The sequence below is a fragment of the Diceros bicornis genome, chromosome 9 (assembly GCF_020826845.1).
Source record: "Diceros bicornis minor isolate mBicDic1 chromosome 9, mDicBic1.mat.cur, whole genome shotgun sequence".
Lineage (NCBI taxonomy): Eukaryota > Metazoa > Chordata > Mammalia > Perissodactyla > Rhinocerotidae > Diceros > Diceros bicornis.
The window spans coordinates 80,828,750-80,900,838 of record NC_080748.1 but is presented as its reverse complement, the minus strand read 5'-3'; positions in this window follow the sequence as shown (position 1 = coordinate 80,900,838).

Genomic DNA, 72,089 nt, shown 5'->3' with positions numbered 1-72,089 from the left:
GAGCACTTCTTTACCAAGAGATATGGAGCTCTCACAGTCTGGGCTGGGCTTATCGCCTTGTGAGGGAATATCTTTCTCAGTTCTGGACTCAGTGTGGACTCCTTTGTTCTGCTTAAGTGCATATGTCAATGGCCCTCAGGCATGTCCCCAGCTTGCTGTGTGTCAGACCCTAGGGGGAGGGGTTCTGGGTGCTTCTACTGCAATAGGAAGTGGGAGATGGGGTCTGCTGCAGAGTGGATCCGCTGGCCCTGGGGGACCACCACATTGCAAGGGGCTAGATCCTGTGCACTCTCTCTCCTCTGCTGTAAGTAAACACTGGACGACTTGAGCCTGGTGTGCCTGCTGTCTGTTCTCAGAGACCTCAAATCCTGCACCCGTCTCTTCCCTGGGTGGCACTTACCTGCCTTGTAAACCTTGGCCACACTGGTTAGTTACATTCTATCCTGTGGTACAGCCAGACCACCCCATGAGCAGTGGAACAATTAGAGTCGAGTAGTGGAAGGGATAGCATTCAGTGGCAATGGTCTAGAGACATTCACTGAGGAAGTAGGCTTTGAGCTGGACATGGACAGTGGGTTGGATTTTGATAAATAAATAAAGACTTGACGGTCCCTCCAGTCACGTGTTTGGCTTGTAGAAATGTATAGAGAGTGAAAATCAAAGGATGTGCTCAGGGGCTGGAGCAAAGGCTTGTCTGACTGGAGTGGAGAATTTATGTGGCAAAACAGTGGGTGGAAAGGTTGGAAAAGTAAATCAGAGCTGAGATGATGATGGCATAGTCCCCTTAAAATTGATCCCCTGGATCAGTAAATTACAATAAAGAAAACGTATCAGGGAATCACTTTCAGAAGACAGATGCCCAATTACCATATAAGAATTTCAGCTGGAGCGCAAGTTTACTTGAGGAGGCTTCCCAAGATAGATGTTGATGTACTCTAGTGATACCGAAAATACTAACTGCAGGTACAGCAGTGGCCCTGGCCCATCAGAGTAGGGGCAAATCAGAAGAATTTCAGTCTTGCCACAGTCCTGAGTAAGGCAGTGCAGGTCCACTTCAGACTTTTGAGCTGTGGAAAGATGCAATTAATGTGCTTCTGAGAAAAACTGATAAGCCACAGTGAAAAGACGAAAAGGAATAAGGCATGAAATCCAGTTTGGATGTATTCAGAGACTGACTTAGAGTTGTAGCAGGTGGAATGTAATTTAAAGGAGACACATGAATACATTTGGAAGATGCATTAGTGTAAGGGAGATGGGGGAGATAAAGCTCTTTCTGAAGACTAGAAGCTATTTACAGGGAAAACTCATAATGCCCTTAACAGAAATAGCAATCCTGTTTTAGTATGTTCAGATAAAGAAAAGAAGAGTTATAGAAGGCTTAAATTATAGAGTCAGGGGCCTAGCCCTGTGGCCCAGTGGTTGAAGTTCCACCTACTCTGCTTCAGCGGCCCGGGTTTGCAGGTTCGGATCCCAGGCATGGACTTACTCCACTCATCAGCCAAGCTGTGGAGGCATCCCACATATAAAGTGGAGGAAGATTGGCATGGATGTTAGCTCAGGGTGAATCTTCCTCACTAAAAAAAACAAAATAAACATATGGAGTCAGACAGACCTGGAATTGAATCTTGGCTCAGGGCTCAGCCTCTTTCTAATAGTCATTCTTGGACATGTCACTGGATCAATTCAATTTTTTCATTTGTAGAATATAAATACAATAGTATGTCTTCCATAGTGTTATGAGGTTGTATTAGTCAGGGTTCTCCTTATAACATATGCAACATAACACTATGGAAGACACAATATTTTTTATATATATATATATATATATATATATATATATATAAATAAATATGTACGTAGTTCCAATCTGGGTTCAAGGGCCTAAGACCCAGAAGAGCTGATGGTGTAAGTTCCAGTCCAGAAGCTCTCAGGCTTAAGACCCAAGAAGAGCTGATGTTTCAGTTCAAGTCTGAAGGCAGGAAAAGACCAATGTCCCAGCTCAAGGCTGCTGGGGAGGAGGAAATTCGCTTTTACCATGGGGAAGTTCAGCCTTTTTGTTCTATTCAGTCTTTAGCTGATTGGATGAGGCCCACTCACATTGCCAAGGCCAACCTGCCCTACTCAGTCTATTGATTCAAATGTTAGTGTCATCCAGAAACACCCACACAAACACACCCAGAATAATGTTTGACAAATACCTGGGCACCCCATAAAACAGTCAAAGTGACACACAAATTAGCCAGCACAGATGTCAAGTAGTATAATGCCTGTAAAAGGCTCAGCAAATTGTGCTTCATATGTAGTGTGTTACATAAGTAAATGCTCAGTGAAGATCTTTTATTGACAAAGATGATCATGACAGCTGTGAGACAAAGATCCTGAAATATCTAATGCTTGGTTTAAGGTTTGAGAGTGAAACATTTTGAGACATTCCATCACACTAAGATGTCAGATTCATAAAATTAGAATAACACTATTTTAAAAAATGAGTATAAAATCACTTTGTTGAATAAGAAAAGAAAGCAAAAAGTGAAAAAGTGAATGGACATTTACTAGAGTTTCAAGAATCAAGGGAGGGTCCACAGTACTGTGAAAGAATGCAAAATGAGGCAAGGGCTTGTATTTGGAAATTAGTCATCACTATTGACATTTGAAAGTCCAATTTCAGCTGACTTAGACAGAGATTCTGAAATTCTTCCAAGATCAAGAGGCAGTCAAATATCAAGGTATATTCTCACTAATCACTATTCTTAGTGGAGAAACTCACCATGGATATTGTATTAATTTCCACAGACTGGGTGGCTTACACAGCATAAATTTATGGTCTCACAATTCTGGAGGCCAGTAGGCTGAGATTAAGGTATCAGCAGGGTTGGTTCCTTCTGAGAGATGTGAGGGAGAAGCTGTTCCAGCCTCTCCCTTAGCTTCTTCTGGTGGTTTGCTGGCTATCTTGGGGGTTTCTTATAGATGTCATGCTTCCTGTGTCCTCATGTCATCTTCCTTTAGTACATGTCGCTTTCTCTTCACATGGTATTCTTTTTATAAGGACACCAGTCATGTTGGATTAGGGGCCCACCATGCTCCAGTATAACCTCATCTTAACTAGTTACATCTGCAACCACCCTATTTCCAAAAAGGTCACATTCTGAGATACTGGAGGCTAGGGCTTTAACATATGAATTGTGTGTGTTGTGGGGGAGGACACAATTCAGCCTATCACAGATATGATGCTTACCTTCAAATATTTGAAATATTCTTTAGGAGTAAGCTGATTTTTTGTGTGTTGGTGCAAAAGGTAGAAATGGGAGAGAGGGAGGAGGGAAAGAGAGGGGTGGGGGGGGGGGGAGGGAGAGAGAGAGAGAGAGAAAGAGAGAATTTCAGCCAAGCAAATATTCCTGGTGCAGAAGGAAACACTTTTGCAATCATCAGAGGAATCCAATGATGGGCTAGGCTTCCCCACAAAGTCTAGACTATCCAGAGCAGTGGTTCTCAAGGGGACCACTCTTGCCCTCCCATGAGACATTTGACAATATCTGGAGACATTTTTGGTTGCCACAATTCAGGAGGGGAATTTCTATTGGCATCTAGTAGATAGAGGTCAGGGATGCTGTTAATCCTCCTACAATGTAGTGAACAACAGCCCCACACAACAAAGAATGATCCAGGCCAAATTGTCAGTAGCATCACAGTTTAGAAACCCTGCTTTATAGGGCATTTAGAAAGGGACCTTGTGGAAGACATTCTCATACCAGTAGGGAGTTGCAGGTAAATGATCCTCAAGTGTCTTCTATTACCAAGATTCAGTGATATTGGAGATATTTATTTGGAGATAGTCATTTCATCTGGGATTGTTTCTTTTCCTTACACCATGACATTGTGATTGTAATCATCAATGCTACCAGAAATTATTATCTATAACTCATTCCTTTCACCATCACCTTAATCATCTTGGTGACTGATTCGTGTCTCTGGTGTTGAACTTATCATCTATTCATTCATCCAAGGGGTGAATAGACTATATATCAGGCCCTGTTCTAGGTCCTAGAGATACAGATGGGAATAAAGCAGACAAAAGCTTCTGCCCTCATGAAACTTACATTCCAGTGGGGAGAGAGAACAATAAACGAATGAATGAATGAATGAATAAGTACCCTATATAGCACGTCAGGGGATGATAAGAGCTAAGGAGAAAAGTAAATCTGGGAAGAGGGATAGAAGAGTCAGGGATGGGGATTAAATGTGATATTGTAAATAGGATGGTGAAGGATGGCATCATTGATAAGGGGACAAGTAAGGGAGTGAGTCATATCTAGGGGAACAGTAATTTGCCTATTGCCACAAATTCTAAAAGAAAGACAATTCCATGCCATTTCCTGTTTATGTAACATACAGTAATGCACTGCATAACCATATTTTAGTCAACGATGGAACACATTTATGACGGTGGTTCCATAAGATTAGTACCATATAGCCTAGGTGTGTAACAGGCTATACCATGTAGGTTTGTGTAATTATGGTAGTGGGGGGAGAAATTTTCCTCTACTCTTCTAGGTTCTTCTGGCTGGTCTAAGAATTAAATTGACATGAGACAGATTAATAGGAGAAAAACAAACAAAAGTTTAATAACATGTATACATGAGAGACACTCAGGAAAACTGAGTAACGCACCAAAATGGCCAAAAGTCCTTGCCTTAAATACCCTCCTCAGCTAAAGACAAAAGAAGATGTTGGGAGTGGGGATAGTCAGGGACTACAAAAGGAAGAAAAGCAATTCACAGGTAGGTGAAAGAGAGCAAACATTTGGGAAACAAGTGTTTGGCTACACAGAAACAGAAGAACACAGAGGGGAGCCCAACAAACAGGCTCTTCTAGGTTTCTCCCTGTCTGCCACCTAGTTCACGTTATGCTAAGGTGATAGCTCCCTTCCTGAGACAGGCTTTTTTATATCTGAATTATTTTAGGCAGTTAAGGGGAAGGTAAAGAGAAAAAACTTTCTGAATCTTTTGTTTCTTAAAAATAATCAGCCTAAAATAATTTTCATGTTAAGGAGACACATCTTGGGGTGGCAAATTTTGTTCCCCTTCAGCACACTCTATGATGTTTGCACAGTGATGAAATCTCCTAACGACACATTTCTCAGGATGTATCCCTGTCATTAAGTGACACGTGACTATATATACATAAAGCCATAACACATGGAAGGTAGACTCCATAAATGCTATGAAGATTCTGGAGAGGTCTTATAATGCTGTCTAGTCTTCTACATTCCAAAATGTTCTTAAATTGGTTTTGGGTTTCAGAATTCCAATATGAGCAGACTTTCTGAGTTTCAAGGAGAACACATTTCTGATGCACAGATTCTTTCCTTCATCTCTTTCTTCATACCAAGTTATACTGACTAAATTGTTACAGACTCTGTAACGCTGGTTTGTAAGCCTCTTGCAGAGAGGCTTAAGCTTTTTTTAACTCACAGGTTCACGTTCAAAAAATCTCTAATGAATGAAGGAAGAAATCGTAGTTCTAATGACAAATTTTTCTTTTAATTTTTTATTATGAAAAATCGCATGCATACATAAGAGTAGAGAGGGCACTATAATAAGTCCAGTATCTATTTTCAACAAATGTTAAAGTTTTTGGCAGATTTTCAAGTAATTTGTAGGAATGTGACCCATGGAACTATAAGTGACTATCACCCATTTCTGTACCTTTTTAGAATTGAGAATTAATAAATGTAAGAAAAGCTTCCTCTTAGTCATGGGAGGCTGAAATGATTGCTGTAGGCCCTGTATTTAGAGATATTCTTCTCCCCGACAAAGCCCAAATAGCGCTGGAATGAGTCTGGGTGTCATCTAAAGAGAATAAGTTAACTTCTAGTTCTTATATAGACAATCAGCACATAAGCATCATCTAAAGAGAAGTGTGAGCTTGACTCTCTCTTTTTTCTACCTTGGTCCGACTTCCTTTCGTAACATCTTCCCCACTCAAGCCTTCCATGAGCAGATGTTGTGACTTGGTTGTGTTTATGTATAATTATTCAGAGTGAGGGATGAGGGAGAAAGAACCGACAGCATGATGTCCTTAAGTGTCCCGTGCTCCCTAAGGAAGCCCTAGTCCCTACTAAAGACTTCTTTATCGTCACCCCTCTAGAACTACAGAGGATTTTTCTGTCTAAGGGTTTATGGCAGCGTGACCTCTCCCTTGCAGGTCACAAAATCAGACATTTCAAAAAGGAACTGTGCTTCAGAAGTAATACGTGCTTCTCAGGTAAAACAAACATAACCACTGTAAAACTTGTTTCTGGGCAAAAAGAGATTCTTAAGCAAAATATGAGCTATTCATGTTGTTATTCAATAATTGCAAAATAAAAGAAATGTAAAGAGGATAAGCATAATTCTAAAAGAAGCTTTTTTTAAACCAATATGCAAGAATGTCTGCTGTAAGTTTTCGTGGTTATATGTGAAACTCAATTCAGGAATTCAATTTCCAGACTTTCCACCATGAGCATCAATAACTTACATAATAATGGACTCAACTATTAGTAATAAAACGTTTGGAGTACATCTTCTCCCACTTTATGGAGGCACTGACCTTTGCTGGAGTGAGAAGACTTTAAACAGTTTGCCCCTTTCCCTCCCTCAGACTCAATATTATGGACAACTACGCACCATTTAACGTATCCTCCATCTAAAGTCCATTCACTACTCCACCGACACAGTATTCAATTTCTTAGTAATGCATAGAAGCCACTTTATTCTGCATGGTTGGAAGTTGCTATTTTATGTTTGGAAATGCATTATGTGTCAGGAAGAGTGGGAATAACAAATACCTGTGTTACTGGCCAACTGGTACGCAGCTGCTCTAAATTCTGAGCAAATATCGTGAGCACTGGGATTGATTTCTCAAAAACATAGCTAAATCCAAAATTAACACCTCAGTGGCTGTAAAATGAAGCCCCCCGTGCCATTCATCCTCTCAGTGTTTTCCTTCTAACTAGAGTTTCCATTCCAAGAAAATTGGCGGGTAGCAAATAACAGCAATGGGCATTCAAATAGTAGACCGCTATTTGTCCTGATTTAGAGGCAAGATCGCATCTGTATCAGTTTGAGAAAAAGGCTTCAGATAATATAGAATTAAATGGGAGAGATTCTAGGAGACATGCTGAACAGGAAGATAGTATTCTGGTAACAAAAGTGTGTATCCGGTTATTCAATGGAAAATGCATAGAAATTTGGAGATAGAGAGAAGCTCAAAGGTTTTCTGGTCCAAACATCCTATATTACAGGTGAAGTCATCGAGGTCTAGAGGTGTTAAATGACTTGCCAAAGTAGACCTAGGTGGCTCAATGTGACTGCAAACCAAGCCTCCTGATACTGATGTTCTTTACTCATCATTTTTCTTCCCACTTTTTTTCTGTGCTAGATAGTGACAAAATTAGTAACTTATCTAGAAAAGGCACCAATATGAGAAAATTTTTATTCCCAATTAAGAAATTTCTACTTAATTGAGTTTGGAAGAGCAATTTTGCTCTTGCTTTGTGTGTGTGTGTGTACAGTTTTGTCAATTGGCACTTTTGTCAAAAGTCAATTGTCTATTGGCATAATGATTTACTTCTGGACTCTGAATTCTATTCCATTGATATATTTGTGTCTATCCTTATGCCAGTACCACACTGTCTTGATTCCTTTAGCTTTGTAGTAAGTTTTAAAATTGAGAAGCGTGAGTCCTCTGACCTTGTTCTTTTTCAAGATAGTTTTGACTATTGTGGGGGCCTTTGCATTTTCATATTAACTGTAGGAGCAGATTGTCAATTTCTGTAAAAAAGTGAGCTGGGATTTTGATAAGGATTCTGGGAATCTGTAGGTCAGTTTGGACAGTATTGCCATTTTAGCCATAGTAAGTCTTCTGATCCATGAATACAAGACGTCTTTCCATTTATTTAGTTCTTTAATTTCTTTCAACAGTGTTTTGTAATTTTCAGAGTATAAATTTTGCACTTCTTTTCTTAACTTTTTTCCTAGATATTTTATTCTTCTGAATAAGTTTTGGATGTTATTGTAAATGGAATTGTTTTCTTAATTTCATTTTTGGATTGCTCATTGCTAGTGTATAGAAATACAATTGATTGTTGTATATGGACCATATGCTCTGTAGCCTTGCTGAAGTTATTAGTTCTAATAGTTTTTTTTTTTAACAAATTACTTAAGATTTTCTGTATAAAGGATCATGTCATCTGCAAATAGAGATAGTTTTACTTCTTCCTTTCCAGTCTGGATGCTTTTATTTGATTTTCTTGCCTAACTTCCCAGGCTAGAACCTCCAGCACAATGTTGAATAGCAGTGGTAACGGCAGATATCCTTGTCTTATTCCTGACTGTAGGTGGAAAGTATTCAATCTTTTACCATTAAGTATGATGGTAACTGTGGGCTGTTCATAGACACTCTTTATCTGGTTGAGAAAGTTGTCTTCTATTCCTAATTTGTTGAGTGTTTTTATTATTAAAGAGCATTGTATTTTCCTCAAATGCTTTTTCTGCTTCTAGTGAGATGCCCTGTGGTTTCTGTTTGTTATTCTATTGATAAGGAGTATGAGGTAAATTGATTTTCACATGTTATATCAACCTTGTATTCCTGAGATAACTTCCACTTGGCTATGATTCTCTTTCATTCCTGATTTTAGTAATTTGTTTTCTCCCTCACTCTCTTTCTCTCTCTCATTCTAGCTAAAGGTTTATTAAATATGTTGATGTTTTTATAAAAAGACAACTTTTCTTTGATTTTATTGTTTTCTGTTCTCTATTTCACTAATTTCTGCTCCAGTCTTTATCATTTCCTTCCTTCTGCTTGGTTTAGGGTTAGTGCACTCTTCTTTTTCTCGGGGTCAAGTTTACATTACTGATTTGAGATCTGTGTTCCTTTTTAATATAGATGCTTACAACTATAAAGTTCCCTCTAAATATTATTTCAGCTGTATTTTAGAAGTTTTGGTATGTTGGGTCTTCATTTTCATTCATCTCAAAGTATTTTGTAATTTGTGATTTCTTCTTTGACCTATTTGTTATTTAGGAGTATGTTGTTTGATTTCCACATTTTGAGAGTTTTCCAATGTACTTTCATTATTGACTTCTAATTTCATACCATTGTGGTCAGAAAATGTACTTTGTGTGATTTCAATCCTTTAAAATTTATTGAGGTTTTTATATGGACTAGCATATGGTCTATCCCGGAGAATGTTCCATGTACACTTGAGAAGATACGTGTGCATGATTTGAAATAAATTTTTATACAATGAAATGATGAAATGTATAGATCTTAAGTATATAATGCAATGAATTTTGATAAATGTGGAAGCTTAGGTAACCACCACCTGAATCAAGATATGTCATTAACACTGAAAGTTCCCTTGTGCTTTCTTCTGGGACAAATCCATTACCAGTAGGTGACCATCAGTCTGATTTCTATCACCATACTTTAGTTTTTCTTGTGTCTGTGCATTAAATACATGGACTCATAATGTGTGAACTCATATACGTGGCATTTTTGTTACTCAACCTAGTGTTTTTGAGATTTATCCGTGTTGGTGTGTGAATCACTGTTTTATTTCTTTTTATTGTTGAAAAGGTTTCCACTGTCTGAACAGACCACAGTTTGATTACCCATTCTCTTGTTGACTGGCTTTAGTTTTTAGTTTTTGCTATTATGAATGGAGCTGACATAACATACTTGTATATATCTTTTATATACACATATTTTTATTTCTTTAGGATAAATGTAAAGAAGACGACTTGCTGAATCAGAGTGTAGGTGTATCTTGAAGGAACTGCCAAACTTTCATCTGAAGTCTTTGCACTATTGTACACTCCCACAAGGAAATGTATGAGGGTCCCATTTGCTCCATATTCTCATGACTTTAATGTGTTCACGTGTTTTTCAATTTAATTTTAGCCACTCCAGTAGGTGAGAAATGGTACCTCATTGTGGCTTTAATGTGAATTTTCTGGATGACTAATAATGTTGAGCACTTTATATACTTTTTGGACATATATCTTCTTTTTTGAAGTGTCTGTTAAAGTTTTTTATTTATTTTTTATTGAGTCATTTGGCTTCTTGCTTTTTATTTGTAGTTCTTTTTATATTTTGGAAACAAATCTTGTGTCAGATATGTATATACATGTATATAATAAAGGTATTTTCTGTGTCTCTGTGGTTTGCTTTTACATTTTCCTAATGTCTTCTATTGAGAAGCAGAGATATTTCCTTTATTTTGATGAAGTCCAATCTATCAAAAACTTTCTGTTAGGTTTAAAACTTTTGTGTCTTCGTTAAGAAAATATTGCCTACCCCAAAGACATGCACATATTTTACTATGTTTTCTTCTTAAAGCTTTATACATTTAGTTTTTACATTTAAGTCAATGACCTATTTCAAATTATTTTTTGCATTGATGTTAGGTAGAGGTCGGATCCATTTATTAACATACATTTATCCTCTTGGTCTAGGGAAATATTTTTCCCTGTTGTATATTCTTGGTGCCTTCACTGAAAATCAATTGAACATGTTTTCGCATGTGTTCTGTCCTGTGTCTATTCTTTTCCACTGATCTATTTCTCTATCTATGCAAAAATACCATACTCTTTGATTACTTTAACTTTATGGTAATTTTTAAAATCAATCTTATTTGTGAGTCTTCCAACTTTATTCTTTTTCAAGATTTGTTTGGGCTGATATAGATCCCTTGCCTTTCCTCATATTTTATAATAAACTTGTCCTTTTCCTTAAAAAAAGCCCCAGTCAGTTGGCATTTTGATTGGAATTGCATTGACTCTATGGATCTATTTGGGGAGAGTTGACATTTATTAATATTGAGTCTTAAATCCATGAACATAGAGTATTTCTCCATTTACTTAAAATTTCTGTTTCTTCATTTGTTATTGTGATAGGTTTTATCTTTCAAGGGATCTGTCCTTTTCATCTAAGGTGTCACCTTTAATGGTATAAAGTTAGTCATAATACTCCCATATTATCCTGTAGTATCTGTAAGATCTGTCATCATTTTCCCACTTATATTCCTGATATTGTTATTCATGTTTTCTCTCGTCTTTTTTCTTCATCCATCTTTATAAGAATGTCCCAATTTTTAAAACCTATTTATTGAACCAACATTCAGATTTATTCATTTTCTCTTTTGTTTTCACTTCGCCCTCTGGATTCTTTGCCTCGTCAGGAGGGAGGCCAGATTAAGGGTCTCTAAATTTCAGGGTAGAAGCTCTACTTGTCTGGGTCTAAGAGTGGTATTCTTTGTTTGTTTTGATGCCACTGGAAAGATTCTCATCATCGTCTATTTCAGCAACATCCATGTGGCCAACTTTATTATTGCTAAAAAACTTAGCACCTCGTCAGGGGATGGTTATATTTCTTTGTCCCATTGACTAAGGCTTGGCCCTATGACATGCTTTTGCCAATGGAAGGCAAGCACAGATTTGGCAGAAGCTTTAAATTTCAAGAATTACCACATCTCTTTCCTCTTTCTTTTTTTCTTTTTTTTTAAGATTTTATTTATTTATTTATTTTCCCCCCAAAGCCCCAGTAGATAGTTGTATGTCATAGCTGCACATCCTTCTAGTTGCTGTATGTGGGACGCGGCCTCAGCATGGCCGGAGAAGCGGTGCATCTGTGCGTGCCCGGGATCCAAACCCGGGCCTCCAGTGGCGGAGTGCATGCACTTAACCGCTAAGCCACGGGGCCGGCCCTCTTTCCTCTTTCTAAGATAAGCAATGGTCTGATAGAAGCTACTCCATCAACTTTGGTCCTGAAGTGAAGATGAGGGGGAGCAGAAGCCCCAGGTGAACCACAATGGTGAGCTGGAGAGAGGAAAAACAGACCAACAACCCATCTAACAAACAAGGAACAACAATAAAAACCTTTGTTAGTTTGGGGTTGTTACACAGCATGTTGTAACCTATCCTGACTGGTCAGAATCAGTTAATGCCCACAAATTCTGGGTTTTACACAGAAATGAGATGATGGGTCTTCCCACCAACTCTGTGCTACACTTCACTTTTAGAGCAGAGTGATTTGGTCCCTGAGACCCCACTCTCTCCTAAAAATGGTCCCTAGAGTTGTTGGTTCTCAGCTCTTAACTCATTGAGGCTTAAATCCAATCCAAGAGGCTAGCTGGAGGATGTATAATAGGCATTGAGACTTTTTTGTCCTTATCCACCCGCTAAAGTGAGCAGTTAGTTTTGGAAAGAATGTTATTTCTCTGGGATAATTTAGCTTTGGTCTGAAACCAAGCCTAGAAAGTTAATCTGAAAAAGATCTCTTTGTGGAAAAGTTATGAACAAGTGAAAAAAGCAGAGTGTCATATGATGTGCTTTCATGAATTCCATTGTGTTTCTCTGAAAACCTTTGTAACAAGAGGGGAAATATAAAATAAACAATTTTTCCAGATGAGCAGCTTCACTTATAAATGTAGAGCACATATTTACTCTAAGGACAGGTTAGCCACTATCTCTTCAATGAAGCGACTGGTTTCAAATATACACTATATTAAAATAAGAATTCAGAATATGGATTTCCCATTCACTTTTTTTTTAAGAAGGCATTATCCTGCTTTTTTTTTTTTTAAATAAAGAGGAGTATGCAGAAAAACAGAGTTTGTGGGGAAAAAAGTTTCAATTTTTGCTCTTCTAAATTCAATAAATGAAAATGTATTTCTTTAAATAATGTCACTGCTTACCACCATGGCTATCTATTGGGGTCTTTTACCATTGGTTAGTGTAAACTATAAATCTGGACACTGTCCAGTCATTCAATATTTAGTATTTCTTTCACACTTATCACAATTGTATTTTATCATAGTAGTATTAGTGTTATCATAGTTTTTCATTGTATTATTTTAGCAGTTTTTCCAAAATTTCCTTTATCTTTGCTTTTAAAATTATCCGAAGATTCACAAAAACAATTACTAATAAAATACATGATAAATAATAACATATTTTTGTTTATAAAAGAAACCACTGTTATATCTTTTATCTTTTTGAGTTAATTTTATTCTTTAATTTCTCTTCATAGAATCTGAAAGAACAGAGTGCTACATAGGGACAATGTAATTCCTTCTGTTTTGCTTACAGTTTAAAAATCACAATATTTGGAAGCACTTTTTCTCATCTTGACACTACTGACATTATGATTCTCACAATTTGGTGAAAATACATGTACTCATTTCTAAGTTATCAATGTCCCAGAGTATTGTATGCTTTAGATTGTTTTTAAATCAACAAGGTGTGTTTAAAAAATCATGTAAATCAAATACATCTGATTATATTTTCTTCAATTTCTCCAAGATAATTTACCTTTGGATTCAGACCAACTCTTGAAATTTAATCTGAAAAAGGTTGTTTTGTATAAAGGTTATGAACAAGAGAAAAGAGCAGAATGTGCTATGCTTTCATGTACACCATTGTTTGCCCTGCAAACACTACAATAAGAGGGAAGTTCACAGAACACAAAGCAAATAATGAAAGGAAATGTGGAGTGTTCCCATATCCTCACTGTAATGCTAGTGAATGAAACAGGAAACGTGATGGCACGTGATTACTTAACTACATACGCTTTTGTGTGTTGAAATGTGACATCACTTACCAACAGGGATTCCCTATGCTAGTGATTGCAAATCTGTTTCTAGCCATTTTTAGTCTTCTTTAAGGAAAAAAAAGCCTATTTCTGTAAAGTGCTTTTCAAAGTAAATTGCCTTTGGAGTAGATGAAAATATGGTTTCTTTCTATTGTTAAGTCAGTAGCATTGTTTTTAGATACTTCAGGTGCTATGGAAGCTCCTATTATCAGTTCTTTTTTTTTTTTTTCTGGACAAAAGGTAATTATTGAGCAATTACTAATATTATTATAAAGTAATAAAAGAGTTAATTCTCATTTAAATACAAAGCCTAAACATCGCCAATCTGTTTATTTCTACCAGTTCAGATTATCATAATAAATCCAATCACTTTGTGCTAATTGCCTGTTCTGTAGCAGGAAAACTGGGAAAAGATGTCCAGTTGCTTGGGTTGTGGTCCCCTCACTAGCAAAGCATGGGCAACATATAGATTTCTCAGTTTTTCCCTGAAAGGATTCCAAGGAATGCAACACCCCAGTGAACACCAGATGTTTGGCTTCCTTAAATATAGCTTTTAGGAAATGCATTCAGGTAGATTCCAGAAGTGCACAGGGGCATTTTCAGAGCCTTTAATATTCACCACATGATCATGCCCATGTCTTACAGTCAAAAACTATCAATTTGGGAATTGCTCAAGGCTAGAGCAGGTGGTTGGAAGAAGGAGAAATGATAGCTCGTGTCTAGTGGAACCAGCAGGCAGTGCAAGGGCCAGAAGTTTCCAAAGGTTGTAGCTAGGGAAGTTGTATCATCTCTTTAGGAATGGAGGACTGTTACTCTATGATTCAGAGCTGGTACTCAGGAAACCTTCCACCATTTTCTTCTCCTTCTTCTTTGATCTTGATATTTAATAAAGATTGTTTTGAAAATGCCAGCCTGTCTTGCAGTCCTAAGGGATTTCTTGGTCCTATTTTTTAAATTTTTTTCTTGGTCCAATTTTAGACAAAAATTTTAAAGGGGCAGAGGCATTTCACAATGAGAAATAGATGTCCTGTGTTAGCAAAAGTAATCGCAATGTGAGAAACTCAAGACAAAGAAAGAACCCACAGAAACAGACTCCGGGGGTTGGCTGAGATACCTCTTGCCACCTTGAGAGTCCCATTCCAGCTCTTCTGTGCTAAGCTCTTGATTTTTTTTGTTTTAAAATGAATGTCATTCTTGTCTAAAAGAACGGAAAATAGTTAAGTGGAACCTACTGGGCTCAAGCAATACAGTAAATGACTGGAAGAGACAGTGTGGTATTTACTGAGTTCAGTTTTCAAGAAAAGAAAAACCAATTTCAATTGAGGTTATCACCTGGTGTCATTGTATCATTGGGATGACTTTAAATTCCCAAGAAAGAAGCAAAGTGGATTCTTTTCCCCAGCCATAGACAAGACTGTCGATTTGCATGAATTGTCTTCAGAATCACGTCTTTGCCTTGTCTTGTCTCCTGGCTTCTAAGGGAACCCTGCTATGCTAGTTCTGTTTGGATCTGCCGTTCTAGACAATCTCCCCTGTTTTGGTTCACCTACTTCTTTTCCTCCAGGAAAAATGTGTTAGTCCTATTTGCCATTTCCTTTGTGCTAAAAGATTGTTACCTCATCCAAATAAGTTTTGAATTTGAAGAGAGATATTTTATGTGTTCACCCAGACTGGGCAATATGGCAGGGGCAGTATGGAAAATCCTTTTTTGTCAGAGTGACATTGATCCAGTGAAGAGTCTGGTTCAGTGCCAATACTGGTTGTCATTTTCCTGGTTATCTACTAAGTTTTTCTTGGGTGAGGCTTGTCTGAAGTGCAAGCGGTGTGCAGAAATCCTTCTTCTCCTTTGGAATTCCTTCAAAATTTCCAGAAATTTTGAAAACTTTATGCATTCTGATTATCCATGTTCAGATTTATCTTCTAAGAGGAATTGGGTATAACCCATTTCAGTTGAAGGTCTGTTTCAGAATATGAATCAAATTCTAACTCTCCACAATTATGCCATAACCCTAACACTCTAGAGTGTTCCATGTGCCAATTCCCAAAATTTGACCAAAGATCCTTGCAGCCAGTGTTGGTTTATATCATTTGGGATAAGCTAAGCAGTGGCTGGGGTTTGAGTAAAGGCATCATTTCATATCATTCCACCATATTTGTTTGAGAATGTCCATTAGTTAAATTTTTTCCCTCTTCAGTGGACAAATTCAGAATGTACGGTTAATTTTACAGCTCTGGTAGGTGCTCATTTTTCTTATAGAGAGTGAATTTCTTCAGGGATCATTTAATTACCTTCAATCTTTAATCAAGCTTGTATGGTTCTAAAATTTTGAGAAGTATATAGGCTAAGGTATTAGGGAGCTTCTTGGTAACTGACATTATGTTTGTTCTTTTAAACAGAGTATATGAATATTTGACATTTTAAAAACCTACTGTTGACTCATCATTTAATGAACATTGACACAGGATGACACTAAACTAAAAGCTTTAAAACGGCAGAAAACGTGTGTCCTCAGCCCATAGTGTAGGGACTAACTACACTTGTAGATGCTCAGTAAATCCTGGTGGGATAAAAGCAGGAGAGTGAGAGTGATATGCCTACAAGGTCTGATGTGTCTTTATTTAAGAAGCTGATTCTGTTGACTTGGCTGGATGGACAGACTCATATTTGCTTCTTCTTCATTGTTCCATGTATGCCTTTGATATTGCACTTCTGTCAGGAAGGTTCACCCACCCAGTAACTAGTAAGGAACGGATCTTCAGTTAAGGGCACAAAATAACTGTTAGAACTAGCAGACAAGCTCTACACTTTATTTGGGGTAGAACACCCCTTTGAAAAAACAAGATCAGGAAACTGATCATTTGTCTTAAGTGTAAGTGTCCCTGCTGGAACTGAGTTTAAAACACTTATGCCTTGATTCTCAGGATAAATACTTCAACTAGAGGCAGTGCCCTGAGCCAAGTTATCTTGCTAGTTATTGCTGAAGTAATCCCTGAGGAAACCAAGATCCAGACTGTATCGAGTGGTGTAAAGGATGATGTCAACACCTTGAATTAAACCTTGAATATATATGTATATGGTCCACCATAGAGAATGTTTTGTTTAAGCGTACATGTAATATTATGTTTTCTTAGCTATACAGGGGAAAATAAATAGTCAAAAGTCACTCCATTCTTAGACTAATGGCATTTCAGGATATGGACATGCCTCTAGCTTGTATTAATTCTGTTTTCTTTCCATACGTGTATGTAAGGTAACTGGCAGTGGATTTTTTTATTTGTGTTAGTTTCTTTGCAGAAAAAGTGACACGTAGGAGTAAAGAATATTATTTCTGAACTAGTGGAGAAAAGTGGAGAAACACTTTTTATGTAAAATCGTGGAGAAATAAATTTCAGTGTAATTCAAAAGCAATCTTTTAGATTTTTTAAATAAGATAGCATTTATGTGAAAAACCGTGGTGCACCCTTTAGTGTTTTTGTATACAAGATCTAGGAAGGCATATATATGATGAGGATTGTTTCTCTTGGCTTAAAGGTGGTATCTAAATAGCTTCGGTGCCAAGAAAAATTCTTAGAAATGTGAGCATTAGTCACTACATTTAAAATCCATATACGGTAAAATTCATTTAAGACAGACATGTGTTTTATGAGTTACCCAAATCAAGTGTTAAAAAGACAACCTGGCTGAAATTTTATACTTTCTTTTGTTCTTTCTCTCTTTTTTTCCTTCTGTCGTTCACCTGAAAGTTGTTAAAGCAATAACTTATCTCTTTCAACATAATATTCTCTCTTAGAAATATGCCTACTTGACTACCTATTCTGTTTAATTAACTAGATTTTCTAATACTTTCAGTTTACAAGTTTTTAATTTATGTAAGAGTCTCTGTTCAATTTAAGGCCCACATTTAGAGTTAAGGCCCAAATAACAAGTGCTAATGAATAAATGTCTTTTCGTTTACCAAGACTGAAAGAGAATGTGACGGAAAGCGGGAATCAGTTTTTCTTCTTGACTCTCTATGGATATTGCATTATTTATTGAAGAAATACAACTTCTTCCAGCCACACATATGGGTATCTACAAGTATTTGGAAAACTGAAGTGATTGCCATATGACACTTGGTTCTCTTTTTAGTTGTGGTCCTCTTGCACTACATAATTTGTGACTTAATTTGTAATTTCATTGCTCAGTTTGAGCACCCATGAACCAGGAATTTTATGATCTGAAGTCCTTAGAGGGATGCATAGGGCTTAAATCTTCCATATAATTAGTCAGAAAGAATACTTATCAGTGCTCAGTAAGCAATCCCAGAAGGGGTATTATCAACCCATAGAAGAGAACTGCAAAAATTCCTCCGTGCACAGGGCCTGGCTAGGCTGACTGTGCTGCAGCATGATCCTAGCTTCCAGCAGACCTAGCAGTGGGGTCTGGATGGGTTGACTAGGAGGAGATATCAAGGTATCTCAGAGAGAGAAAGCCATAGAGATCAATGTGAGCCAAGCCATTGAGAGATCATTGGGAGTCAAAAGCTGGAGAGATCACATTCAAACACCAAATTTAAAAATAAAGGATAGAGTCAAGAATCAGAAGAGAATGAAGTTATAAAAGAAGCAGATTGGGAACAAATAAGCAAGACCTTAGGAAAATGATGTGGATTGCTTACTGGGGAGGAGGAAGTTGGAGCAAGAGCTAGCCCTCAGTTGTTGTAAATGTGTGGAATGCGGCATGTTGGGTTGGTATAGAGCACCATTTCTCTACCTTGGTTGCATACTGCCATGACCTGGGGAGCTTAAAAAATGCCTTAGACCCATTTCCAGAGATTCTGACTTAATGAGTCTGGGATAGAACCTGGATATTGGGATTTGTGAAATTCCCCAGGTGACTCCAATATGCCAACAAGGTGGAGAACCACAGCCTTGCATATAGGGATGAAGGTAAGCCATAGCAACAGCAACAAGGGAACTAAGAAGGAAATGGAAATCAATGTTTCAGCATGACTTGCCCCAAGAAGTCTTCCAAGAGCTACACGCTGAGCTGGGGATCTTGGTTAGATTTCCATGCACTTTCTGTATAACTCTCTCATAATGAAACTCACACAAAAACCAACAGTCGTGAAAAAGTTAAGGTTTAACCAATGAGCTGCTGTAGCCAGGTGGCATGTTTAATGGTGTTACAAGGGAAGTATCATGCCTCGTGATTTGTCCTGCTGGGAAAATCTATTTTCAGTCCAGTGCCTCCATGAGGAGCTGCTCTTCCTGCCAAAAGAGTTATAATGTTTGTCTCACTATTGTCAAGTTAATGGAACACAATTCAGATACAATACACGATGCCCACTTGAATTTGAAATTCTGATAAATAATGAATAATTTTTTAAATATAAGTATAGCTCTTGCAGCATTTGAGACATATTTATACTAAAATATTATTATTTATCAGAACTTTAAATTTAACTGAGCAGCCGGTTTTGTTTGTTTTTGTTTTTCTAAGTCTGGCATTCCAATGTCGGAAGAATCCACGACCAGATGAGTGAGCAGCATTCAGAGATAAAGCTGAGAGATGGATACATGTTCATAAAAAACAAACAAACAAACAATAACCCATTCCTGGGACAATAACTAAGGGTTATAGGTGTTTTGTAGATCATGTTCAATAATCCAAGCTCAAAACAACTGTCAACACCACAATTCAGTTCTCAGGCAATTAGGGATTTTTGCCATTTGCTTTAAGACAACTTACATAAAGAAGTAACCATTTGGGGCCGACCTTGTGTAAGACAAAGACCAGGGTGGAGACCACAGACAAGGATCTGCAGAACCTGCAGGACTCACTCAGCAGGGAAAAGCAAAATCTGTGGTGATAGAAATCAGAACAGCAGTAGCCCCCATGGTAGGGGACTGATTGGTAAATGGGCATGAGAGAAACTTTGGAGTGAAGGAATTGTTCTACATCCTGACTGGGGATGCATGCATTTGTCAAAACTTTTTAGAATGTTCATTTAAGATCGGTGTATTTCACAATACATCAGTTATGCTTTAATTATCAAACAAATTTAACAATTTGGAGGATGCTAAGAGAGAAAATTGATAGATTAAATTTAAAAGTGGAGAACATTTCTAGTGAAGTGCCCCCAGGTTTGTGCTAGTCACCATTGATGCAGATCACTTTGACAAAGACATAAAGGATATTTCAGTCAAATTTCAAGATGAAATTAAACTGAAAGAAATGGCATGCACATTAGTAACTCAAGATCCAAAAAGATTTTGAAAATGAAGAAATGAATTCTGCCAGAGGAAATTTGCTTGAATTAAATTAAAGGTTGCAAACTTGAGGGCAAGAAAAGTGCTCTTTCAAAAGTATAAGTGTTCACAATAATCTTTAGGAATTTTAGTTTTAAAAAGGCATTTGCTTAGAATCAACAGTGTGACATGATTATCAGTGAAGCTATTGTGGTCTTACGGGGTGTTTGAAGAGGCTCAATAAATAACACCCCTCTCCCTGCCTGAGCTCCTAACCGACTGAGATGGATGGAGGACCAGGTAGATGGAGACACAGATAGCCCCTTCATTCTGGGTCAAGGTTAGGTTATAGGATTGCCTTGGCACATGTGTGTGGTGATGGATTGTAATTAGTCTTTGGGTGGTGAACATGATGCAACCTATACAGAAATCGAAATATAATGATGTACACCTGAAATTTATATAATGTTATAAACCAATGTTATTGCAATAAAAAAATAATAATAAAGATTGCCTTGGGTGTGTGGTGTGGTAACAATGGGTTTCTGACCCTGAACTCCAGGATCACACAGATTTACCTGCACAATTCCAGGAAGTTCTGCAGAACTGCTGGCCTCTCATCTGAGGGCAACACCTTTACCATGAAATTTAACATGACAGAGAGCAGAGTGCTCCCCGCTGCAGGCAGCTGGCCTCATAAGGAGGAGAAGGGCAGAGTGAAGATGCCCATTCTTCTCCCAAACTTCCATTCTGATAAGACACTCCAGCGCCCAGGTGTGACATAGGATTGGAGGCAGGGAGAGAAACCAGAAGGGGTATACAAGTGAGTGCTCCCCCACTTTGAAGGACATCAGGATTAGAGTGTTTCCACTGAACACTGAGCTGCATTAATGATTGATTATCTGTAAAAAACAGTAAATATACATATTACATCTTGATACTACCGATGCCGCCCTCAATCTACTAAATAAAACAGCTCCTGATGTTGTTTGTTTAAAATTTCTGAAAGCATTTAATTAAAATATTTGTAAATATGTAGGCCTACCCTTTAAATTGAAAAATATTGATAGTGGAAAATAATAGAGAAATTTAAGATGTTGATGATAAAAGTTTGAGGCAAATCTCTGTCACATGTAATTATGCTTAATTTGAAAAGTGATTTAAAATGTAGGATACAGCTTACAGTGGAAAAATATAATCCATTTGATAAGGAAAGAAACATCAAATTGTGAAGAACAACCCATTGTTAGTGAGATGACAACTACATAGAATCAGGCTTCAGATGAAAATGAAGATCCATGGAAGAGTATTGTTTCGGGTCATCTTTTTAATGATGGAACTTTGGTGTGCATATTTCACGTTAGTTACACTAGCTGTATCATTTCTTCCTGGAAGAGAGCTTTCTACCCCAGTTAGAAGGATGCCTTCAACAAACTATCTGGACACATATAGAGAATGGAAGATAGTAAGACTTTAGCTGGCATGCTGTAATAAGAAATACTATTTACTATTAATTTTTATTAATTATTAATATTTATTATTAATTTCAAAGATATCAGTTAGACTGTAAGGACAAGAAGTAATGACTAGAATCAGCAAACACCAACAAAAGGAAATCACTACTATGGTTGCATGTATCCTGATATTTTATACACACACACACTCACAGGAACAACAGAAAATTATTACCTATGAAGACTATGATACACAGATGCTTCTTACTACATTTTATCTTATCACGTACTTGAGGAAGGCTGAACACAGCTCCTGTCTTCAGAAAGATAAAAATCTCTGAGACAGAAAGAAAGCTGGCAGTGAACCCATTCATTGCAATCATTTTCTAGAGCAGGAAGGTGATAGGAACTTTTGACCGGAGACATCTTTCATATAACTTACCTTTTACCTCTCCTCCCCCACCTCCTGACACTCACGTGGAGCTCCGTGTCAACAACGCTGGCTTGTCCTCACAGGGCTACACACAGTTGTTGGGAGCACTGGGAATTCAGTAGACAGGGGTAACTTCACGTGGGGCTCTATTTTGATGGTATTTAGTTGGGGTGTTTACTTCCTGTATTGACTTTTTTGGTATTTACTCTCTATTTCTCCTTTACATTCCCTCATCACAGTTTTTGATTTAGCTACTGGGAAAAAGATACCCTGAGGCTCAAGGAGTAGGGCATGATAAACGCTCACGACCTCTTTAGAAAACACCAACTAAGCTACCAAAATTGCACAGAGAAACCTGCACTGCATTCCCTATAAAAGAGCCATCCCCGTTGGCATTTACACAATTAAGAATATTTTTTTCTAAGTTATGTATGTTCTGACACTACAGAGCATGTGAAAACAGTAGTATAAACCTATTAGATAAATTGTACATTTACGAAAATTGATAGGTATGGGGGAAAATTAGTGGTTTTATACATTGGTGAGAATGTCTGAAACAAATCTTTAATCATGTCTTCAGTCTGTTTTGTTTTGTTTTTTGGTGAGACATGAGTTTGAGTTGTTTACATATAATGTTATACTACTTCAAAAAAGATAGATAGAACAAAGCAGCAACTAGCTCAGGCTTGATAAAATGGTTTAATTTGACTTAATTTGAAAGTATACGGTGAGTAATTTTTTTTTAACTTGTCAAGAAAAACAACAATACGATCTATCAATTTTTTTAGTCAGCAGAGAGTATTATGGATATCAGGACTTAACGTGACTATTTTTAGAAGTTAATAAAGAATGGAGGGGATTGTAATATTCTAAAATTCTCTTCAAGTGTTTGGGAAACAAACCTCACGTTATAACAGTAACAATATGAAATCAATATCAGCCATTAGACTTAAGAGAAAATGAAAGAATATTCCTTATGGAGTTTTCTTTAATGTATTTTTAAATCAATTTGCTATTTGACAAATATTTGGGAAAACTAAATTTTTAAAATACTATTCTTTTTAATAAACACGGAAGGGTTAAGTATTTTATCATAAATTGTGTGATGTCTTATGCAACTATTGAAATACTTTAAAATAATTTAAATAATAAGGAAATGTTTACATTACTACTTCCAATATTTCCCAACGTGGGCACTATTGACGTTTTGGGCAGATAGTTACTTTTTTTGGGAACTGTCCTGTGTGTTGGAGGATGCACAGCTGAATTCTTGGTGTCTACCCATTATATGCTAGTAGCAGCCCGTAGTCTCTAGACACTGCCAAATGCCCCTGGTGGGGCAGAATCACTTTAGGTTGAGGACCACTGCTTGAAATGAAAAAGAAAAACATTTCTTTCTATGTATGAAAAATTTTCAAAGAAAGGAGACAAAAAGGAAATAGGAAAAATTCACAGTTCTCTTAGTGGTGAAATTAGAAGTGTTTATATATTTTTAAAAATATTTTCTGTTGTTTATTAAATTTTCTATTTTGATTATTAATTAATTTTATAATAAAATTATCTTAAAAAGCAAGCATATTTTCCAAATTTAACAACTTGTAATTTAAAAATCAATTTCAATTAGAAGATTCATTTTTTCTCTTATGAAATTGACCAACTACTTTTGTTTTGTGCGGCATAACCTAAACTATTGTCGCAGCTCATAATAAACATATTTTTAAAACTTATTCCTCCTTGTTTATTAATTTTCAGAATGCCAATATCATCTTAAAGCAATACAAAGATCAATTCTCATTCACGTGTTCATATCAGAGGAACATGACAGTGCATTTAGATGATATTATTCCTGTTTCCTTTCAATCCTGTGACTTGTTCTGTTCTTAGAGAGGACCAGGAGTAAGTGGTCTGACTCATTTTACTCTACCATGTTTGTAAAAGCATTTTCAGACAGTTACTACATCTCTTCTTTTCTTATGCTTTCCAGAAGGAACTTATCCAGTTTCCTAACTCTCTTAACATAATGCATCTAGATTTTTATCATTTCAGATTTTCCTATGAGCTCTGTTGTATTAGTTCATGTTTCAATCACACACTGAGTAAGAATGAAAACTTTCATGTATAATGGAAAGTGTGGAGTAATTTCATCTTCAATATAATAGATAATATTCCATTAAATAGCATTGCTTTAATTTGAGGTAAACATGTTTCTTTACATAAGCAATTTTTATCCTATTTAATTAAGTTTTTATTAATATTCCTTTACCTGTAATTAAAGGCCTAATTATTATCCCTGTGGGAACAATTTATACTCTTCTATCAATGATCTTCATTCTTTCCTGTTTTTTAAACCCCCAGAGATAATACTACAGTTCACTTTTTCCTATATTAACTTTAGAATTCTCCTTCTTCCATCAATCATAAATATATAGTTTAAAACAATCTTTTCCACCTACTATCATTAGAAATATTAACTGTATCCATATTTTTGCCTAAATATCTGACCTGTTTTATCACTAGTAAACCATTTTAATTACCTCTATTCATGTTTTCTCCATCATTTATTTAGCTGCAATACCATTAACACACATATTTTCTAAAATTCCTGAACAAAAAGTCATGCAGAAATGTCTATGGTAATTCACAGAAGTGAAAAATCATGAGATTTATGTCATTTCTTTGCCATTATTCAAAGAATTACATTTGACATATAAAAATTTTCCCCTCAAAATTAGAGAAAAAAGCGGTTATTTCAAGTGTGTATGTGTTAGAGTATAAAGCATGCAGTTTTATAGGATCTTGTCAAACTTTGGCTCGGGATTGGCCAAATTGTGAAGTTACTCTTACCTATATGTCATTAGCTGTCTGCATTTTTTCCACTCTATATATGTGAGCTCCCATTTTATTCTTCAGCATCTTAAGTATCTTCTTCAAATTAAAAAAACAACAACGTAAATCTTCAAGAATTTTATTACTGTTTCTGATAAATGTTTAAATATTTGAATTGTTTGCAGAGAGGTCATAAATTTATTCATTTATTATTCAACAGACATTTACCGAGCACAGACCATGTCCTATAAGCAAAAAGCAAACCATGATGGCTAAACCGTAATCTTAGATTTGAATCTATTTGATTTTTCTCAATTTTGAACAAGACTTTTTCTTGCATATTCTGTCTGGCGACCTTACCTTTTCCTCATTAACTGAATTTATATTAAATATTCTGTTATTAGGAGTTTTAACGCAGCCTTAAATAAAGCTTCATTTCACCTATAATTTCCTCTACTTCCCAGAAACACAGCAGCTAGTCATCATCTAATGTACACTATTTATAACATTTTTTTCTCATTACCATTTTCACCCCAGCAATGAAATCGCTTAACCATCATATGAATAATTGTATGTCCGTTAATCCAAGAATAACTAGGAATTTGAGGAGAAAACGAATTTAAATTTCCCTATATTCCTACCAACTTGAATTCAAAAAAGGAGAAGGAGTGGGAGCGTCAGGACTTTGGAGTTCACGTGACTGACAACGACTGAAAAAAAACTGGGAAAAATTTTTTGTTTGAAAACTCCTTTCAGTTGAAAGAAACCCTGCACACATTTAATATATGCAAATTATTTATGTTATATAATGACATGTGCTACTATACCAATTATACATGCACTTTAAAATCACAAGCAGAAAATAGAAAAGGATGAATTTTTAAGACTATAAATAGAAATTTTACATTTTTCTCCATACTCCTATGCTGGTTTTACAGCCCCTAATTCCAGAGTGGCTGGATTGTGCTTTTGGAAACCACTGCAGACTCTGTTTTCTGACTACATAAAGTGCTAGTGGGCCTCCTCCACTGCAGAATCCCGTAGGAAAGACTGCATAAATCCATGGTGAAATTGCATCATTCATGAAAAAATTTAGCTAAATAGGTTCATAGAAGAGTTAAATACTGTAAATTAATATTGAGACTTTCCTTAGAAGACACTACATGGTTTCTGGTTAAAGATCAATGAAAAACTCTTCCTCGTAAAAAGGTTTGCTATCGTCTTATGTTATAAACAAACCCATTTTTTCTAAAACTCCAAGCAAACAGCAGGCAGCTGGAAAAGGACACATACATGTGTGGGCACATGTGTACACACACACACACACACACACACACACACCCTACTTCTGAGAATTTTAATTAGAATCCAAGTCATCATAGCATAAGAGATATACTAATCCTTCGAGCAAGGTGTTAATTGTTAATCTCATTTTTCCTGTCTAGTAGCCTGTATAACACTCTGTTTATAATAGGCTTCCTGTGGTAAAAGAATGGGCTACTAAACCTCAGTGCATGTTTTTCAGTAATCATTTTAGTGGTCATGGGTCCTTATAATAGTGGCTAATCTCCATAACATCATCATTAGTGGATGAGGGTAACTAAAATTACAGAGACCCTTTGCTCTAATTATAGACTCTGAATTGCAAATCCATTCTTTAATCAACTGTAAATGCATTGTAAAGGGAATTGTAAGTTCTTTCCAGGGAGCAATATGCATTCAAGCTAGCAGACTAGAACCGAGCAATGTAACGTGTTTGGGGAATAATAACTGTGTATGCTCCTCATAGAGCCTGCGTTACAATATGTCTCCTCGCTGGAGAGACTGTCGCACTAAGTCATATGTTCCTAGTTTTCCAGCATCATTACAAAGACATGGCATTAATATTTTACTTCTCCATAATCCTCAATAGTAAGCAAGTAAAGTATGTTCTCAAATGTCTACTTTTTTCACCTAAATTTTACTGATTTGCTTATTTTCTGATGTTCTTAAGAGGCTAAAGAGAGAAAATATGTCTCTCAAAATCCAGAAGCCCACAGACTCCATTCACTTCCATGTATTTTGTTATAGAGATGAATTTCCATTTGTTTTAACCTCTAATATACAAAACCTAAAACAAATCTATTTCTTGAATCCCAGAAAAGTTTTATCATTTAACATGGAAAGTGAGAGTTAAATTTTTAGTCTGAGTCACAGGCAAAAGTTTGATTTTAGTTAAATGCTACACAATTTATGAATATTCCAAAAAATCTTCACTAGCTTAAGAGAATTATATCTATAAACAGGCATTGTCCAGTGACTGCTATCTTTATTGTCTCATTGATGGGATAGAAAAATACAACTCTATACGTTTTCTTGTCAGAATGTGAGCAATGCTTCTAAATCAGATTTCATCGTCAGAGGCTACAAATACAAGAAGGAAAAGCAGTAGAAGTGATAGGAGGCCCATTTGTAAACTTGAAAGTATTTACCTTCATCTTCAGTATTCAATATCTTCCCATAAGAAAACAAATAAACTCCTCCTAAACACATTCTCTTTTTATTCTGTGAGGTGATCTGAAGCATTACCTGAAGCAACCTAATGAGAAATCAAACACTTTTTTAACGTCAAGATTGACCTAGTTGTTCAAATAACCTAGAATTTTTCTGGAGATCTTTACTTTCCTTAACTAAGTTCCTTATCTCCTTTCCTCTCTCCCCAAGCCATCTTTCAGCTGTGAAAGTAAGAAAACGATCACTGTTTAATCTCAGACCTTTTAATCTCATTCTTCTTTTGTGTTATAATTGGTCCCTAATATTGTTGGGAGGAAAATACAACTTATGTGTAAGTATATAATATTTACTGCTGGCAAGTTTTAATAAATCACTCACTGTGTGTTAATGAAAAATCCAACCAAGTCTCTTGTATTTTGATTTTTAAATTATTATTTCTCTTTTATGTTGTAACAATTTTGGTTTTGAAGCTTTTGCATTGAGACATTTTAGGTTTTTGATTCAAATAAATAATTAGAAATAAAAAGTCTCCATTTTCCAGGTAAGTGCAATACAACAAAAAATAAAGGCACTCAATATTAATAAAATCTTGTGTTTAGCTTTTTGTGTTAAAGTAGAATAATATCCTGCTAGCTTCCCGGAAAACTGTGGGATTCATTTATTACCATGACATTCTTCTCTTTGCTTTAATATTACTATGCTTTCTACAACAATTTTCCTATATTTGAATTATTACTGAAAGCTACAAAGGTTAACATTAAATATATTAACTTTTTAATGTTATTCAGCTTTTTCAGCCATTAGTCTTCCTTAGATGTCTGCCATTATTTACATAATTATTTCGTCAATCTAGCCACAGCTTTTACCTTCAGAGTGTAATACAATGAGTATTCATATTTCATTCTGCTGAAGAAAGGCAAGGAGCTCGATGAATGGCGTAAATGGTGTCCATTCATAAGGCTGACCTGAAGCAGATCTGTAGCTTGGTGGGGAATTGACTTCAAATCTACAGGAGAGAATGTGAGGCGAGAAGCAGAGAGCTCCAAACGGCAGGTGGTGAATGTATGTTTGCTGTCAGTGGGTCTTGGGAAAACCTGTGTCGTGGTAGCTATAAGATTTTAATTTTTTAAGTGAATCTAGTTCTCATAAAACAAGCAATGATTCTGCCATTCACTAGTGCACCTTATTTTCAACTTGAATAGCTTCTGTAGAAATCTTGCTTTTAGCCTTAGTTTTAATCTTCGGTAGCCTGAATCTCCCTATGTGGTTCTTGTTCACTCTTGCTTAGTAAATATATCTAGTTCTATTGAGGTTTAGTGAGGCGGCTAATATCCAGTTGGTGCCTTCTTGACATCATTAAATCACTTTCTGTGTTTTTGGTTATTATCTGCTGAGATTTATATGCTCATTGTGCACAGCCAAAGGGCCACTGTGACAATGCCCTGAGTTATCTCACCTTCCCTAAGTAACAGTCTTGAAAAGGCAGATTTAGAGAGGATTTTTAAAGCTTAGTTTCACTCTTTCATTTCTCATAGAAGTACCACAATAACAAAGGATTCTATTTAAGTTTCAGACCTCACTGCCAATAGAAACTACTAAAACGATGGAGTTTCTTACTCCTGTCCGATTTCTAGTCTAAAAGTTCCAACTGCAGATTCCGAAATGATATCTGACCAAAGTATGAACAAACACATTGGATTTTAGGTTTTTCTTTACACAGTTTTAAATATTTCGTTTTCATTTTTACCCACCTTCAGCAGAAGAATGAAATTAGGGAAAATGGTATAATCAGTCAGGAAAAGATGTGCCTTCTTTAAGCCAGAATTCCAATCATTGTGATTTCTGTCACCACTCGCATATGCTCATCCTTCTTCTCTGAAGGATTTTGTTCTGAACATTTGAAACTTTAGAGAGATGTTTCTGTAACTCATTTTTATGTTGGTAACATTTATTTCTACCAAACTAAGGAAGCTAGACTTTCCTTTTTTTTAATCCATGAAGAAATGCTACTCAAAAATATATTTTTTCACAATTAAGAAATACGTCCATTATATGAAATAGAGAAAGAGTGTAAGTTGACGACTGATTGTATTCCTTGTCATTACTGCTCTATTATTTACATTAAATCTAGAAATAATATCTACTTTAAAGTTAGAATCAAAAGGATTTATTGCAGTGATCTTGTCTAACACATGGCTAACCTCCATATCCCTTCATCTCCTATCCATTTGGCCTCAACAATCTTTGTTTTACAACTTTTCCCTTAAGACTGTCCCTGCCCCTACTTCCATGACTAGTTACCGTCCTCAAACGTATTCCTTCATTTACTTTCTTTGAACTCATTCCAACTACTTCTCATGTCTCATGAACTAATTAGAAAAATCAAAAATCCCTTGGTAAGAGCAGAATAAAGAATAACATGTCCAAAAGAGAAGTTATCCATAATACAAATATTACCCAACTTTAAAAGCAACACTTCAAGTGCTTCTAAAGTATGTATGTAGATGTTATCTTAGGGAGTCCTGGTAATAATTCTGTGGAACATTTAGGAGTGTAGGTTATTTTCCATTTGTCTTCTCCCCAATCCATTCTCTGTTGTTTTTCCCCTGCCTGCTGTGTCTCCATCAGGCTTTCTTGCAGCTGGCTTCCCAGGCTTGGTCTTCAGGAGGCAATAGGAGGAGGTCAGAGCTGGATTGGGAGACATTGGGCTTAGGTGTCACATCTCTGAGTGTGGCTGTTCCCCCGCCAACCCAGGTTCCCACCACGCTGTCCCTTCTCCACATCTCCAGTGCTCAGTGGGCTCCACGAGCACTATTTTTCTTGCTCATCTCTTCAGTCCTAGGGTTGGTAACAACTTCCTTCTGTTAATAGTTTCACCATCCCTTAAATCCACTCACACCTTTCTAAGTAGTTCTCTTGTTAACATCTTTATTTGACCCACCTAGGGTGAATTCTATTTCCTGCTTGTACCCTGACTGACAAATCCGGGCATATTTTATTAGCCATGAATTTTACTGATGGGAAAATGAAAGCACAGCAAAGTAAGTGATTTATCTTAAGTCATAGGGAGTCCAGGATGGAACAAGGCCTAGAAGCCAAGTCTCCTTCTGGTTAGTTTATGCTAATTTCACTCCTTATAATGCCTAACGATGGTCCCAGTCAAATGGGTAGTAACATTGTTCCATCTTGTTTGCTGAAGTAGCCCAAGATCCTAGAACAGTAAAAGACTCTATACAGTTGGCTCACCAAGTACACACTCAACCCCCTTTAGCTTGCCTTCATGTACCACTGATCAAGGAGAGTTGAAAACACATATTTGGCTGTGTATCTGCACATAGATGCATCTAGATGAGTTTTGGGTTTGGAAGTGAGGATTATAAGGCAGTGGACACACATAGGGAGGGAGGGTGACGTTTTTTCAAGCTTGTGGTCAAGTATCTGTTTCCTCAGCAGCACGATTCCCAACCAGCACAGGCGCTAAGCAGCAGCTCGTGGCAACAATGGTCTTTCAGCAGGAACACACAACCTAGTACAAGTGAGGATCAGTCCAGGCTCAATTTCTGTGACTACATCAAATCCAGTTTCCTGAACTTCTTTGAGATTTTTTGAGGCATGCAACACTCTTTAATAAATTCCATTACAGCATGAACTAGTGAGAAAACTAGATATTCTATTGTCTGCAACTAACAATATTAGTCTATGTCTTCTGGATTAAATGGTAGTTATGCTTTTCCCCAGCCAATTAACGCTTCTTCATCTATACGGAAAACTTTCCCCCCCCTATTTTCCATGCCCTCTTTTCCTTCTTTATTGCAATAAGAGATCTTACATAGCCATTCCTGAGAGAGAAACTTTGTTTATTATCAGGCCTAAAGTTCCTTTCCTTTCTGTCAACCATAATTCCCCATCATTGACTCCTTTATTCTGTCCTCTCACAGTAAAACCTGTCCAAAGGAGGAGAACTTCTTCTCATGAGTTTTTTTCCTTGTGGCTGTAACTAGAGCTGGCTCTCAGGCAGTAATGCTAAATAGAGAAGTTGGAAGTTGTTTGAAAATTTCCTCCCTCCCCTTTCCTATGGTAGAGAATAGCACCCTGTATAACTAGATTTTATAGGCTTTTATCCCCTCCCCTCTACACACTGCTGCTTATTTGCTTATAATTTGAGGTAACAGAGCCCAAGGGAGAATAAAATAAAGGAAGAAAAATACAAAAATACCTTGGAATTTATATATATTGAAATATATCTTGTGTTTTCGAAGGAACCTAGAAAATAGACTTATACAAACTCCACCAAGTAGCTGAAGAACCTGGAAGTATTGTGAGGTTTGAAGACTGTCGTTCTGTTTATTGGCAATCCCAAATGTTAAAATTCTTGTCTTAAAGATGTCCTTGGGAGTCATTAGGGACTGGGGCTTACGATTTCATTATGTCCTGCCCTTTCTCTGCTGTTTTCATCCATCAGCACTCATAATTAAATTTTTTAAGTTTGATTCTTTTTTTTTATAATAATAGGTTTTTTTTGTTTTGTTTTGTTTTTTTGTGAGGAAGATCAGCCCTCAGCTAACATCCACGCTAATCCTCCTCTTTTTGTTGAGGAAGACCGGCTCTGAGCTAACATCTAGTGCCAATCCTCCTCCTTCCCCCCCGCCAAAGCCCCAGTAGATAGTTGTATGTCATAGCTGCACATCCTTCTAGTTGCTGCATGTGGGATGCGGCCTCAGCATGGCCGGAGAAGCAGTGCGTCAGTGCGCGCCTGGGATCTGAACCCGGGCCACCAGTAGCAGAGCGCGCACACTTAACCGCTTGGCCACGGGGCCGGCACTAAGTTTGATTCTTTAATAATTTTTTAAGTAAAAATTAACACTGAGACATTCTTGAAAGGGGAAGTAGCACACCCATGTGCATTCATACACACACACAATGGTAATGTGTACCTGGAGTTGTGTTTATGAGGTATCTGAAGGAAGGAGAGTTTCATGTCTTTTGTCTTTATGCTGTTAATAGAGAAAAGAAAGTGTTTTGTAGGATGATTGTATGTTGCAGCTATATTCCAGGTCTCTTAGATCCAGCTGGTGGTGTCCCTCCTTTTAACCAATAGCTGCCTCTGAGGTATTGCCTGCCTCCCAGTAATGCCTTTTTGGAACAAAAACCCTTCAGCCCATCCCCGTTCTCAATAAAGGATGTTCTTGAATTCTCTGATATTGAAGGACCTACTTAGAACTAATTATGCTTTTCATATTTTTTAATTCATACATTCATTTATTTCACAAACATTTATTTTGTGACATCTACAAGATGCCAGGTACTTGATGAGTGCCGGAGACATGAAAGTGAACAAGAAAGATGTGGTTGGGAAAGAGATACTGACGCCCACTGAGTGGGCAACCCCATCAACTGTAGATAATTTGCTGTGTAAATAATGACAAGGGGACTGAAGGAACATCAAATCCTTTACTCTTGCTGTTCTCAGTCAAAGAAGAGAGTTATACATCTCAAATGAGAATTGTGGCACAAAGGGCTTTGATTTAAAGCTCTAAAGCACTCATTTAAAGGACCATTATTAATTAGTATACATTTGAGAAACACCTCAAACCACACATCCTTTGAAAATGAGGACCAGAATTTTTTTTTTAACATTATATTTGAAAGACAAATTGCATAAGAGATTTCTTACAGTCTAGGAAGAAACAATTGTCTTCTTTGTAAACTAACGTATGTGGCTTTAGTCTTCATTTATGAGCGTAGATAATGTGACTGTCTTCAAAATAGTAATGTGTTTTATACATCGGTTTTGTGCATTTTAGTCAATTAGAGCTTTGGAAAAATGTACAGAGCAGTCCATGTGTGCTATATTATCAGCATTCACATTACTGCAAGCACTTTTGATTGCAAAATAATTAAAATTCACTTTGCCAGTGTATTTAAATTAATTAATGAATATTAATATAGGCAATATATTTCTGGCAGTGGCTTGTAAGATTGTATTTGCTGACTTATTAGAGGTGAATCCTACACCATCCAGTGCTCGCTGTTGACACTATGCTAAAAGAATCGCTGACAATTTATAGCTACCTTTAGAGATTTGGCATATTTCCTTATGATTGCAATTTTGAATTTAAGTTGTATGTGATCTTTGGTTCTTGTGCCTTAAACCTATTTTCAAACACCCATTACTCCTCTATGTATATGAATATAAAGTGTTCTAATGATTTTAGACGTGCATCTGTCGGGGAGATCAGATACATGGGGGCATCTACAAAGTCAGACTTTTGCTGTCTCGCTCAGGATCCTGTGGTGAGTCCTGTCTTAGCAACACCTGCTTCCTCATCTCTCAGAAGTACCTTCCTTAGTGGAATGCCCCTGTCTTCACATCGTCACCATTCACAATTGCAGGCAGCTGTTCATCTTAACCTTAACCCTGATGATAGAGCAACTGCATTTATTTACCTTGTATTCTAAGCATGCCTTTCAAATGCAAACAATAGATTGTCTGACTCACTACAGGGAGATTTTAGAAAGAGCAAGAGTGATTTGGTCAAGAATCTGAGTTGGACAGACCGGTATGTAAATCCTTCCACTCACTGGAGGCTTCTCCCATCCTTAGTTACAAAGGTATTAGAGGTGATGTGGGTGGACATCACATAGAGAGGCAGAGCCATGTGGAAGAAGTGAGCATTGGCTTTGCCTAAGATCAAGGTTTTTGCTAAAAATGAGGCTGATCAATAGTTATCTTTCCTGATGTCGATCAGTTATTTTTCAGACTCATTGGAAGGTATTGTGGTTTGCACTTTTTCACTTTCAACAAATTCAAGATCCACTGAAACTCATCATTTAGAACACTTATTTTAATAGGTTAGAAAAAAATTTCCATATTCAATATTTTTGAGTACACAGAAATGAAAATTTTATAAGTAAGTGATACTTTGTTTCCAGCAAAACAATCATGTAGTTGGTTACATCTCCAAACACATATCCAACATCTTTTTCAAAAGTCTATCCACATGGCAAATTTCTTTCAAAAAGCAAACAGTATTGAAAAGTCATCAGTACTTCTAAGGAGCAGATGAAGCTTGTAGCTTCTATCTAAAGTAAGAGAAGGGTCAGCTTTGCTGTCTGCTTTGCTATTTTCTTATCGTTCCCATGTGTTTGTTTTAGTAGTATTACTGTTGATCTGGAGGCTACAGGGTTTTTTGATTTTGGTTTTGCTTTTTTGAGGCATTACTGTTAAGGCACTAATTTGTAAGCATTAATTTATTAATGCTAGATTTTATGATCTCTAAAACTGTGACTAGCAAACTGGCTAGAGCAAGGATACCTGGGCCGATCCACACATTAGATAAAGCTTATTTTATTCTTCTTTTTTTGCTGAGGAAGATTAGCCCTGAGCTAACATCCATGCCAGTCTTCCTCTACTTTATATGTGGGTTGCACCACAGCATGGCTGATGAGTGGTACAGGTCCATGCCCGGGATCCAAATCCATGAACCCTGGCCGCTGAAGCGTAGCGCACTGAACTTAACCACTACACCACCAGGCCAGCCCCTTATTTTCTTTTTTATAGATTAAAAAGCATGAATAGATGTTCTGAATTATTGTTCTCTCACTCTGATGGATCTAATGCCTGTGCTCAGGGATGCATATGCCCCACACTGGAGACCGTGAGAGTAGAAGACCTGGGAGGATACAATTTGGCAGGAGGCATGGTGGGAATAAGGGTATCCAGGGTTCAAATCCAGTGCTTGGAAGTTTGCTTCAATCCACATACACTGTGGCCCCAGGTTCCTTCATAGACTTGAGCATTTCAGCCATTGCTCGGCCAGTCTGTTGGTACTGGAAGCCTGAGTCATAACTTCACAGTATGGCTCCAACATATTTGAAATCAATTCTCAATTTTTCAAATATTCATATCAAATGCAAAGGAGATGATGTGTCACATACTGTGGTTGTTGGAAGTCAAAATTGTCCTCATGGCACTGAAACCAAGTGGGCCCTGTGATTTTTAAAGCTCTTTGCAAAGTTCCTTCAATGCATAGAAATGCCAGTTTTGAACTTTTGCAATTTTTCAGTCAAACCATGCAAGAAAATATAAATTCCTTTTTGGATTGTTCATTTGGACAATTCATTTTGCATTATCCTTGAATGCTTCTGCACTCTCTCCCTGAATACAAATAATTCATATAAATGTTGACATAGCTGATTAATTTCAATTGAAAAACAATGCTCCTTCATACATATTAACTTGAATTAGAACCTCATCTTTTTTTTTTTTTTAATCAATGAACAGAATTCACATATTATTCTATGTGGGGAAAGCAACTGTCTGATTAAAAAGAAAAGACTAAATAATCATTTGATTGTAGCTCAGGTTTAATGCTAAGTCTCAGCTGTGCTAATACAACTGACATTGACAAGCAGCTGGGATGATAATTGGGCTAAAAGTATTTCTCCTAACCCCCTTACTAATGACAGGTTGGCAGGAGATGGTAACATTATCACAGTTAACTTTTCTACAAATGATAATATACCAGGGCAATCAACTGGCATTAACCATCAAAGCTTCCCGGCTTTAGAATGTAAACTCCTTTGTCTGTGTTGGAAATATTTCTTACATATGAATAGATAAAATTAAAATAGTATTTTAAAATGCCAAAGTTTAGAGCCAAGACAATTTAACCTCCTGGACTCAGTACAGTGGAGGCAACACTTTCGTCCTTAAATTATGTTGACATGTTCTTAAGTACATTATTTTCTGCTTTAAACCCTCAGGGTTTAATAACCCTAAAACAGACCCATTGACTGTCCTCATTTTAGAGGCCTCTCTATTTGAACTTCCCTTCACAAAAATACCAAAACATTTTTGATTAGCATGAATGAGTGCTAAGCATGAAAAGACAAGAAGATAAAAATAAGTTCTCATTCTCCTTCTGCTTCCTCTATTTTCCTTCCCTTTCATTTTTCATTTCTTCTTGCCCTCTCTGCTCCCACGGCAGCCCCTTCTTATCTCTCTCTGAGGGTGCTTATTCTTCATAATGCAGCTGTTTGTTCTCATGTCTCTTCCTGGGTTGTAAAGGAGCTGAGCGCCACTAAGGCAGGGATTGGAGGAACCCACTGATGCTGGAGTGCTTTGAAGCTGGGTCTCAATTTGCCGGCTCTTGGACAGAGGTAGAGGAGGGAGCGCAGAGACAGTGCCGGGAGAGGAGGGCGTTGGCACTGCACCAGCCTCAGATTCTCCACTTGTCAACAGGAGGTAACAAGACCTCCCTCCCAGCTTTGTTGCCAGGATTGAATGAAGTGACTTTCAGAAGAGTTCTGTAACTTGTAACTCCTGAGGAAATGTAAGGCACTCTGGGAGCCTGGCAGGCAGGATATAAATGGAAATGGGACATGTGGGCTTGCTTTTCCTCCTCTGAGGAGCTGATGAATACTAACCAGCATGGAAATAAGAAAGAGAAAAACCAATTTTGTAAGTTTAAAACTTTTTTGTTGATTATTTCTAAACACGTTTCAGAGAAGAATGCAAACACAATTTTGGATGGTTAATAAAACATTGTATCCAGATCCCTCTGTGGCCAGCCCTGGAAGACCATATGGGGAGAATTTTAATCAATTCTCACTGCCACACTTATGAGAGGTATTAACCTACTGGTATTCATATTAGTACACACTAGTAATATTAACTACTAATGTTCATAGATTACCCTTGAATGCTTCAGCATTTGAGGGGACAGATTGACGTCGATTCTCAAAAACCATCTCACCCAAAGAACAAGTAAAGGGACATGAGATTTCCCTGCAGAACACAGATGACTGTCCCACAAAGAAGGCTTGTTTAGAGATGGGGGCGGTGAGCTAAGATTAGTTCTTACATCTTTAAATCACTGAAAAAACTCAGAAGATGACGATTTTGTGGCATGTGAAAATTATATAAAATTCAAATCTCAGGGTCCATAAACAAAATGTATCAGAATACACACAGCCATGCCCATTTGTTTCTGTGTTTTCTATGGCTGGCTTCAGGCTACAACAGAAGAGTTGGATGTTTGTGTCAGAGACTGTAGGTCCTGCAAAGCTGATGATATTTACTATGTGGCCCTTAGCAGAAAAACGTTTGTTGGTCCATGTTAGAGGATCTCAGGTTGAGGATTTTGATGTATGAGCATTGGGAGGAGAGAGTATTTTGGCCTCCAGCACTGCACTAGTGAGTGGCCTGCCCATGAGCATGGATGACTGGGTTATGGGGCTGTCTCTCTGGGCACTGGAGCAGTACTGTGGGACCTAAACGTTAGGACAAGTAGACTCTTAGCAAGATAGAGAGTCTTAAAAATTTGAAAATTGTGCTATTACAAAGCATTGAACAGATTTTTGTACCTTCAATTTATCTCAGAAGACCTTATGTTTAGCAGATAGAATTACTCTCCTCTTCTGGACACATGGAGCTTTTCAGGTGAGTTCCTTAGAAATGGCATTTCCTCTGTGGGGAATGTCCCTCTGCATGTCCCCATAACTGGCCTTCCTGTGGTGGAGAGGCACAATGATGGGCTTTAGGAGAGCTCAGTGTGGGATGCATCCGTGCTCCCTCTCTCACTGTCTACAGACAAATAATTTCACCTCTCCATTCCTCCACCTTCTTATCTGTAAAATGGGAAGACTGAGGGGACATACGAGCCCGTGCTGGGCCTATAGTACGACAGCTCCACAGGGCGGCGAGTTGCTTCCCTCACCGTGTTTCCACACATGTTGTGTTCTCATCTCTCTTCCTTTACTTGAATAGTTTTGTTTTCATTTTACTTGTGTGCAAGATGGTCCCTTGCCCTAGACAGACAACTCTGTGAAAGCAGGGAACTTGTCTTCTGCTTTTACCCTCCTCCTCAACACAGCACACTACCTACTGTAAAATGGGCACGCCATGCATGTTGTTAGATTTTGATTTTTTTTATGAATACATAGATTTGCTTTAATTAGTACGTCTGTAGAGTGTTATAATTTTTCCTCAGAGAATGTCAATTACATGCAAAAGTTACATAGCTTATCTGATGCAGAATAAAACTGATTAATCCATAATTCAACAGCCTAAAAATTTATTTTGAGATTGTGCAAAATACTGACATAGTTTCTGATTCAGCTGAAAAAAACATTGTCTTTGACATCACTGTGAAAATGCATAAAATTGATATTATTAGGCTTGAAAATTGGTCAAATATTCTACGGTAGCACTGTCCAATAGAATCATAATATAAGCCACAAAGGCAAGCCACAAATGTAATTTAAAGTTTTCTAGTAGCCACATTAAAAATATATAAACCGGCAAAATTAATTTTAACAATATATTCTGTATAACCCAATACATCCAAAATAAAATTTTAACATTCAATCAACCTAAAACTATTAATGATATATTTTACATTCTTTCTTTAGACTAGCTCCTCAAAAATCCCACATGTATTTTGCATGTACAATGTGTCTCAATTTGGAGGAGCTCCATTTGTAGTGCTAATAGCTACTTGTGGCCAGTGGCTACTGGTTGGACCACATAGTGCTATAGTATTTACTGTACCCGGAGAGAACATGACTATAAATTAATCAAAATACTTCACTCACCAGGTGGAAATGAGCAGAGAAAACTCCCTTCCAGACCGTCATTATTTGAAGATAATTCTGTTAATTAATTAATTAAGATAATTCTGTTCCGCGCCCGCGGAAGATGCGGGGCGAACACCTGAGGAGTTTGCACAGACGGACTCCTTGCTGGGAAGGTGCGCGGGGCCGCCTGGGCCCGGGCGGCTGTGGTTTCCTGGGAGCTGCTGTCTGTGCCGTATTAGCTGAAGCTGTGCTTAGGCATGTTCCTGTTCGTGATGAATGTCTCGGTGCAAGTCCCAATTTGTGCTGTTTGGCGTCTGTGCAGACAGGCAGTGAGCTTCTGGCTAACCTGAACCGAATGTTTTGGTCCCTGCTCGAATTCATTGCCTCTGGTGGACACAACCATAAGACATGCTTTTTCCACGTAGACATATTAATGTTCATACTTTTAAATGTAAGCAAAGTTAAAAGCGGTAACAAGAAGTGGGTCGTGGTTTTGCTGAAAAAAATAGGTATCAGTGATCTAATTTACCTGTTTATTCACAAACACCCTATTAGTTGCCAATAATGGGTTTTTTTTTTGTCTTTTCGTTTTTCTTTTAAAACCACAGCCACAAAACATATGCAGCTGTTATTTACATACATACTTCAAAAATAAGTAATGGAAGCTTTTATGTATTCTATTATGCAGACTTTGAAAACCCATTTTGTTCCTGATGGCTGTTTGGAAGGTTTTTACGGGCTGACAGCCAAGCCTAAACGGAGCTTTCTGGGAAAGGAAAGGAAGGATGGAAAAGGCCCCTTGCAGCTCCAGCCGTCTGCCATTCTCTGACTCGAAGATAAACCTTTTGCGATATGATGACTTCCTAATGTCTGAAGTGTGAGTAGCTTTAGAAGACCATAAACGGAAAATATCCAGCTGCAATTTATTACAGTCGGGTCAATTAAATGGGTTCAGAGCATCATCATCTTGTTTATATCTATCACGGATCGTTGGAGATGAAAAAACCGTCTTTGTGGTCTCAGCTCCTGTTTCCCCCTTTCAGATAAAGAGCGATAGAGACCCATAAATAATTGTTGGGATACATTTCAGCAATAGCTTCTCCAGATAGGCAAGCGATTACATTTAAATTGGTTGATATTCTATGTTAATGGTCTGCCTTTTATGTAGAAAGGCATTCAGGAAAAGGATTCGATCACTACATAAATAGCATGACTCTGTCCTGGCTTTGTCCTGTGAAGTTCCTGCCAAAGACGATTGGAGTGTTCGTGTTTGTTCAATAGGTAAAAAAACCTTTTGCTTGTCACAAACGGTGTCTCATTTATTTATCTAGATCTCTTCCCTTCTGTTTCGCTGTATCCTGTTCTAAAAATACAAGCATATGGACTCTGATAGCGCTGGTTTCTGCCCTGTCAGTATTCTGTTTATGTCACTTGTTTCCTTTAAAGAAAATTACCTGCCTTCAGTCTGACATCTCCTGAGACTACTTTTACAATCAAAATATAGTGTTTAGATGGTCAAGTGATTAAACAGATAGGCCAGAATAATAGCTGCAGTCTTTAGAATTTCGCATATTTTTCCTGTGCTTCAAGAGAAGTGTTTTGAGGCAGGAATTTGAAAACAAGTCCAAATATGGATGAAGCATAATTTGAAAGAAATATGTAATTCAGATTTCAAATGTCTTTCAAAATTTTAACCCACTAGTTTTCAATTCTGAATTGCTATCTGGAAAAACTGGGCTAGTCATCACGAGGAGAAGTCCTGGAGGTGGTGCCTAACACTGTGGTTTTATGTTTGTTATATTAACTTCATTATTTCAGCGTTCTCTGGCCTAAAGGTGGACATCAGAACTGTGAATCCCTATTGAGACAACTGAACCTGTTTTGTTTTTTGTTTTTTTTTTAGGACAGACGCCAACCCAGGGCAGTTGTCGTTAATGCCAAGTACTGGCAATTTTCCCATTTCCACTTTTCTCATGTCTCTATTCCTACTCCATTTGGTTCCTCTATCCCCCAAAGTTGTGCAAAAACATTTCCATTTAAGTCGTTAACACATAGCCTCTAATTCCGTTCATTGGCTGAGATATAAGCAAGTGGGAAGGCAAACTACAAAATAAAACAAAACAAGTGGAATTTCAAGATGGTAGATAGACAACACAGTTCCAAGCAGAAACAGCTTCCTTCAAGCCAAACTGCCGTGTTTTGATGCTCTGCTGTTCAGATTGCTAGCGAGTCCTTTAGTGACAGCACTCATTCTAGATGCCACCTGAAAAAGTCTCCCAGCCGCTGTATGGAACAGACCCGAGGAGCACAAGGTGCTGCAGTAGAGGGAAGGTATGCCTACGGGTGCACAACACGGGCTCTGGTCTTGGTCTTCCTTGTGTCTGTGTAACTTTGGGTATGCCATTTTAATTATCCACACCTCTGTCCAGTTGAGAAAATCATATTTGCTCTACCTTCCTTCCAGAATTATTGAGAGGATCAAATGAGCAAGGGAATATAAGATGCTGTGTAGACAGTAAAGAGCTATTGTAATGAAATTGCTCACTCTGTGAACATTAGCTTGGGTGTGTATTTTGATGCTGATGGTTTCCTATTTTTGTTAGTACCACCTTCCATCCTTTCCTTCCAGAAACTTCTGTTGCCCTCTGTTGATCATAGGACACCCCTTGCAATTCTTTTTGTAAACCTTGTTGCAGGATAGAGGAGACTGGAGGAAACACCAATCCTCATCCACAGCACCATGAGGAATTCAGTGGCAGAGACCTGTTCAGTGTTTGAAACATGGTTGGCACATAATAAAAAAAATGTACCGAAGGTGAGTCACTGCGTAGTATGTGCACATCTCAGTATTTTATGTATAGTTATCCCTTACTTCAAGTTAACTTGTTTTATAGAATTTCACTAATAATAAGGACTTAATTTGATTTTGGATATCTAAAGTTTTGAAATGAAATATTCAAGACTGTACTTCTTGGGAAATTAATATTTCGTATTTCCAACTATTCTTGTCTCAAATTGTGTTTACTAGGTACTAGCTATTTATCTTCAAATTATAGAATCAACTATTTGTGCCATGGATGTAGATTAATTATAGTCAACATTTTCATTTTTATATTTATTTTAGATGTGGAGAGCACTTGCTTCTGTTAAATCAACTAGATCATTAAAATTTTTAAAAAGTCTTTCATTCAACCAATACTTATTGTGAGTCTACTCAGTGCCAAACACTGTGCTAGGTTTTGAGAATAAAGTAGTAAGAAAGACCTAGCCCTTGATTTTCAACATTTTAAGGTCTAAAAACATAGACAAATATGTAATACATAATTTATTATAAAACATTACTGGTTCCATGAAAGAGTTATTCATAAATATTAGAAGAGCCCTGACAAGACAGTACTCTGTCTGCCATGAATGGTGGATGGAGAGTTTTGAGAGTGGAGGCAACTTTGTGGTGACCCTGAAAGAAAGGTAAGAGTTTGTTATTTGTGAAAGAGACTGAAGTTTAGATTGAAGGAATGGTATTGAAGCCATGTAATAATATGGCAGAATGTGTGCTTTGGGAAGATCATTTTCACTGAAAGGGAAGAAATTGGTGGGAAAAAATAGACTAGTTAGGTAGCAGATAATTAGGAAAGTTTGGGTGAGTATTATTAGGTCAAGTATAAGAGAGTGGCAAGGCACATGAAGAGTGGGGCACAAATCCAGATGCTGCAGAGGATGAATTTGCAGGAGTGGGCAACAAATAGGATTCGTCTGTTGGGTATAAGGAGGGGAGGGCACTGCACGTGGTAGTGAAGTAAAAGAGAAGTATGTAGTGATACTAACAGGTAAATAATAATGTTGTTGTCCGAAAGATAGAACACAGGATGAAAAGCAAATTTGAAGAGAAAATGATGAGTTTTCTATGATCTTACTACTCAAAGAGTAGTCCTCAAACCAGTAGCATTGTCCCCCTGCTGGGTCGGGCTACACTCCAGACCTAGTGAATCAGAATCCTCATTTGGCTAGATCCCTAAACGAATCCCATGAGCATTAAAGTGTGATCAGAGAGCATGCTGTACAAGATGAGCTGAGTTTGAAATGTCTGTGTACTGTAAAAGAATGGCTGCAAAATCAACTTCGTAGAAGTAAAAGAACATGAGGCCTGGACGCGATTGTCCCAGTAATTCAAGATATCAAAATATTATTTTTAAATGAAATTGTCTGCAAATTCAGGCAAAATGAGATCTTGACCTTAAAAGTTCTGAACATTAACGAATGTATAAACTTTGTTTTCAAAGGAGATGCCTGACTTAATCAGCCAATATGGGATACTTCACTAATATGCATGTATTAGGTGCTCATGGAGTAATTAGAAAGTAATAAGGCTCTGCAATATTTTCTAAATACAGAGTTTTAATTTTGTAGTACTGTGTTGAAAACACTTAATTTCTGAGCTATGATTTTGGCTTGAAGAAGTTGCATTTCTAAAGCCTTACTTAGAATCATGACTTATATTTGGAGTCCAAATTGCTGCAGGCAAATTTTCTGATGGTCATTTTTTTGGTATTCTGTCTGTTCAGTCTTTAGTTACAGTAACATACAATATAAAGCAATGACAAAATCACAAAAGATGTTTTAAATTAACAATTGTACTTCACCTTTTTGGCAAAGTTTGATTTTATCAAGCCCTTTTCCCCCTGTTCTATCCAATTCCATCAGCGTTGCCAACCCTGGAACTGAATCCCTTTATTAAACTAAACCAGGCAAAACCAATCAAGGCCAGGCACATGCCAACTGGTTACAATAGCTGATTCTAATAATGAAACCTAACCCAGTGTTAAAGCCAGACCCAAAACAAACAAACAAATTCTTCCAGATTGGACGCCACATGGGCTCGCTTGAGATACCGGTTATATAGGATGAATGTTCTAATGGATGGAATCAGATTGAGTGTGAGCATTACTTTCAAGAACCATGTAATTTCTGTTCTCTGAAAATAATTTTAAAATATGCTCCAATATCTTGAGACTCTCCCAGATTCCTGAGCTTGGCCTCCGTACAGTAGTTAATTATATTTGTTGTAATGAGGTGATGTTTGGAACTCTGCTTGTTCTTGACGCTTGTGGTTTTGATCCAGGCTAAAGTCTACAACCACAATAACCACATTAGCCTGGCTCATAACCCCCATATTTTACAAAGTAATTCAGCACTGTCCCCTCTCTCTAAAAAGCCTGCAAGATGATAATCTATTTTTTAAATACATAACATTTGAAAGCACTTTGCCTTCTCCCTAGATTAACAAAAATGGAAAACATTTTCCATTCTGAAAATATATGATGTAGGCTAGGGATTGACTTTGGCTCTATGCAATCATGTTACTGCAAAGATAAACTTACCGTTGCTTAGATTTAAAAAAATATATATATACACATACAACCCATATACATATATATAGATACATATTATATATACATATTTTTTTTTTTGAGGAAGATTGGCCCTGAGCTAAGATCAGTTACCAATCTCCCTTTTTTTATTTTTTTTCTCCCCAAAGCCCAAGTACATAGTTGTGTATCATAGTTGTAGAGTTGTAGCTCTTCTATATGGGACGCCACCTCAGCGTGGCTTGATGAGCGGTGAGCAGATCTGCGCCCAGGATCCAAACTGGCAAACTCTGGGCCGCCAAAGTGGAACGCGAGAACTTACTTGCTATGCCACTGGGTCGGCCCCTATATATTTTTTTAAGGTAGCTATTTTCCTGAAAATTTTGTTGAACATTAAATGTTGTAACACCACGAAATAAATGAATGTAAATATTTAGTGTTCTGTTTGAGGATGTTGCTGGCTCAAACCATTTTGCCTGTTTTGTCATGCTCTTAGGTTAAAACAGATATGTTTTGAAATATGAATTAAAATGCTGTTCGCTGAACCAAGACTTCGTTCCTTGAGGCCTAACTGCTCCTCACATGGATATCAGAGGATGGCAGAAAACATAGGAAAGATGAGCATTTTAAAATTCATGTTTACAGAATTGGAAAGTCATATGCTTAACAGGTACAGTCTTTTTCCTCCGTAGATGACTCGTAGCAACCGGTCTCTTTAGCCTGGCCTTGGGAGGATTCGTGTCTGAAGTGAGAACATTTTACAAACTGGGACAAGTCTTGGCCTGAGCCACTGAGAAACCGTGGCTTTGAGTCATGGCTTTATAACAGAGTGTCTTGCAAAAAGTTTTAAAAAATCACAAAACTCAACCCTGGTAGAATATGGCCATCATCCTTTTTACTTGCCTAGTAATATTTATAAATGTAATATCCCCTTTGCTTCCTACTCAATTTGAAATGCATCCTAATTAACACGCCTTTCAGGAGCTGGCTCCCCATCCACCCTGTCTCTCAGACCTAGCCATTGGCCACATTGTCATCAAACACACACAAGGCCATTGTTGCTTTAGGGCTTTTTCACTGACTCTGCATGGTTTCCTCCTACTTACCATTGAGCACAAGCTCGAACATCACCTTGTTATAGACACTGTTCCAGACTACCCCAATCCGTGTACTCCTAGACTCTGTCACACCACCCTGTTCTATTTTTCCAAATAGCGTCTAAACCATGTTTATTTGGTTTTTTATCAGTCACCCCCCCCACACACACACACACATGTGTAAGAGACTTAAGTACATATATAATTTAAAATAACTGTTTCCCAGTCTCTAGAATACTGACAGGTCCATAGTAAATATTCAATAAATAACTATTCAAGGGGTGAGTGAATGAGTGAATGAATACTAATTATGTCCTGGATTCCTTTTAAGTCTTGCATACGATGGCCAGTGGGTTTTTTTTGAAATGACTGAAAATGAATTATCAAAGCATTTTCCTTTTCTTAAAGTAACTTTGCAAGTGAAAAAGCCATCTAAAAAAATCAGTTGCTTCCACAATGAGTTCTTATAACACAATACCCAGCAGAAAATGATAAATCAAGGAATTTGCATTCTGACATTTCACTTCAGCAAGGGCAGCGCCTTGTTTTGTCAATCAAGAGTTCTCATGTCTTTGATGAATGATGAGTGCCTGGAGTGAATAGAATAATTACCGACGCCTTCGGGGTCCGGCTGGGTTTGCTTAGGTAGGTGCTTCCTGGTTTTGTTGTTGCCAGAAACTTAGCAGTAAGAAAAGGCTGTCTCCTGCTAATTACGGATCTCGCTCATTTTAGTACAAAGTTAAAATCCCCCAATATTTTTACAAGTGGGATTCCTGAATGTTTCCAAGTTTCAAGGAATTCAGTTTAGCTCAAATAGTAGGAAAAATATGAGGTCATGGATTGCCTTAGCTGAATTGTCACGTGCATAACACATGCCTGTAACATAGTAATACTGAGTTTTTTGTGAATCTTCATATATTAACACACTAGCACTGAAAGAATGAAATATGATAAATAAAGGAAACAAATCAAGTACAGAATTTTTATACTTAGTTTGCAGTATATGTCTATGTCAATGAGCGTGTTATACACAGGATTTCCTTTTCTGCTCAAATGTGTTATGGGGTATTTTGCGGTATATTTACAAATATTGTGAGAAAACCACTAAAATCCCATAAATATTCAGAAATATTAAGACAAAGATTTTATATATGTATATACACACACACACACTAACAGATTCATAGGACCTATTAATATATATAGAGAGAGATCTATATATCTCTGTATACACACAAACACACACACACACACACACACACACACACACACACTCTGACGGATTCATAGGACCCATTAAAAGGCTAAACTTCCACCTAGCTCAATTTAAGCTTTCTCATTAGAATCTTCGGTCAGCTCAAATCTAACTTTCCCGATTGTGGGCTGAGTTTTTATTTGACTTTCTGTCAATAGCCTGCAGTTTTGGGAGGATCTCAAACAGGCTTTGCAGATGCAGTTCAGCAAGAGAGAACTGGCTTTGTCCTCACTGAGTGTGTTTTTAACATAAATGAGCCATAATGTGTTTAATAGGATGTGGAATGTTTAATGAGCAGCATTTCTTCCTTGTTGTGGACATTCCTCGGAGAGGCATTCTATATTGATTCTGTAAAGGGCAGATGGAATTTCTGTGGGTGCGGATCATTACTGCCATTCCCAATGCCAGGTGTGAGAGGACAGGGCCTCACCTAGGAGGCCTCTGAAAGGGAGCTTTATAGATTGGTCGAGTTCAAGGATGATAGCATTTGCTGAAATGAATCTCCGAGCATTAGTAGGGCCATTTCTGCTTAGGGACGAGGCTGTGTCAAGAAAGAGGTTGCCTGTGTGTTGTGTCTTTGGAGGACTGATAACTCATTTCAAATGCAAAACTCTGCTGCTGGGACCCCTGAGAGAGCGTCATGAGGCCCTGTGCTTTTCTCTGCAGCTTGCTGAGTCCCGACTACCAGGGGTTGATGTGGAACTTCAAAAGGAAAACAAAACGCAGTACACCTGCGAATAAAAACCCAGGAAGGAGACATGGGCTTCATTATTGGGTGCCTTAGAGCCAAATAGGATCCAGGCCTTCACCACCTGTTCTTATATGTTCCCCCCACCCCCTCCCCATATATTTTTTTTTCTTGTGGAATTGGAACAAGAAAAAGAATAGACCGAGGAGAAGAGAGCATGAGGGAGGGCTCCTCATCTGAACTGTCCTCCTCTCACCTCCTCCCTGTCCCATGTCTTTTTTCCTTGAAAGTTATTAGCTCAGGGTTGGATGCTGCCTTCATAAGTATATCTTCCCAGGAAGTATAATCGATAATTTATAACCTTTTATTCTTCACGTGATTGTTCAGAGGGATGATATTTTTGAGACATATTTAAAGCTCCTATTTTTCTGGAGTACTAAAAATAAGATTTGATTGATCATACCTTTTCAAATAGCTCCCAATCAAATTCATGGTCATTTTGCCATTCAAAGATGAAGTGATTTGGACAAAACGTTAGCCAACAGATTTCTAGGCAGAGAGTTTTTCTAAGAAAATTCCTGGATTGCAGTACTGTTGCAGACCTGGCCCAGGACTTTTGCTTACAATAAGTCTAGGGAAGCTCTCCTGAAGACAACAATAACAGTCCTTTTCAAGGAATCGGGGCAGGTTGTGTGCTTATGTTGAGGTATCATTTTCATTAGTTCGTTTTGTCCCTGACACACCTAGGGAAATTGAATGTATTATATGGATGGATTATGGCTATTTGGTAGTACTCTTATGTAGCACTCACAGAGATGTTGGAAGGATTACAAAGACTTGGCCACAATAGAAATCCACATCCCTATGATAATAATTTTTAAAAATTGGATAATTAGGCCACTTCTGATTCCCACTCTCCGGCTCTGCTCTCTTCTCCCAGCATTGTGCAGGGCGAGTGGAATCAGAAGCTCGTCTTGCACTGCGCTTGTGCTTCAGAAAAGCACCCTGTTTGTGCTCTGGGGCTCCTAATTTATGAGGTGACCCAGCTCCTCCGTGGCAGCAGCTCCAAAAAGGGGCTGGTTTGTAAACTAGAGCCTTTTCCCGACCCATGCTTATGTCCTCAGACACATCCATCACCTTACCCAGGTTTCTGTTTCCCTTCTGGAGTGTTCTCTAACACACGCTTTCATCAAACAGAAAACAGAAACAGGACCCGCTAGATCCATCACGGGAAGTATAAGGTCTTAAGAGATGGTAGCACGTTTTCATTTGCTAGAAATCTAAGGCTACTGGAAGGGAGTCACGTTGTCTTTTAAATGACATGAAAACTTTTTTTTTTCCCTGCAGGATTACATTTGTCACACATGAAAATTCTATTCTTAGTCCCTAGTGCAATCCATTCATTATTTTATGGACCCCAAGTCCTCTAGTAAGTGCTAGGAAACCACATCACATAACATTGGCTGGGCTGCATTTTGCATGTGGGTCTTTGATTTGTCTGACAGCTGTGGAAGAACCCACAGTAGACAAAGCTCCGGGGAGCACACATGTGTGAGTACAAAGGGTGCACGTGAAGATGGGGATTAGCTTACATGCAATTTTTCCCTTTCTGCTAGAAAAATATATCTTAATTGGGGAGGAAGCACGGTCCACTTAGCAAATGCTCTTCGGGGGGACAAGAAACCCCAGTTTTGGCCACCTTCTGCTATTGCTCCTCACTGTCATCTTTGGCAAGTTCCTGAGCTTCTCCGGATCTCAGTTACATCCTCTCTAGAGTCTAGAGGTTTCAAGTGTGAGAAGTAATACCGTGTATTTTAATGTATCTGAAAAATGATGCAGGAAAATTATAAGACATTCTTTGAGAGAATGAGATCATGCTTTTTGGTCCACTTGGAGGGACTGGCTGGTTCAGATTTGGGCATGCAGTGGCTGTCAGCTTACCTCTTTACTAATAACATCCTAGCAAATTGAATGTGGAAAAAGAACGACAGCGAGATCATGCTACCAAGACCCTACTAAGGGCTGCCTGTTTCCTGGCTCATTATGTCCTTAGGAAAGTTTTTGGAGTTAGATGTTCTCATCATTATTTTTAGGGATGAGAAAAGCAAGGCCCCAATAAGCTTCATAACTTGCCTGTACCTCACAAAGCTGGTAGAGCCACTGGATCTGAACCCAGATTCTCCCTCTCTCCCCGCTACCACAGCGGCCAGGCCAGTTGCCGGCCTCTTACTTCGATGGATACCCAGTTGAAACGGGTTGCATTAACAAAACAAGGCAAAACAGTATGAAAATACCAAAGTGTCCTTTCCCGGGTGTCCTGGTGGCCATAAAATTTGATCTGGGCAAAGCTATCCTCTGGCCTCCTGATTCTTCCCTTTGCTCCCTGAGGGTCGAGCTGTTTTCTATTTGTGGGGGGCATGTTTGATCATTTAAGAATGTGCTTTGCTGCATGCCTTGAAAGAGGAAGCCGCTGTCGTGATGTGCAAACAAGAGCTCATTCCAGTGTCCAGCGTCCTCCAGAATGACCTTGATTGTGTCTCCTCTGAGCAGAGGCACCAAAACACTCCGGAAAAGAAGTGGCCCAGGGAGAGAGCAGCATTTTCTTTTAAACGATCTAACTGGATCTTATTGGTTAACACTTCCTGAGCACCAACAGCACAAATTCATTGATTCCTCAACATAATGCAATACTGTCCTTTTTTTTTTTTTTTTTTTCCAATTCTAGCACATGTTAGTGAGAGGCTAATCTGGAATCAGAAATTTGCCCTGATAGATATCCATAACAGAGCAGCAAGTGTTCAAGGTGATTGTTAACTGGAAGGAAGGAATGACTCACAAAATTATCTTGAAAATTATTTATACGTGGATTTCATTAACAAGAGGTCTGACTGTCCTCAGAGGATAATCCATGCCCCACCCAGGGCACCTGAAGTTCCCTACATTTTGACAATTTTTCCATCGTAGAGAGAGATTGAGAAAAGAGGTAAGAGTGGCTTGCCTTCACCGAAAAAGCTGGCCTTACTCATAGCAGAATGTAAATCACCATACTCCTGCTTGAGCCAGTAACAGCAACATGTAAAATTAGTAGCATTTTAGAAATTAACAAATTAACTATGCACTGCTCCTTGTTTTTAACTATGAGCAATCTCATTATAATTCAAAGAATCTCAGATAATTAGATTTAATAGAATCTGGTGAATACCCGGCTTCCTAATTTATTGTATTTGGCAGCAATTTTGTGGGCAATTACATGTATTGCAGTTTTGGATGCCTGAAAAACCAAGTATGTTTTTGGTATCCGAGCAGAATTAACATAAAGTGATTAAATGGTATGAATAAATATGCAAATGGATGATAAGTCATTGACTAGAAAAGATATTGATGGAAGGAAAGAAAAACAAGCGAATGAGAAGGAAGGCAGGGGGTCCAGGAAGGTGGAAAGGAGAGATTCAAGGAGGTCAAGCTACGTGATACCAATGCTGGTTAATTCCCTGAGGGCTCTCTTCTCACTCAAAGGAGTGAGAATAAGTTTAAATTCTGAATTGGAAAAAATGGGAAGGCACTCTCTTTTCCTTTATTAATGGCAGAGTTTGCTGCTGAGACTGTCTACCGCTCTAGATTTTTTGTGGCTGTTCCATGCACCATCTACTGCATTCAGGTCACTAGTTTTCATGCTTCTTCAGTCTAGAAGAGACATCCTCCCACTTGGCATAACAGGAAAACCGTCAGAACGGACCGGAAGGGAGATATTAGTTTTGATGAGACACTAATGAGGGTGCACCTCGTTTTCATCAAACACCAACAGGAAATGACTGATGTTGTGTCTCAGGCATCAACACTGCCTAGCCCCAGCTTGTGGAACACAAATCTGAGGCTGGATTTTGATAATCACTGGCCTAGAATATGGTTTAAGTGGGCCTGCTACTTAAGTTATTATTAAACATTTCATACCCCTTTTGTTCCTTATAGTCAGTTCTCTCCATCCAGTAAGTGTTTAGGTTTTTATACACATTTCCCAAACTTCAATTATAGCACATAACTGTGACAAATTTTCCCATATCTTTCTTTAAACCTGTATTATTTTCACTTAATATTTTTCTTCAATTCAATTTGCTTTTTAAAGTACTTTTAAAGTACATTTCTTTAATAAGAAACTGCTATAATTGAAAACTCAATATCGTGCTTCATTACTACAAGAAAACCTTAAGCATAAGGACAATGCGAGTGATGTGATTAAATTTTAAAATAAGAGCAATAAACAAGAGAACACAGGGAATACCCACTCTAATGAATTTTCAATAAGATATGTTCTTAGGGAATTGCCTGGGTAGGAGAGTAGCAGGGGCTGTGGAAAGTGAGGGTGCTCTGCGAGGCAGAGCCTGGGAGAGAGCAGTTTAGGTGGAAAAAGTTGGATTCTCTGGCGACACTGAGGAGTTGAAAGGGCTTTACCACCAGCAGCCCGTATTAAACTCCCTGCGCAGCCATTTTTACAGCCAATAGTGGAATAAAAAGCTGTTTAAAGGGATGAATATGAGAAAACCTCACATAGTTGAAAAACCAAAACCAAGACCAAAAATTATTACCACCAAAACCCATTTTTTAAAAAGCCCTAAAGTTTTATTTCTCAGGATTTTACTCTGAAAGGTGTCGAAAAATAGTTCACTGTTTTAACTAAAGTAAGCAGCATTTTTTGCATGGGTGCTACAAGAACATCTGTGAAATCAAGGTTGGATTGTGCTGGTTACAGATGAGTGTGAAGAACGTGTAAGTGTTAATGTCATGGTAGTAATGTTGTTTGTATGCTGTCTGTTACAATCCTTTACCATGTTCTGGGAAACCCCGTATGGACAGGGAGACATATGTGGCCGCTCTGCCTCTTTTTAATCACGCGTCTTCCCTTCGCCCCTTGCATGCTAAGCACATTCTATGGCAGCGCTTCCTCACGCAGCGGACTCTGTGATCAAATACCTGCCCGCTCGCCTTTGAGGGCAGAGGATGTTATTTTACCAGCCTGTTTGAAACTGAGCTCCCTTTGGTGGGTGCATCCCTGGAGAAATATAAGAATGCAGCAGAGACTCAAAATCACTGCATTAACTACAGTTGTGAGTTATCTTGGAAAACAATGTGTGCACACTGGGAATAAAAGTGCTTCCATCTCATCTCCTTTTGTTGCAAACCTGGGGGGTTTATCAAATCTGGGGGAATGGGGGAGAGAATTTAACACACTTCTAATAAAAAAGTGTCTCTGAAAGAGTATTTTTGGTGTCCTAAAAAGGGGAAATATTTACTCCATTTTTTTGGTTTATCATGTACAAAATCAATAAAGTGGGACTTAATTATTTAAGGGGGTCCTATCTCCCAATAGACAACAGGCTTACTGCACCAGCCCCTGGGAAATCCAGAAGGAAGGGAGACCATCCCTATCCATGAGGAAGACATTTGAGAACAAGTAATGCTGACACCTTCTCAGCCCACTGACTCTGAACCCCGGGAGCACTGGGCTGCAGCTTCTGTACATGGAGGGAGGGGGCTCAGCTTGGCTTCTGGTCTTTTCCTCGGGGAATGTGTCCAGTCACAGTCACTTGGGTCGGCCAAGCTTGTTACCAGCACTGCTCCAAGCTCATGAACCCCTTGCTGACTTGATTCCTAACCTCACTTTCACTTTATGTTTCCCTTTGCACAGTGTTGCTGTCCTGTTTCTCTATGCTGGAGCATCATTCTTGAGAGCCACCTTGGGTCCCCATTACTTGGGCACTAAGTTTCTTCTTGTTTGTCTCCTGTTTGTCCTCTTTGGAATTAGAGGTCAACCTTTATTCCACATCCTGGGGAGGAGACCACTTTATTTGTGGCAGGACCCCTCTGTGATGATTGTCCTTGGCTGGCTCTGTCACCATCATCCTTGTCAAATTGCACACTGCCTACTGGAACTGTCTTTCATGTCTGAATGCTTGTTCAGACCATCCCAAAGCACAAGATAGGTTTCTCTTTGGCAGCCCCTCCAAGTTTGACCCAGCCACCATCCACAGAGCCCCAAGAGCCTGTTTGACAAAATAGCCTGGTAGATCTAGTGATATTTGATAGATTTCAATAATTTTTAAGTTAATTCTTTTTCTCACAATTAAAAGGGAGATAACGTTTTATTTGTCAGGCACATTATATGAATACTTTTGTTTATTCTGTCTTTATTGGGAAACTATTTTGATAAACCTTCTTGGGACAGAAGCTAGGCCTCTAGCTCAAGGGGATGACTGGAACCAAGACTCTCAAAGAGAGGATTAGCCAAGTTGCAGAGCAAGGAGCAGAACTGCCTGGGTTCTAGTTTACCCCTGCCACCTTGCCTGCTGAACAGCCTTGAGTAAGTTGCTTTACCTCTCTGTGTCTCCATTCCCCAGTCTCTAAAGTTATCTCACAGTGTTGTTGTAACAATTAAATTAGTTAATGTTTGTAAAGTATGTGGAGACACATATGCTTCAGCATAAATCTGGTTTTACTGCTAATTACAAAATAAATATATCCCCAATGCTGAATATTTTTGAAATATCCAAAAAACCCCAAATATTACCTGTTACCTCTCCTCCAGGGATGTTACCATTTTGATACGTGTACTTTTAGTCTTACTTTCTGTATTAATTAACATGGTATTTTAAGACTAATAATATATGTACTGTGTATTATTTTGTGTGTTCAGTTACAAGTAACAGAAAGTGACACAAACTCTCTTGAACAATAAGGAGAAGTAATTGGCTCATGTAACTGAAAAACTGAGTGATTTCTTCATTCCGATTGGCCCACCATAGGTTTTAGCGCCACCCATGAATAATTCCTATAGCCATAATCTTCGAGGATGAACACCTTGTGTTTAGGCTTACCTTAATTTACTTGCTGAGTCAATCTGTGTGGTAAAGAGGAGTATGCTGACTGGGTGGTGGGAGGTGGTGTTGATAATGGCGGCAGCTGTGTTGGAGGTTAATCCCATGTCAATGGCTGCAATGCAAGGGAGAGGCTGAATGGATTCTGTGCAAGTATCCAAAAACAGTGCCCTTTATTGTATTTTCTGTAAAATGATTTTTAGCAATGAAAAAAACATACCTAAGCTGTCCTATTGCCAACCACTTAGAAAGTTTTCTAATATATTAAATAATGCTATAGTGAACATTCTTGGACACATTTCTTCCTGCTTCGTCCATGTTACTCATATTTATCTTCTTCCTTTTTTCTTCTCTCTCCTGAGTCTTTTCTCATTTCCTACAACTACCATTCAGATTGTCTTCACACTTTCTTCCATTTGATACCTTCTTTTACTTGGCAGCTTCTTATGTATTTTTTTGTTGTTGTTGGAAGGCAGGAAGTATAGTAAAAGGCATACGAAGGTCCACAGCAGATAGACTTGGATTCAAATTTGAACTCTGCATCTTAGTAACAGTCTGACTTTAGGGAAATCTTTTAATTTCTATGAATATTACTCAGTCTCCTTAAAATGTGGATAACAGGCAACCAAAATGAGAAATATGTAGATTGGACTACATTAAAATTAAAGCTTCTGAGCATCAAAGGACACAATCAACAAAGAGAAAAGGCAACCCATGGAATGAGAGAAAATATTTGCAAATCATATATCTGATGAAGAATTAACATCCCGAATATATAAAGAACCCCTACAACTCAACAACAACAACAAAAATAACCTGATTAAAAAATGGGCAAAGGACTTGGATAGACATTTCTCCAAAGAAGATATATAAATGGGTAACAAGCATGTGAATAGATGCTCAACATCACTAATCATTAGGGAAATGCAAATCAAAACCACAATGAGATGCCACCTCACGCTCATTGGGATGGTTACTATTAAAAAAAAAAAAAAGGAAAATAGCAAGTATTGGTGAGGATGTGGAGAAAATGGAACACTTGTGCACTGTTGCTGGAAATGTAAAATAGTACAGCTGCTATAGAAAATATTATATAAAATATGGTATAAAAGGTAGTATACAGTAAATAGGATATAAAATGTAGAAAATAGTTCCACAAAAAATTAAAAATAGCATTACCAAGTGGGTATTCACCCAAAAGAATTTAAAACAGGGTCTTGAAGAGATATTTGCAAACCCATGTTCATAGCAGCATTACTCACAATAGCCAAAATGTGGAAGCAAACCAAATGTCCATTGACCAATAAATGGATAAACAAATTGTGGTATATACATACAATGGAATATTATTCAGTCTTAAAGAGAAAGAAAATTCTGACACATGACATAATACGGATGAACCTTGCGGTTTCACCTAAGTGAAATAAACCAGTCACAAAAAGACAAATACTGTATGATTCCACTTATAAGAGATATCTAAAATAGTCAAATTCATAGAAACAGAAAGTAAACTGGTGCTCCCCAGGGGTTGGGGGAGAGGGAAATGAAGAGTTGTTGTTTAATGAGGATAGAGTTCCAGTTTTACAAGATGAAAAAGTTCTGGAGATTGGTTACGCACCAACGTGAATATACTTAATAGTAAGGAACTGTACAGTTGAACATGGTTAAGATGGTACATTTTATGCTATGTGTATTTTACCACAATTTAAAAATCTAGACCATATAAAAACAACTGATCATTCATGATTAGGATCAAAATGTGATTGTTTTTTATCTACTTTACTGAAATAAAAATGTTGCATCAATGAAAAAAAAAATAAGGTCAACTATACCAATCACACAGGATAGAAAAACAAATGGAGTAAGTGTCTGGGTTCTTCTTGGCTCAATAAAAATGCCTAATCACAGTTATCTTCGTCTCTCACTTTTTTTTCCTCCATAGTGCTTAGTTTTAATTTTCCCATTTCTTGGCATTTTTAAAAATTGAATCCTTAAAAGCATATGTCAGTTTTTGTTGTTATTATGATCATTGTCCAAGGGAGGAATAGGCAACGGCGCGTCGGTTCCTACATGTGGACGGCGGAACCAGACCACACTTAGCTGCTAAAAATAAGACTGAGTGAAACATGCCATTTGTGCTTTAAAAGCCCACATGCGAAGCTCTCTCGCTGAACGGCGTTAAGTGAAGCCACATAGAATCTTTCAGATGAGACGGAGGGAAGGCAGCTGAACAAGAATATTTCAACAAACCATAAATCTTATCTTAATTGGAAAGTTAAAGTACTTGGAGCACGAGGAAAGTGACAGAAAAAGAAGTGAAACTAATATGATCAAGCTGAAATCAACCCTGGTCACCAGCGAAGACACTTAGCGTTTTCAAGGGAAATGCTTCTGGATAATGTTTCCTGGAAACCAGATGGGAAGTTAGATTAGCTATTTTCACTCCAAAATAGCTTGTGTTTTTGTCATTATAATGTAACATTTACAGAAAATCAACAATATGCTGGCCTTCTGTTAGGCATGGCCCTGTGTGAAATAGTTGTATTCTGTGTGAGACAGTGATGATCACAGGAGAAGCCCAAATCTCGGCCACATTGAAGGGCAGGGACAGAAAAGAGGACAGGAAGGGCCATGAGAGAAGGGAATTAATATGAAAGCCAAGTGAGCCATAAAACTTATCTAAAACTACAGTCATGAATTGTAAGAAAAGGATAGGAAAATTTGAGCACATTTCAATAACACTCATTAATATATCAACTTCTGGGATGCACATGTTCCCTGGAACTGAATTTCCAGATAACCGAGGCTTACCCAATGCCAGATCAATTTTCAACCTAAGAATTTGCTGGATCTGGCCAGGAATGTTTGTGTACTCCTCTTACCTTCCTAAAAGATATGATTGATCATATTTTGGTCCTTAATCGACAATTCAGAGGAAACATTATCAGCATTTATTGTAATTATGAGTTTATAATGTATAAAGCAGGATGCTTTGGAGAGTGAAAGGGGCACTCTTGGTACCTATGACAGGGCTCGGGGGTCAATGGGCTCTGTCCCAGGAAGATCGGGGCTGTGGTTACGCTAGAATTCTAGGCTGACAAAGTTTTCTGTGTGCAATTTTGTTTTCAGCATCTTCTGCCCTTGAGAAGTGGGGCAGTCACTTTGCTGGCATCTAACAGGCCTCATATCCCAAACTTCCTCTAGTCCCCTGCCTCAAATGGTAGATATTCAAATGGGAAATCAGATGGCCACGCCAGTTTAGAAATACATCTTAAATAAGGAGCATACATCTCAGAGTCAGAGTAGAAGAGTAGTATAAATGACCTTATTGTGTGAATTGTGTCAGGTCTTTCCGCTCAGGATTAGAATCCAGGAGAGGAAGACAGGTCTCAGGTTAAGTAGGGGAGGATGTTTGGTAAAATGTATGTTTCTGAAATCAGGTGAAAAATCAGGTTGCTTTCATTCTACAAAGTATGTTTTATGTCACTAAGGTTGATCTTGTTCTTCATGAATTACATGAGAGTAAGGGAAGCTGTTGTGGGTGTCTCTCCTGGAACGTTTCAGTGGCCCCAGGGATGGGTACTGGTTGGCAGTGGCCCTCTGCCAATATTTGCACAGCCTCATCACAGTGTGTTGTCTGAGTAAGTGGGCATGATGGCGTGGCGGTAACTGCCAAGACGGGCACGGTACTTACAAGATGCCAGACGCTCTCCTAAGCACATGAGGTCCATCAACACATGCTCCAATATTTTACATGGAGTAGTGTGCTTTTAAAACCCAGATTATGTTAAATCTAATAATATTATAAATAACGCTGTAGTGAACATTGGTCCCAAGTAGGAGGGATTTGATAGATGAAAGCCCTGCATCCCGGTGGAATCCTGGGGTAGTTGGAAAGCCTGGAAGTAAAACACTCTGGAAGCAATAGGGCATCCCCTATTCAAGAAGTGCCTGCCCCTGGTGGGAATTCAGGATTCAAATATCTCGAGTAAATCTTTCTCTGTCATCAACATTTCAGGAACAAAGACACAAAAATTCAACCCCTTAAGATGTTTATCATCAATTATTTTGACTTTACTACCACTATCTGTAGGTTATTAAGATAGGCACTTAATCATCCCCATGATCATGTGCTAGACAGGTGTTGGCAAGAGCCAGCTGGCCTTGCACCTGCTCTTTAAAAGCAAGATGGGAATCAATGAACTCAGCAGACTGTGTACTCATCTTTCCATTACTTTACGTTAAAGAAAGACATTTACTTTATGTTTATATGAGAAATAGTTCTGTGATTTCAATTCTCTTTTTTTTCCTAAAAATCTGTCTTTAGTAATTCATGTCTAGGTTACCATGTATAGAGAGAGCAGCAATTTTGCCACTCAGTAAATGACTACTTTTTAAGAAAATTGGGTGGGATGGTATAAAATTCTTCTCAGAACCCGAGGCTAAAATATATTTAGGTAAATAACACATAGTATATCATATCGCACTATGTTCAACACCGATTGCTTGGATAAACCTACCACAGCACAAGAGGAAGTCAAATGTAGTCTGCCTTGTGCACAGTAGAGCCCAGGTAATTCTGGCAGTTAATCAATCATCCAAGATAAGTGGTTACTTAATAAATATAATCCTTGCCCACTTAGAGTTTTCGATCCAAATAGAAATTAAAAACAGAGTTAGCTGCATAGAGGAATGTGCAAACTCCAAGATGACTGTACATCCTGCAGTCGAGGCCATTGAATGAACAAACAAATTATTATTTCTACCAAAGAGAGTAGCTATCATTGGGGGTTTCGCAGTGAGTGAATTCTCCCACTCCCAAGCATGAGTCATTTCTTCTCGTGGAGCGGCCAGGGAGTTGCCATCTGAGCTCTCGGTGGGAACGAGTTCCTAGGGCGGAAGAGATGGACCTTCCTGAGTCCTTTGAAGCAGAAGGGAGTGTGCTTTATAACCCTGAGAAAGAGGGACATTCTGAGAGTAAGGTGTGGCACTAGGTGAGGGAGAAGTTGTAGGAGGGAGTGGTGCGGATGGTAGTCAGAGCGTGAGAAGGGAGGGGCAAGGTTTGATGATGCTTTTTATCGGTTTAGTGGTGTTTCTGAGTGGAAATACCAACTTCACTCAGATCATGATCTCTTGCTCCAACATCAGCATTACTACTTAAACTGGATTCAACTATATATATATTCTTATGATACAGTCTTCCATTGATTTCAGAGGTTAGAGTAAAACCATATCATCCCTAAAATAAAGCACACAGAGCTAGAGAATGACGTGTAGACATGAGGCATAGAAAACAAAGAGAAAAACGTGGAACTTCTAATCAGGAGGGTCTACACACCAGATTTAGGAAAATAGGAATTTAAATGAGTGACCCTTCATTCTTTTATTTGTCTCTTCCTAATTCAGTCATCTGTTCACTCACCTTAATAAACATTTATTGATTATATATTCTATGCCAGAAGATCTGGAAAATTTCCAGTAAGACTAAGAAGATTGAAATCCTCTGGTAGGGGATAAATACACAAGAATAAATAACTATGATGTAATCTGGTAAATACAACAGGAGAAGAACAAAGTGTTTTGAAAGCAGAAGATAGAATTAATCATTTCATCTGAGAACTAGATGAAGGCTTTCCAGAGATGATATTTGATGTGGGCATAGAAGGGTGAGTAGGAGTTTGCCAGCTGTAGACAAGGGGACAGTATAGAGTTAAAAGTGCTGGTGCTCCACACAGACAGCCGAGGTTGGAATCTTGTCCCTGCTTCTCACTAGTCCTGTGACCTTGCAGAATCTACGTAATCTTTCTGTCTCCGTGTTTTCATTTGTGGGAAAAGGAGATAATAATAGCAGGTACTCCAGAGAATTGTTGTCTAAATTAAGAAAGACAATAAGTCAAGGACTGAGGAGAGTGTCCAATAAACAACATACAACAATATCATTAAAAAGGAATCCCAGGCACATCGCTTGGCTTGTACACAGACAAGTGAGAAGCGGATGATGGTGTGTTTGAGAAACACTAGAGCTTTGCTGCAGTGAGGGGGTGGGCTGGAAGCAGAGAGGCTGAGCCAGAGCAGCACATGGAGACGGGTGTGCAGTTGTAGCGCGGAACCTCAGGCTGGACGGCAGCGGGAATCCACTGGCTGGATGGAAGCTGGAGGCGGACGTGATTGCAAATAACCATTAGCAAGGCCGTCCTGGAACAGTGTTGAGAGTGGGATTAGAGAATAAAGAACTTGTGCCCAGTGGCCCAGGTCTATAGGCCTGGACCATCTCCCAGTCCAGAGCTGGAATCATGGCAGTGGCAGGGGCCAGAAGAGGCAAGTTTCTGGAGCCATGCCTAAATTAAAACCAAGAAGACTGGACGGCATTTGAATGTAGGGTGAAAGGAAGAAAACTGTGGGTGACTCTGATGTCTCGAGCCTGTGTGACAGGGTAGCTGATAGCATCCTCAACAGATAAAAAAATGCAGAATTTGGAAGAGAAAGTAATAGAGGAGGAATAGGAAGGTGTTTTTTAGGAGACAGGGAGAATTAATAATCTTGTGTTGCCGTCTGCCGTCTGGACATCCAAAAAGAGACACTCAGAGGGCAGTTAGACATATGGACTAGAGATTTGGGTCATTACCACACAGATCGTGGTTAAATCTGGGCAGGGTGGTGGGAGCTGGGTGAAGTCTCTGAGGAGTAAACATAGAGTAAGACCCCTTGAGAACACCAGGATTGCGTGGTCTGCTCCTCTCCTCTAACCTTCCAGACCCGGCAGCACTCTCCTTGTCTCATGCTGAACTCTGAGCTTACCCTAATGTTTGTGTTTTCTAACCTTGTAACTTTTCCCCCCAATGCCCTCAGCTGGGATGTTCTGGTCTTCGCTTTCCCCTGGTCACAGTGTGTATTTACAGCTAGTCATGCTGCTGTCAGACACTCGGGGCAACCAGATGATGTGGTCGAGCCTACCCCTCAGGATCCTAAGTCCTCTGGGTGAGGAGGTGGAGGAGGCAGAGGAGGCAGGGCCACCTGCAGAGGAGAGTTCGAGATGTGAGGAAAGAGCCACAGATGAGGCATCTTGGCAATCAAGATGGGTCGAATGGAGCTTCCTTTTATGAATAAACATCATTCATCTTGCTTCTTTAAGTTCCAACTTGAAACCACAAATTTTGCCTCTCTTGATTACTACTTGGGATGAGAAAAAAGTGAGACTTTTCATCTTTCTACAAAGGCTATGCTTCAGAAACCAGTAGTAAATGTCAACTCATCCTTCTAGTAGTGGGCTACCTTCTTACTGAATTTTAGGGCCTGAGTTTCCTCCTAAGCAAGATCAGAGCAACGAGAGCTATCCTACTGGATTGTATTAAATGAGGCAGTCCGTGAAACCTAGCACAGAGCCTGGAACACAGTCAGCACACCACACATATGTGTTTCCTTCCTTCTTCCCACCTTTTCCATGTCCTCCAACTACCTTGAAATATCACTGGATCTAAAGTTTCCACCGATCTCATAACTCCGTCTGAAATACTCGTTGCCTCTAAAACACATTGTGAAGCCCATGGCATTGTCTGTTCTCAAGATCACATCTGTGATGCTGGTAGACTCATTAGAGAGCTCGCAGCAGAGTTTGGGTCTCCTGAGGACTCCAATGTCCCTTTGACCAGAGTCCCCTATATAGCGTCCGAGGATGCACTGATATCTTGGTTTGTGTAGTTGTTTGTTGACTGGGGGTCCTTTGACTTTTTAAACTCTCTTATTCTTATATTTGAGTTATAAAATATTGACAGTAGTGTGAGAACTACCATTACATGAGTATTTAATGTTGTTCTACACATACACTTTGCGCAAGTGATGTTATTTAGTCTTTGTAAGAAGCTCATGAGATAAGAAATGCCATCCACCATCCACATTTATAGAGGGGAAAACAGACTGTGAGACAGCATAAAGTTACTATTTCGAGGTCACTCAGCTGAAAAGCGGCAGGGGCAAGAAGGAAGGCCAAGGCTTGACTCTCAGACTGGCGCTCCCGTCCCTCCCTGCCTGCCTGTCCTAATGCAAGATTCGGGAGGCATCTCTTTGGCGCATGAAGAGCTCTGAGAAACTGAATAGATAAAACTTGATTCCCAATTTGTTTCCATAATTTATTTCCAGTGGCCTCATTCCTGGGTGAGCACGATCCTTCTCTTATATAGTGGACGCTGTGCCAGCCAGTTACTCTGACTTCTCATTTCTGCATTGCTTTTGTTGATGTGCTGTTTTGAGAGCGCTTTCTATTTTTCCAGGATGGTGTTTTTCCTATTCTCTGTAGCTTAAGATCATTGGGAAAGGGCCACTTAGAGTTTCTCAAATTAGATTTGATGCTTATCTACCCCTCAGAGTTCATGCGACTCTTAAATGAGCTTATGCAGGTAAGATGCCCTTTCAATTGTAAAACATCACACAAATGGGAAGAATAAGATGATTTTGATTGCTGAGAGTATGTCATATGTTAGCACTTTCCATGTTATCCAAAGTAAATCAATAAGATAGTGATAATGGTAGCTAACAGTTGCTGAGTGCTAACAACGTACACTGTACTAGGCTAAGGACTTTACAAGGATTATTTCAGATATTTTCCAACAACCCTGTGAGATCAGTAGAATAAAAATCTCAGTGTCACAGATGGGAAGCTGGGCTCTGAGTGCTCAAGAAATTTGACACAATCATCTGGGCATGAACTCTGGAGGTCTGACTCCGGGATGAATTTTTAGGATCTGTCCATCTATTAATTCTGTACTTTGTTAGGTGGTTAGTTTCATTTAATAAGCAGAAAAAAAACTTTACGAATCAGATTTTCAAGATTGCATTTTCTAATATGATATTTCATATTTCTAGCTTCATTCTATGATGATCAGTTTTTTTGATTAGTTCACATATATATTTGTTCTAAGCCCAGTGGATTTCTCTTCCTTTCTTCTTGTGAGCAGGCATCCAAGATCCCAGCCTATTGCATTTGAGGCATAAATGGATGGTGAGCAATAGTCGCTAATACCTCCTGACAGGCCAAGAGCTCTCAGACAGGTAATTGTCCTGGAGTGGAACGTATATCTGAAATAGATCATTCTGAGTGAGAAAGAAACATAACAGTAGGCAGGAGTGTGGATTCGATTAGTGTGGTGCTGTGACTCAGTTTCTGAACAGATTAAATGCAATTAATACCATGTTCCCTGGACAACCACAGTCTTTGTATCAGAAGTCTGCTGGTGCATGATCCAGTGACTTCTCTTTTATGGTGGTTTTGATGTATCAGATCACATTTTATATGCAAATTTATACTCTGCTTTTGATATTTAATTATAATGATTTCTTCATATTTTAAACACTTATCCTGTACAGCATGTTTAAAAATTACAAAATAGTAAACCTTTTTTAAAAATTTCTAGTGTCAGAAGAGGTGCTTCTGACTCATTCGAACCTTTACAGCTAAGATTTTTGGACCAAGTCTAGAGATACGATGAGGGCCAATTGTTGCAGCCCATGCTTTGGAAGCAGAGTTCCCCGGGCAAACTCATTAGAAGAGTGCAGCTGCTGTATCTTCTAGGCTTAAAACCCTTTGTAAATCCGTTGTTAGCTACAATCCATCAGGGACTTTTTCTCTGAAGCTGGAAGCCCTGCCATTCCCTACCCTAGTGAGGAAGAAAACTCACTGTCTCCACATACGCAGGTTTTATAAGGAAGTAGATCTCAGATTATACTTCACGTTCAATAGTTGCTGCATTAAGTAAATAAGGTTGATATAATCTTTTTAATTTCTACCTAATAAAAATCAGCCTTTTGAAAGTTTCCTGGGAGGAGACCATCCTGGGAGGGTGCCTGTGTCCGAGTGTATGTAGTGGAGGAGTGGGCATTGTTGAAAGTGGCCGGCAGAGATGTTAACATGCTATGTAGTGTTATAGGCTCAGGACTGCGAACCCAGCCTCCAATGTCTATACTTCTTCCACCAAAATTTCCAAGCTACCTCACAACTCCAACTGTCACGGTATCCTGGTGTTTAAAATGACACTAAACTAATTTTTTCATTTCAGCAGGTCTTAGATGTGAGTTAAATTTTATATGAATTTAAATTTTAGTCTTAAACCAGAAATTACTGGACTTTTTTTGAGGGGGAGAGTCTTTATTAACAGTTTTAATGGGTTACCTATGTAACTGCGGGATTCCCAGGGGTTGTCCTGTTCTATCCTGCTGAGCCATCAGAGGTCTTAGGCACTTGCACGCCCGGAAATCAGTCCTGCTAATAAGCAGAGAGTGCAGCACAAGCCCCAGGAGGTTGGCCTAGTAAGCTGGTGTTCATTAAGGACCTGTTATATGTCAGGCACCACGCTAGGAGGCACTCTCTCTAGATTAGTTCCCAACAATTGAGGTTCAATCTGCTCCATTTTAAGAAGAAGGAAGCTGAGAGAAAGGAGTTAACCGAGGAAACTGCAATGAAAAGGTGATAAAGCTAAGGTGCAAGTTTCTAGCAGCACGTTCTTCCATGTTATGCCTCCTGCTTCTCGACCTTTATGCTTACGGCTGGTGCGTCTGTCTGTTGCTCAATCCCTGTCTCTGGGTTGTTTAGATACTGCCTAAGAGTCTCCAGTCCCGTGTCTCCCAGAACTCTCCCTCCAGTGTCTGACTGCCTTCCTGACCTTCCACACGGTGGTTGTGCCTCCGTCCTGGCTCACCTCCCTGGGCCTGATCCGTGCCTCTCCAGTCCTGTGGTGCTGCCCACTTTTCCCCCGGCCTGGCTTGAATTTTGGGGATGCTATTTTTGGCCTGCCATATGAAGGCTTAGCCCACCTAGTTTGTGAACAAATGGTATTCTAAGAACTGTCTGTGTTTGTGTGTGTGCATGTGTGTGTGTGTGTCTGAAAGAGAGAGAGGAAAGAGAGTAAACATCACACAGGGACAAATGAACTTTCCTGTGAACCTGAGGGCACCCTCATTGGACCTCCTGGACATCCGAGTAAACATTGGGCTCTCTGAGCTTCCCATCTTGTACCCACTCTGTGTGAGACATATATCTAGTGACCGTCGGCCCAGATCTTGGGGCTGCTCTCATGAGCCAGGCTGGTCCAATATGGCCTTTGGGCCTGGAAAAGGCTGAGCTTTGCAGGTAGAAAGTGAAGTATTGCTGGCGATGGGTGTAGCCGAGGAAGGCAGAGCCCAGCCTGATGCTCAGACCTCCAAACAGGTCCCAGACCTGGACCCCTACCATCCTTCCCTCTTCAACTGCTGCTCAAACCTCCGCCAGACAAAATCACCAAGAGCTCATCGTTTCCAATGTTCCTCTTTTTTTTGCTCCAATTATTGGTATTGTTTATCAAGAGATATGTCTAGGTCAAGTTAGAGTTTAAGAAGGATCTTGCATGTGCTTTCTACATGCCGATGCGTACAGGATCATCTTGAACTGCTGCAGGCATTCTGCAGTCCTTGGTGTTAACAGATGCTGTGATAATAATTCTTGAAACTATTGCTCGAGGAGTGCTCTTTTGAATGATCTCATTCATAATGATGAAGGCCATAAATTCTGAGGAATGTTAGACAATCAAATTCCTGACCTGTCTGTGACTATGGGAACTGACTGCTGTTTTCAGGTAGGGCCCTGCAGTTCAAAGAAAATCAGCCCTGCAGCTTTTGCTTTTTATTTGCGTGACTTACAGCAGAGCCAACCCACAGTGCTTAGTGAGGTTCAGAATAAGGTCTAAATAATTGTTTCAATCCTAGGCTGCCAGCTTGCTCGGTGACACCCTGTTAATTCCATTTTGGGTGAATACCAGAAGGAGAATTGTCATAATGCCTGAGGGAAGGTTTGTAGTTCTTAGGGAACCAAGAAGGACAGAGAATTGGGAGGGGGTGCTGAAAGGGATTGTGATACAAGTCAATTTCCCAGAAAGAGAAAGACTGATGGACAAAGGAGATTGAAGAAAAGAGAGACACAGAGAGATGAAAAACCTGATTTCTGCAACCTTTAGAGCCATCTGACTCTCACGCACGAGCTTACTTATCTCCAAAGAGCCTGAGCTAGCGGCGTGTCCTCTGGTGCCAACACTGAATGTCAAGGGGCCTGCACATGCCGTCACCTGCTTATCTTCCTGTAATCCTCAGATCAATTCCTAATTGCCTCAAGATCAGGAGTCATGGGAAACTGTATTCTCTCCCTGTGGTGCACAAATCCTTAAGACTTAACATATGCCGTTTATGTACAATAGTGAATTTTATGACTCATTATTCAGAAAAGCAATATTCTGTGTCAACACAAAATGAAGAAAAATATGTTAATTTCCTTAAACAGTCAATTAAAAAGGCCTCAGCACATCCATCGTCCTTCCCTGTTCTTCTCTTGCCGTGCTAGTTACTGGTAACACTGGGGAATTACTTATGACCCGAAGTGAAATAAACAGATTTTTAGCTCTATTTTTGCAAAATCTGCTGTAGTTCTTAGGTATTATATTTTCAAACCTCAGGGTCAGATCCTATATGTTTCTGATGCAATTCTCCGTAGTTTTGTTGTATTCTCAAAGGGTTTCCATTTTCACCTCAACAAAAAACATTCTGAATGATGTGGAGAAATGTAAGTTTAAATTCAGTCCATTGAATCATTTCACATGATTCTATTATCAAAAGCTAGTGCTAAAAATTCCACGATTCCATGCAACAGAAGTTTATTTAGCACACATCATGATAAGTCATTGATGGCACCAGCCAATTCTGCAGGAATAGGAAAACACTGGAGATGCCGTGTGGAGATAAGAGTCCATGAACTCACCTAAAAAACACGGTGAGGAGGCCGGCCCGGTGGCGCAAGCAGTTAAGTGTGTGCGCTCCACTGCGGCAGCCCAGGGTTCGCCAGTTCAGATCCCGGGCGCGCACCGAAGCACTGCTTGGTAAGCCATGCTGTGGCGGCGTCCCATATAAAGTGGAGGAAGATGGGCATGGATGTTAGCCCACGGCCAGTCTTCCTCAGCAAAAAAAAAGAGGAGGATTGGCAGATGTTAGCTCAGGGCCGATCTTCCTCATCAAAAAATAAAATAAAATAAAATAAATAAAAACATAGTGAGGTAGGAGTTACCTATAAATCAACACACGGCATGACGATGTAGCAGAGAAAGGTATCAGACTCAGAGGAGGAAACGTCTTTGGGATGGCCTTTCAATTGTTGTCACTGTGTAGCTAATGTTCAGTGAGCACATACCATGGACCAGGCTTTTCACTGAGTATTATCTCATTTACAGCTCTGTGCAATTTGTTCCATTTCTATCCTCTTTTTACAGATAAGAAAACTGAGGCCCAGACAGGTTTCAAGACTTTTTGAAAGCTGGCCAGTATGGTGGCTAGCTGATCCACACCTCCCGTCTGGCCTGCTCTCAGCAAAGGGTCTGTCTCCTCCCCCGTCTGCTACCTGCACTCTATAGCAGTGGCTCTGTGACAAGGTGACTTGTGCACTAAGCACTTGAGAAGTGACACGTTTTCATTCTATCTTTAAGTTGATTATATTTTTTGGACAGCATCTAGTTGTTCCAAGTAACTTAACCCAAAGATATATTCAGGCTCAATGATTTGCTTTGGCAACACCACCCTATTTATCTGGGTCAGTCTAGGTCATCTGGATATCTAGTAAACACATTTATTTCACTATTTTTGTTTGCTGATTTTCCATTTTGTTTAATACAGAATTTGAGAGTTGAGGCAATTTTTCAGTAACAAAACAGACCAAAGAAATTTTATTGAAGTATTTAGATAATTTAAATGTTATTCAAATCACTAGCTAATTTAAATGTTATGAAAATATCTAGACAATTTAAATTTTATTAAAAATATCTAGATAATCACTACAACATATTTCTGTATGGGACCAAGGTGTCCGTATTTTACTTTACAAGTGAAGTGAGTCTTATCTGTGCCCTGTTTTCTCAAACAGTCGGGAAGTTTAGGGTATCTGAATCCAATTTGGTACCAGTCTGAGCTCTGGCCCTGACTACCTGAGGTCACCATGGCCACTTTGCTAACCCTGATGGAAGTGCTCACCTTGAGTGTTGTAATGGAGGGCAGATGAGATGATGTATATGAAAGGGTTTGAGGACTGCCAAGCACCATCTAAGTATTGGTCCCCATCATCCAGCTCACCGAACAGTGCTGGCAATATGTGCTTCGTATTGTCTGCCTCCTAAATCACGGCCACTGGATAACACGTCCCCGATGGATGCTTGTCATGCCTCCTGACTGTGCTGATCGCCCTGAATGTCTAATGAACCAGATACTCATGTCTGCCAGCCCTTTTCTGCACATTGCATTCAGCATCTGGATTTCTGGTAATGTGCCAATCTTAATGAAGTTGTCTTGTTGTTTTCTAAATACCTTTGGACACCTAAGGGCATAATGACTGAGCTAGGATGTGTGATAATGATAAAATGTGGCACAGGCTGGATGGGCTGTAGCTTGAGTCAAGTTTGACATGACCTGATGAGATTTCTTGACATATAATCTACTCCTTTTGCTCCTTTTAGAAAAGTGAGAGACTGCAGCCTTTTGGCATTGACTCACAAGACTTATATGTCTACGAGACAACATTAATTTGTATTGCATGAGTCACATTGAATAAAAACAAGTTTGTGTTCAAGAATCACGCATTCCTGGTTAATTAATCGCCCTTGCAAATGTTGGGGTGGATTATTGGTTAGTCACACACATTTTTGTTCCCAGAATGAAGGCAGGTGTGCCCCTCTGGTTCACTGTAGAATTTTTCATGCCTGAATCAGCCTCGTCTGCTTCTCCTGTTTTCGGCACCCTCTTCATTAAGCTCTGTCTAAACACTTCACTGTCCAAGTGTGTGATTATAAAGCAAGACTATCCTCAAGTATTTCAAAACTAATTTAGTTAGTGTCTCTACATTTCAAGGCTTGAAAAGAACCTAATGCAATCCCCTTTATTTTACGTACATGGAAGGAGAGAGACTGAGGGACTAAGGAAGTCACTTAAGGTCAGAGCTTGTGAGATCCAATGAGATGGCCCCTGAATAAGGAAGCTTGGGGCATCATGGACAAAAAGAAAGTAACAAAGTTATGCCTCTCATCTGCATACTATAAACCAGAATTTATAAGGAGAGAAGTTCCAATTCTTGAGGAAAGTAATTTTTGTGACATTTGTTAAATAATATATATGTAAGTGGAAATCTTACCAAATATTATTCGAATTCATGTCCAAAAGGATTCAGAAATTTGCCTCAATACTTTAGAATTCATTCAAAAATACCCTCCTATTTATCTTTAAAAATGATTGGTATATTAAAATTACTCAAAGGTAACTTGATATCACTTCTAACAATAAAATAATTTATCATAAGCCATTTTCAGAGCAGTTAATTCTTCTGCTTTACAGACATTATTAAAAACATTTTTTAAAGATGGACAACTGAAGCAAAAGACAGAATCAATTATAGAGTTTATCAGGAGAAAAATATCAAAGACTTGGATCATTTAATTTCTAATATGTAGTCAGATATTTATTACAACACAAAGATGTTTCTGGTACCAGTGATTCTGAGCTGAGGTTTGGGTACATTATGGTGTCTCCAATTATTTAAAAAAAAAGGCATTATCAAAATAATTTATTAAATGAAGTTCAGTTTCATTCTATTTTACCTAAAAAATGAGTATGTAGCACATAGCACATAGGCCCCCTGAACTGATGGGGAGAATGGCTGGCAGTGGCAGTTCCTCCAAACCGGTAGAACCTAGAGGCACTCTTGGTTCTAAACAGGCTAGGAGTTGTTTCTTATTTAAAAATAAATGTTTTTAAAATGCATTTTGAAAGTACTTGATTGGTGCCAAAAACATCACTCAAAATGCCAAGAGATGAACTTTTAGGCAATCTACATTAATTTTATTTTACATTAAATTTACATATTATTTACCTTTACATGCCCTGGTAAACGCATGTGGAAGCTACAACCCAGAGGACAGACTGTAATGGGTAGAACTCTGTCCTCCAAAAGGATATTTTGAAGTCCTAACCCCAGTGTCTGTGAATATGGCCTTATTTGGAAATAGAGTCTCTACAGATATAATCAAGTTAAGATTAGTGTGGGCCCTAATCCAATATGATTGGTGACCTTATAAGAAGAGAAGAAGAGACACAGACACAGAGAGAAAGCCAGGTGATGACAGAGGCAGAAATTGGAGTGATGGAGGTTCAAGTCAAGGAATGCCAAGGATTGAAGGCCACCACCAGAGGCTAGGAAGAGGCAAAGAAAGATTCCACCCAGAGTTTCAGAGGGAACGTGGCTCTACCGACATCTTGATTTAGAACTTCCATCCTCTAGAACTGTGAGAGAATACATTTCTGTTGCTTTAATCCATCCAGTTTGTGAAAGTTTGTTACAGCAGCCCTAGGAAACTAATGCAGATTTTGATTGATTATTTTTACATACAAAATATGGTAGCCACCTCAGAATGCACAGAAAAAAAATTATGAAACATAACAATAGCAACGTAATTGACAATTCTCTTTTTTGAAATTATAAGTTTATTTCTCCATCTATAACCTTCAGATTAATTTTAAACTTCAAAGCTTCAATGTTTCAGATTTGAAATTTCTACCATTCACCACGACACTCCTAAAGTGGGTCATCTGTCTCTATTCAGTATTTTACGAATTAAACACCGACTAGTGTCCAGTTTACGGGACGGTTGTTTCTTCTGTAGCTATTTGCTAATGTGGGTATCCTGTTATCTCACTGAATCAATTTAAGAGAACTGTGACATTAGCATTGCATATCATTATGGGTTGAATTTGCCCCCCAAAGGGATATATTGAAGTAGTGACCCCTAGTACCTCAGAATGTGATCTTATTTGGAAATAGGGTCTTTGCACATGTAATCAAGATAAAATGAGATCATTAAGGTGGACTCTAATCCAATATGACTTGTGTCCTAATAAGAAGAGAAGACAGAGACACTGCCAGGAGGAACACCATGTGACAATGGAGGCAGAGAGATTAAGCGATAACAGCTGCAAGCAAGGAACACCAAGGATTGCTGGCAGCCACCAGAAGCTAAGAGAAAGGCCTGGAACAATTTCTCCCCTAGAGCCTTCCAGATAACACAGCTCTGCCAACACCTTGATTTCAGATTTGTAGCCTTTAGAACCATGAGAGAATATATTTCTGTTTTCCTAAGACATCCAGTTTATGGTACTTTGAATGGTAGCCTGAGAAAACTAACACACATATGAAGTGAGAAGTCTTTGACTGTAACTGTTTTATTAAAAAAAAAGACGAGAAGTGAATTATGCAAGTCCTTGACCTTTCTGTTTCCAAAAGCATAATCTTAAACATTAATTTTCTAAGAGATACAGAAAATGCCTTTTTCAAGTGGTTGGTTCATAGAAAGCTGGACAATAATCATTGACTTATCTGTGCAGTCAAACTGTGAAGAGTGTGAGGTTTTAGTATTTTATGGGTCACAGATGAGAAGTGAGGTTATACAAATCATTGGTCCTGTATGTACATGCGAAAAAGTAACCACAATGTTCACTAGTTTTCTGCTAGTCTCAACAAGACACTTTGAACAATATCATTTAGATGACACAGTTATGAACATGGAAACAAAATTATTTTGTCCAAAACAATTCCGTATTATTCTTCAAGAAAAACATTAAATTTAAATGACTTGTGCCATTGACCACGTTTCCATATTGCTGAATTGTTTGCTACAGCCCATGTCTTACTAACAGAATAAACTTTTCCTCCTAGAGTGCTCTATCCTGTGGCATGTGGCCAACATCTCCTTGACATGCTTTCTTACCCTCTACAGTCTGCCTTTTTGGTTTGAGGCATAGATTTCTTGTCATTTGAATAGTGAGAGAGACCCAAAGGATTCTGAACTTAGGATTGTTTTTGAGTAACTAGAGTCTTCTCATCTCTTAAAAAAATTGTGACTATACCTAGTCCTCCCTTTAGGTTGTGAGTTCCATTAAAGAAAATGAATGGGACATTTGTTTTTATCTCCAGCACTCAGGACTTCACTGGGCACATGGTTGACAGTGACATCAAAGTAAGATCAAATGAATGTCTCTACTCTAATATCTACAGGTAAGTGAACGGATGTTGGGGATTTTAATGAGGCTATTTTCTCTTCCTTTATTTCTGCTTCCCTTCCTTCT